The 68,832-nt window shown below is 33.0% G+C and overlaps 8 protein-coding genes, 2 long non-coding RNA genes and 1 pseudogene across 10 annotated transcripts; 5 read left to right on the forward strand and 6 right to left on the reverse strand.

The window, feature by feature from the left end:
* Positions 1-2,026: 2,026 nt before the first annotated feature.
* Positions 2,027-6,824, reverse strand: LOC135145791 (uncharacterized). Its single transcript, XM_064077927.1, has 12 exons — positions 6,520-6,824; positions 6,281-6,395; positions 5,835-5,923; positions 5,629-5,783; positions 4,927-5,045; positions 4,726-4,808; positions 4,380-4,465; positions 3,648-3,767; positions 3,401-3,574; positions 3,039-3,260; positions 2,632-2,746; positions 2,027-2,165 (listed from the first exon to the last, which is right to left on the reverse strand). The coding sequence occupies exons 1-12, from the start codon at positions 6,729-6,731 to the stop codon at positions 2,027-2,029; spliced, it is 1,629 nt and encodes a 542-aa protein (XP_063933997.1). The 5' UTR covers positions 6,732-6,824.
* Positions 6,825-12,094: 5,270 nt separating this feature from the next.
* On the forward strand, positions 12,095-12,714 carry LOC135145780 (uncharacterized). The gene is made up of 3 exons (XM_064077918.1): positions 12,095-12,202; positions 12,286-12,399; positions 12,477-12,714. The coding sequence occupies exons 1-3, from the start codon at positions 12,107-12,109 to the stop codon at positions 12,672-12,674; spliced, it is 408 nt and encodes a 135-aa protein (XP_063933988.1). The 5' UTR covers positions 12,095-12,106; the 3' UTR covers positions 12,675-12,714.
* Positions 12,715-15,051: 2,337 nt separating this feature from the next.
* Positions 15,052-21,576, reverse strand: LOC135145804 (plastin-3-like). The gene is made up of 21 exons (XM_064077941.1): positions 21,493-21,576; positions 21,344-21,441; positions 21,245-21,276; positions 21,047-21,176; positions 20,768-20,824; positions 20,481-20,598; positions 19,966-20,074; positions 19,827-19,901; positions 19,689-19,772; positions 19,564-19,639; positions 19,276-19,397; positions 19,039-19,138; positions 18,689-18,796; positions 17,683-17,780; positions 17,487-17,556; positions 16,460-16,527; positions 16,055-16,196; positions 15,896-15,994; positions 15,475-15,611; positions 15,174-15,256; positions 15,052-15,112 (listed from the first exon to the last, which is right to left on the reverse strand). The coding sequence occupies exons 1-21, from the start codon at positions 21,531-21,533 to the stop codon at positions 15,091-15,093; spliced, it is 1,869 nt and encodes a 622-aa protein (XP_063934011.1). The 5' UTR covers positions 21,534-21,576; the 3' UTR covers positions 15,052-15,090.
* A 761-nt stretch (positions 21,577-22,337) lies between these two features.
* Positions 22,338-27,178, forward strand: LOC135145803 (leucine-rich repeat protein lrrA-like). The gene is made up of 19 exons (XM_064077940.1): positions 22,338-22,451; positions 22,701-22,804; positions 23,382-23,483; positions 23,624-23,723; positions 23,781-23,836; positions 23,920-24,041; positions 24,100-24,151; positions 24,213-24,340; positions 24,534-24,588; positions 24,639-24,722; positions 24,776-24,873; positions 24,933-25,023; positions 25,256-25,314; positions 25,502-25,617; positions 25,682-25,749; positions 26,195-26,283; positions 26,668-26,725; positions 26,810-26,853; positions 27,142-27,178. Exons 1-19 carry the CDS (start codon positions 22,399-22,401, stop codon positions 27,163-27,165), a joined length of 1,503 nt encoding a protein of 500 aa, XP_063934010.1. The 5' UTR covers positions 22,338-22,398; the 3' UTR covers positions 27,166-27,178.
* Positions 27,179-28,625: 1,447 nt separating this feature from the next.
* LOC135145781 (uncharacterized) lies at positions 28,626-30,110 on the reverse strand. Its single transcript, XM_064077919.1, has 3 exons — positions 30,105-30,110; positions 29,690-29,880; positions 28,626-29,541 (listed from the first exon to the last, which is right to left on the reverse strand). Exons 1-3 carry the CDS (start codon positions 30,105-30,107, stop codon positions 28,626-28,628), a joined length of 1,110 nt encoding a protein of 369 aa, XP_063933989.1. The 5' UTR covers positions 30,108-30,110.
* Positions 30,111-34,289: 4,179 nt separating this feature from the next.
* Positions 34,290-35,420, reverse strand: LOC135145810 (uncharacterized). Its single transcript, XM_064077948.1, has 4 exons — positions 35,359-35,420; positions 34,957-35,307; positions 34,770-34,902; positions 34,290-34,715 (listed from the first exon to the last, which is right to left on the reverse strand). The coding sequence occupies exons 2-4, from the start codon at positions 35,272-35,274 to the stop codon at positions 34,324-34,326; spliced, it is 843 nt and encodes a 280-aa protein (XP_063934018.1). The 5' UTR covers positions 35,275-35,307; positions 35,359-35,420; the 3' UTR covers positions 34,290-34,323.
* A 440-nt stretch (positions 35,421-35,860) lies between these two features.
* On the reverse strand, positions 35,861-36,369 carry LOC135145779 (uncharacterized). Its single transcript, XR_010283563.1, has 3 exons — positions 36,284-36,369; positions 36,116-36,202; positions 35,861-36,057 (listed from the first exon to the last, which is right to left on the reverse strand). It is a non-coding gene; the product is annotated as an uncharacterized LOC135145779 (long non-coding RNA).
* A 5,423-nt stretch (positions 36,370-41,792) lies between these two features.
* Positions 41,793-43,263, forward strand: LOC135145811 (uncharacterized). Its single transcript, XR_010283572.1, has 4 exons — positions 41,793-42,015; positions 42,236-42,366; positions 42,715-42,816; positions 42,897-43,263. It is a non-coding gene; the product is annotated as an uncharacterized LOC135145811 (long non-coding RNA).
* Positions 43,264-47,959: 4,696 nt separating this feature from the next.
* Positions 47,960-54,902, forward strand: LOC135145792 (DNA polymerase zeta catalytic subunit-like). The gene is made up of 39 exons (XM_064077928.1): positions 47,960-48,125; positions 48,175-48,321; positions 48,376-48,459; positions 48,521-48,622; positions 48,686-48,753; positions 48,822-49,108; positions 49,306-49,391; positions 49,444-49,517; positions 49,578-49,773; positions 49,861-50,068; positions 50,130-50,206; positions 50,260-50,766; positions 50,821-50,912; positions 50,970-51,024; positions 51,078-51,210; positions 51,269-51,435; positions 51,493-51,593; positions 51,654-51,706; positions 51,754-51,845; positions 51,895-51,962; positions 52,015-52,140; positions 52,194-52,290; positions 52,347-52,480; positions 52,535-52,600; positions 52,654-52,740; positions 52,802-52,873; positions 52,921-52,996; positions 53,054-53,097; positions 53,158-53,241; positions 53,297-53,390; positions 53,458-53,501; positions 53,578-53,668; positions 53,719-53,791; positions 53,840-53,903; positions 54,001-54,093; positions 54,151-54,205; positions 54,266-54,458; positions 54,531-54,639; positions 54,753-54,902. The coding sequence occupies exons 1-39, from the start codon at positions 47,960-47,962 to the stop codon at positions 54,900-54,902; spliced, it is 4,515 nt and encodes a 1,504-aa protein (XP_063933998.1).
* Positions 54,903-54,938: 36 nt separating this feature from the next.
* Positions 54,939-57,914, reverse strand: LOC135145793 (DNA mismatch repair protein Mlh1-like; annotated as a pseudogene).
* An 8,568-nt stretch (positions 57,915-66,482) lies between these two features.
* On the forward strand, positions 66,483-67,875 carry LOC135145794 (uncharacterized). The gene is made up of 4 exons (XM_064077930.1): positions 66,483-66,527; positions 66,613-66,904; positions 66,965-67,052; positions 67,230-67,875. The coding sequence occupies exons 1-4, from the start codon at positions 66,516-66,518 to the stop codon at positions 67,873-67,875; spliced, it is 1,038 nt and encodes a 345-aa protein (XP_063934000.1). The 5' UTR covers positions 66,483-66,515.
* Positions 67,876-68,832: the final 957 nt, after the last annotated feature.

A 68,832-nucleotide genomic window follows, 5' to 3' on the forward strand; every position in this document is an offset into this window, starting at 1 on the left:
TAGTATTATTATTTTATCTCTTCGTTACTATAAGATGCCTGCATGCTCGTGCTACAAAATAGATTATGAAAGTACGCTTAGGTCCCAGTCAGAAGAACTAGTTTAAATTAAAAAATTGAAGTGTTAAGTAGTGTGTTACTATGAATTTTTATTGGTAAAAGAAGCATCTCGAGTAAGGAAAACAGAATTCATGTAATCTAATATAAATAAACATCTCACAAGCACTATAATAAAAAAACCGGCTAGTACGCTCACGGGCCTGTCGGGTGGGAGACTTTAACTACTTTGCTTTTGCTGCTAATATTGTGCTGACTGGCCGTAACTAATATCTTAAAGATTACTTTCTTAATCCCATGTAAACTACAAAAGTACTATTTCTATGGGCAAATATAATATTCTTCTTTTACTAAACTTCAAGGCCCTTTTAGAAATTCACAAATTTTGGAAACAACTTTAATTTCAAGATAACTTAGAAGACCTTACCGATTTCTACTTAGTAAGATTTTTTTTGATACTTTATAGCTAAAAAAAGTATAGGAGTATTGATGGCGGTAGATTCTCCTGGTAAAGGTTTGTGCGTCACCCCAAAAAGTAACTTTAATAAAAATAGCCTCCATTCTAGTATTTACAGTTATATATATTCTTAAGGAGACGTCGAGTGGGTCGAGCAGACCGGCGTTCTCTCCACATCCCTTTCACCACGGCATTCTAGCCTTCTTTATGATGAAGAATTACTCTCTTTATCTACTACTATCGTTAAAAACGTACTTTGGCATGCTTTTTCTTAGTAAATTAGACTATTGTAAGTTTATTTATTAGACTAAAATATCCACAACACCACCTTTTTGTGCTCTTCGTACTCCTTTTCGCCTAAAAAAGTCGAGAACAATTTGTACAGGATCTTATAGAACTGCTAATCCTAGTGGTCCTCCTCGACACCCTATATTTAAATTGTCAAAGTATATGAGCTTTAAGTCGTTATTAATATTTTGTACAACAAATGATATTTAATTTCTAAATTTAGAAAATTTTAATTTAAAAGTTTTTAAATTTATCAGACGAAATTTGGATAATGAGGATATTCAAAAACTACAAGAACTTGTCTTAAAAATTGAACAAGAAGTCGAACTAAAGCATAGCACTTTTAATAGAGAATCTAAAAAAAATTTAAGGGAGATGGACTCCAAAATGGAAAGTTTTGAAAGTTTTGACCAAAAGCTTAACCCATCTTTTTTAGGTGAAAAACAGCTTAATTAATTATTATGCTTTTACTAATAATTATAATATTTACTAAGTAAAAAGCACCGAACTAACGCCGAATGCTACATTTTTCGAAAGGGAAGGTTGCAATTCTGACGAGAGTAGGACTCCGGAGAACACTAGTTACACTGAAGTTCCCGCTACCGCACTTTCTCTCATTAAAAAAAAAAAACTTCGCGCTCAAAGACTACGAAAGCAAAAAAAGAAACAATTAACTTTTCAGCTTCAGTTTCCTCGCGTTTTAACGCAGCAAGCTACGCCAGCCTCCAACTTTTTACTAAATAATTTTAAATCAACACCAGCAAACCACCATAGTGAAGGCAAAGATTTTCAATATAGTAATAACAATAAATTTAATACTAGTAATATTAATAACAATAGTAGCAATATCATTAGTAATAATATTAAAAGCGACTTTAAAAATAGTATTAGTATTATTAGCAAACTCAATAATACACTTTATAATACTGATAAATGTGCTAATAAATATAGTAATAACATTATCTTAAAAATAAATAATAACGATGATAACATAATTATTAACACTGATAATAATAGCAAATTTAATAATAATGTTAGTAATTATAAAAAAAATAATAATAGCGTTAGTAATTTATCCAAACATTGTAAACTAGAGGATATAAATACTATTAAAATCAAACGTCTGCAAGCATTAGAGAAACTTCAAGCAAGCAAAAACCGAATAAGACAATGAAAAGTATTCTGCTTTATTAATACTTTCATAATGACTTTTCTATAATCATTTTCACGAAGGATTTTGAGGGATATCCCGAATGGCCTTCCAGACGGCGGAGTTGCATTTGAAGCCCGAACCGAAGGCTATCTGCCACACTCGGTCGTGCCTCTTCACTCGGCCCGCCGTTTCAATAAACTCCAGTTCGTACCTGTTGCACAAGAAAATAGCAATTACGAACAAAACTGATGCAATTAGAACAACCTACTGGATAAATATAATAAAAAATAGCATAAGCTAAGCACTTTCAAAGCATGCCAATCAGACCTTTGTACGAGGAGGGGTGGATATAAATGTAATATAATATTCTCACTAGCACTGACAACATAATAAACCCAGCAAGTTTATTAAGTATGTACTTATTTACGCCTAAACCAATAAAAACTAAATGCGTAAGTTTTAGGAGCCCAACAAACTTGCCTAGTAAACCATAAAATAGTATTAACAATTAGAAAATCTACTAACCAATAGACGTTCAAAGTCAGCAGATATTATAACTAAAATATTGAATAACCAATTTAAAAAAAAAATTCTCAAAAATTTACACGTGAACTGATTCCACCAATCGTAAACAATTTGAAAATATAAAACATAAATAATGGATGATTGCCGTATACCATATAGAAGCAGACGACGTGTTTCCGAATCGATCCAATGCATAGCGGCTTGGTTCGCAGTCGTACTCTGTTAGCTTTAAAACTTCCTCTAAGGTGTCGATAACTGCCCTCCCTCCTGAAATGATTATAACATATAATAAGAGTATTATATATTATATATCAACAATAAAAGACACCAGATTATACAAACGTAGGATAAGAAAATTAATGTGGGAAAACTTGTAATAAGTAAACCACCAATAAAACTTATAGATAGATATTTTATATTTATTGCGTTCAACTATAAAATATAACATATATAAGAAATAAGTACGATACTAGTAATCAGAATACTTAAATAATAGTAATAATAATTAAAATAACAAAACCAAGTATAATACTTTAATAGATAGATGTAAAATAGTGACCGGTGTGTATGCAGAAATGCTGCACGGCCGAGCGGAAGTTCGGCATGTACGGCTTCACACGCTTCTTCAACCACGTGCGCTGGAAGAAGTTGATAAAAAACTTGAACTGTTCGTTAAAGGGGAGGATGAGTGGTCCAAGGGTGGAGATATTCTGCCTCAAGGCCGATCCGGAGACGTCCATGATCGACTTGGAGAGCCGAACCCCAGCATTCCTTTCATTGTCTGGTATGAAAAAATATGAGCAAAAAATAAATAAGAAACTATGAATATAAATGATTAATATAATTCACTAACAGTTCATCAAAAAATTGTTTAAAGGTTATTTGCTACTTTTATTTAAAAAAAATGTTCACGCTATTGACCTTCAGTCTGATAAATACTATAATACGCCGGGTCGTCAGCGCCGCGATGGGTCCGGACGGTGTGGAGGAGTACATACTTCGATCGAGAAGATTCCTTTCTTTTGTTGCTGAGAAGAACTGCTGCACCGCCCAACCGAAAGAGCGTATTAGCCAGCAGCATCGACTTCTCTTTTCCTGAATAAATATAAATAAAAAGTTCACAAGCAAATACCTTCAGAAATAATAATAATACTAATAAAAAGGTTACCTAAGTACCAGTTTTGGGTTATATTTTCTGTAGAGAACACGAGGCAGGTGGTGTTTCTATGAACTTGAAGCAAATCCTTTGCGAGATCAATGGAGATCAAACCGGCTGAGCAACCCATTCCTTTAGCATATAAACCAATGAAGAAAGCAAGAAATATGAGATACAAGTTATTGGAGTATATTTACAGTACAATAATTTATAGGACAAGTCTTTGAAGCAAAACATAATTCAACGTTTATAATAATCAACTAAAAATGTGCGCGTGGGTATATTGCAAATATAAATCGATGAAAACTTAAGAAATAGGAAAAAAAAATTTACTGTTATTAAATAAAATAAAAAAGTATTATTATTTAAGGAAAATACTTACTATTTATTATTAAAAATATTTATAATTAATATAACATACAGTTAAAAAAACTGTTTAGTAACTAACTAAAACTATAATATAATAATAATTTGTATATTGTTATAAACAGGCTTTCTTTTTCATTTGTTATTCAAAATTTATAAACGTTTTACTTATATAGTTTTTTAATTATATTCCTGCTGAGTTTTTACTTGTAAAAATAACAAAAATATATAAAAATATAACAAGCTTCGTTCTTCCATACCTTTTTACTATTATTATATAATTTTTTCCAGCAACACTTTTTTATAACTACCTTATTAAAACAACGTGTGCTGGTTTTTTATATTGATCAATTTTAATATTGAAAGAAAAATATTAACCGGAAAGATTGTAACTACGAATATCGTTTCTCATTTTAAACTTATTAACAACCATCGAGGAAAGGGAGGGAGTAGGATTAAACAGACTATAATAAAAAAAATATTAAAAAAGTAGATTTCAAGAAAAATAGGAATACAAGTTTTTTTTTATATATATAAAAAAGCTAAATAGATATATAAATATATTCAACAATAGAAAGTAATAAAACATCTATAAAAAAGTTATATAAAAAGTAAATAAAAAATGTTAATAATGCAGTTCTTATATAATAAATAAAGAAAAAATTAAAGCAAATATAAATCATTAAAATTAATTATAGAAAAATAAACAAATAATAAAAAATGCCTGCAGTTCACTATAAGAATATCAATATTTTTTGCTGGGCATTTCGTTTTATTTAGCAAATCATGAATGCAAGTAAACATAACCTAAAAAATATATTTAAATTACACTCAAAAATTTAACAATAACTCATCTCCTTTATAAAATTTTTTCTAAAATTTTATAATTTTAAAATTAATTAATTCAAAATATAAAATATTCAACCAATTCTGCTTCTTCTCTCGAGCTCTTCATGTTTAAAAGTTCTGAAGTTTTTGGTAAGTTTTCTTTGTCTTCTTTGTAAGTCATGATGGCGGGAGGCAAATAAGTATTCTCTCCGACACCTGTAAAAGATCTTAATCAACAATAGTAACAAAGACAAAAAATATATAAGTCAGTCGTACTATCAAAAAAGTCAGAAATCGACTTAAAAAAGTAATGCAGTGTAATAAAAAAGTTCTGCCCAAATCAAAATAAAAATTTCGAAGAGAAAGAAGAAAAATTTTATTTAACTTATAACATTTCACTGTATAATTATGTAAAAATCAATTAATTTAAAATTTAAGATAAAAAGGAGATTCAAATAAATGGCTAGCCCCCGATTCGCCCTTGTGTTACGTGAACAACTTTTACCTCTTTAAAGATAGCCAGCAAATATTCAACCATAAAAGATTTCACGCTAAAACTTTGAATTGAAATTTAGTTAAACTTTTATAAAGTGTGACCCTCCAAGTCGGGCTTTTAGCTTAATAAAGCCAATCGCTTGTCAAGACTATAATCCTTAACCAAGATTAATTACACTCGTTTTTAACACAAGCACAGGGTAGCAACACTAAAGTAAATCTTTTCAGTAGCCTTAATAAATCCATCAAAATTAGCTACAAAATTTTCTCAACCGTAAAAGACAGTATAAAGAAAGATAACAACCATTACGACTTAGTAAACGCTCTTGAAATTTGAGGGACTCTTCATCAAAAACTTTTATATTTTTCGCTAAGTCTACAAATGTCTTGTGGCTAACTGCAAGCTCTTCACTAGGCTTAAAGGTTTGGAAATCAATCAAATAAACTGTCCTCGGACGACTGTTTAAAATATTTAAAAAAAAATAAAGGCAAAAGAAAGCACAAAAGGACCGAATACGATAAGCAACTTGCAGAAAAAACAAGCAGCCAATAGTAACGCCGAGCTCTAAGGCATGTCGCCTAAACTGATCAACTAAAATCTATAATAATTAAATCAAACGTTTAAACTTAATAAATAAAACATAAGTTAATAAATAAGTGAAATTTAAAAATATAACAAGTTTTTTAATAAAAAAAATTATGAACTTAAAACATTGTAAATTTGTTATTCAGGAGTATTTTTCAAAGGAGATGAAACATTTATAGTATAAAAAATTATCAAAAAAGCAGCAAAACTGTATATTATATAGTAAATACATGTAATCCAGTAAAATATTTGAAAATACATAAACAGTTAAATAAAAGGTAAAATATTTTTAAAGAGAAAATTTCTTTTTAACGGAACTAAATAATAAAAATATAAAACATTAAAATTATAATAGTTATTAAAAAAATACCAAAATTTGCTCATAGCTAAAAAAAACTTGTATGAAGAATGCGTCAAGTAATATAAAAGATAAAATAAATATAAGATGAGCGCTACTCAAGGGATCTTGTCTCGAATAACCGGCCCTGGGTAGCAAAAGCGAATAATAATAATAGTTAAAGTATGTATAATTATTTTGTAATGAATATAAAAAATGCAGCCAAAGAAAAAGTAAAGCTAATAAGTAAACTTATATAAAAATTGAAGTACAATATATGTTTCAAGGAGGGAATAGTGTCTTTGTATAAAGCTCGTGAAACACGCTTAAAAGCTTTATTAGCTAATTGCTCATTCTTTACTTCAACGGACTCAGTAGTATTCAAAATAGGAGAAGAAATTCTTTTATCCGAAGTTTTAGAATCCAACGATAAAAGGGGAACAATAGGTCTTTTCTTCTCTCCAGAGTCACCTCCAGAGGACATGGTTTAGCTTTAAAAAAGAATCTTATAGGGAGTTGAGTAAAGCAAGAAAGACGCACCAAACCGAATAAAGTTAATAAGTACGATATCTAATAATATTTCTCTCACAAACAGTTATTATTTTTTAGACGCCTCCCCCCCCCCTTTCCCTCACAACTCTCAATTTCTTTATTGCCTTTAGGCAAATATATAACTTTTAGAGGATATAATTCTAACAAGATACGGCTGCAAAGAATATTTATTAGACCTTCATCAAACCCTTTAACATTTCCAGTAAATATTAAAATTTACTTTGGAGCTTGATGCCTTAATAAATGACTATCTTAGCCTTCAGACTAAGCGCTCTCTGTTCTAGTGTGGTAAAAAAGTTAACGTATAACAAAATACTTATGCTTGGTAACTACTACATTGATGCATCTTATAAAGATAAAAAAGTGTAAAGACAAAGAGAATAACAAAACTGTCATTTGCATTTATTTTAATTAAATACAAATTTACTTTGTAAACATGCAAGCACGTGTTTTATGTTTTCACTAAAAACAGTTCTATCAATTAAAAAACCAATGTAATTTTAATTAGATCAATGCTTCCCAACAGGTGGTCCGGAAGACATCAAAGAAGTGTCTGCGAATCATAATAACTATGAACGGGAGATAATGTCAATTTTTAAATAAGCGGTTGAAATTAGCGTTAAGGCCATTTGGAAAGAACAAACATACATCATTTAAAAGTCTGTTATAAAAGTACGAGTGTAAACTTTCAAAGAACGAATAAATGTTAACCACCAAGAGGAGCTCCTGCCCTGTAAAGGCCTGCACATGCTTTGTGAATTTTGTGATTTTTCAAATCTGGTGGGTGAACTATATATGTTATTTTGTCATAGGTTAAAAGTTTTGTTTTCTAGATAATGACACCGCTTAAGAGAATTTACGACAACGATTATATTAAAAATTGGATTCATCGCAGTTGACATTAATCGGGAAACGCAAGAGGTGTGTGATATGTGCCATCGTCCTCAGCAATGAGAAAAGTTGAGACGTTATTAAAAAAGCGTTTATTATAATTTAACTGATCGATCGCCAGAATTTTTTGTTGGAAATTTAGAAAACCTAAAACACATGCATAATCCAAAGTGCACTGCCTGATCTTTCCAATTGCGCAATTAATTGCAACAGCAAAAAACCACATACGATTGGCGAAAAAGTAAAGCCTTGTTTGCTAAAAACAGTGGAAGAAGTTCGGTGAGCAGGCCGAAAAGCAACTTCAAGAAATTCCGCTATCGAACTATACGGTAAAAGTGCGAATAAAAAAAATTTTGTACGATACTGAAGAACAATTTTTGGTGAAAGTAAAAAAGTTCACCTTATTTTGCTTCGCAGTGTGTGACGAAAGCACCTACATTACACAATGCTTCCAATTACTGGCCTTTGTTCAATTTGGGGACGAGGATAACACATTTATAGAGCAACTATTAATAAGGAGAGGACTTCAAAATACTAAAAAAGAAACGGATGTAATGAAAATAATAAGTGATTATTAAAAGGTGATATCCGGAGGGAAAAGTTAGTTGACTTCTGTACGGACGGGGCTCCCGCTATGCTAGAATCACGCTCCAGTTTAGCAACTGGTGAAAGAAAAAGGTTGTAGAACGGTATCAACACACTTCCTGATTCACCGGCAAGCACTAGCATCAAGAACATTGTCTAAAGAGTTGGCGAACAACCACTGGCAAAAATATTGGTTATGCAGTCGAAAACAGTGCGCTTAATACGCGTATGTCCATAAATGGTGCTCTGCTTTGACTCCCGGTACAAAACACTACTTATTGTATGAAGGTTCGTTGGTTGTAAAAGGAAACATTTTGAGAAAATTATACGAGCTGCAAGAAGAGCTAAGCGTGTTTTTAATTGAGAAGGGAATGACCTTTTCGTTAAAGCAATTCGAGTAACGGCTGACCTCTTGTGGATATTTTGGACACTTAAAAAAACTTAATTTGCAACTACAAGGTTCGGGCAATACGAAACTGGAGGTTTCGCAGACATCTTATTTGAAAAACAAACTTCGCGCGTTTATTTGCAAACTCGAGCTATGGAGAAGGAAAATTGAAGCAACGCCAGAACTTCCAATAACGACAAAAATTTATCGCATTGTCATCTAGCCGAAGGTCAACAAAATATTGTACATACCTTCACAAGGAGCCTACAAGGTGAGGTGCTTTTCAGAATGGAACAAGGTTGAGGCGGAAGCTGTTCGAAAAATAAGTCAAAACGCTAAGTCTTGACGTAGAATTTCCTCCTGAGGAAATCCAAGAAATCAACGGATTACAAAAAGATAGCAACTGCAAGGATACGTTCGAATAAGACATTAACTTCGAAATGCGCTGGTGCAAAGAAGCAATCTCATGTAAGCTACGAGGTGCTTTCGACTACATATTTTTTGTGTGAAGAGGGATTTTCCAATTTGCTTCCGATTAAAAATAAGAAGAGGAATCGGTTAGAACCTACCGACGACGTGCGCGTATCTTTGAGCAATAGAATTAATCCCAGAATTTCGCAATTAGTAAATACCAAGAAAGCGCAAAAATCTCTAATTTTATTAAACTTAAGATACTGCCTTATTATAACGTATTTTACAACCAATAAACAATTTTTTTTTTGATAAGATGTATTTTTCAAATGGGGGCCCCTGAACGTGCTTTTATTTGCCTTGGTGTCCACTGCATTTTAAAGGTAGGGAGCCACTAATTTAAATGAATTCAGATGTGAATCCTCATTCTTTATAAAAACGTAATGTATTTGCATAGCACTTGTTTCTGTAATGTAACAAATACTAAGAAACCATATTTAAACAATTATGCTTTACAAATAACTTAAATTTTAGGCGATAATTTAACAAAGTTGCTTAGTTAGCCCTTAAAAATTGTTACTATCTAGTTATTTTTTAAACTAAAAACAATAGCACATTTACAGAGAAACAGGTTTTATTTTGGAACTATTTTATAAGTACTTCTATGATTTTACTATTTCCTATTCTTTAAAATTTAAAAAATTATACTGGCTTCTTATAAGTTAATCTACTGTTTAAAAATTTTTTATAAGGTCAAAATTGTTTGAGAAAAAATTTTGTAATAAATGATTTATAAAGATATAAGTTACTTCTTTCAAAATCTAGAAAAAATTAATAACGAAGATAAGAAATTACTTTTACGTTTTATTATTTTTTAACTTAAATAGAACCAAATGAATTCGCGTGAAGCAGGTGAGGTCGCCACATAGGAGTGGTAAACGAAGCAAACTATATTACTTGAGGCTAGTTTAAAAAATCTCCTTTTTAAACATTCTTTATCAAACCAAACCATATGGACTACCGAATTTTCAGGAACTTATTAACTACGTTATAAATGCAAAAAAGGAGGTCATGCTGCATGATTTTGCAGCACACCTGAAGAATAAACAGTTTTTATCAGCAAATTACTTTACAGTTTCTAAATTACGCTCTAAGTTCAGATTTTTCCTATTAAAGACAAAAAGTTGATTGTAGAATTAAAACTTGCAAGGAATGGGTCAAAGTAATAGAAATGAAGGTATTTATATGGGGGGTATTAAAAATTTTTTAACAAAATTGCTTTGTACTAGCGACAGTATTCAAATTAGGAAGTTTTTATTTTTCTTACAAGTAAAGAAATGCTATTACCCAAGTAAAGATTATAACATTCTATAGAGATAAAAAGCCCGAAAGTAACAGAAATTAGAATAAAAGACATTCAGAGACTTAAAAAAAATGATAAGGCAAACTAAAACTGAAAAACAAAGATAAGCAGAAAACAGGGAAAGAGCAATTATATTAAATTAAAACTATAAGAACAAACAAGAACAATTAAGCAGAAAGTCAGTGACAAAAGTAACAAAGCGCTTTATTATGAAAAAATATAACAAACCTAAAAATCTCCCACCAGGATGGGGGCTAGCTATAAATATCTAACCCGGCAACAAAAGTGCTCCTGTCTACAAAATTAGGTACAAGGTATCTCTAGGATTAGAACAGGAACGCGTTCAAAAATATTTAGTTAGAAAGGAAGAATGAAAGACTGCCAGCAGTAAAAGATTGGCATAATATCGTAGGACCTTTCGATTAGTAGTGCAAAATAGCATTTAACAAAAATTCATAGAGTCAGGGGTTGCTTAAACATTGATGAGAACTCGTACAGTCAGTATACGCCGTACGGTTATACTACTAAAGTCATTAACTTAGACAACAAATTGCATTCATTAAAATCACAATTAGAGAGATAGGCAAACAGCGAAGAAATTGGCAATAATTTGCAAGCAGATAGTTCCTGGGAAAAGGCAATTAATCCTACAGTGCTTTCACAAATATTCAAAATAATGCCTATGGTGTAGTTATACTGAAAAGGATCTCTTATCTTTCATCAACAAAGTAGTTTAAAAGATATTTTTAATATCTAAAACTAAGGCGATTAAGGGTTTCCACGAATTGAGGACTAAGAAGATAACTAAAAGCATAAGGAAGTTAATCGTTCAATCAAAGCGTTTGCATTAAACAGTGGAGTTTAAATCTTCGTATTGGAATTTTACTTAAAGAATTGGTTCAATTCACTTAGAATTAGAAGCTGGCAAGTCCTTCGAACACTCACAAATTACTTGTTAAGTGAACGATACCCAATTTATGCCTCCCATTTCGCGTCCACAGGTGAAGAACTTACTATTATAAGATGGAAACAAAAGTTTAGGGTTATTCCATTCAATATATTTTACCAATGTTGTTATCTTGTTAAAATTTATACGGTAAAATTTTCATTCAAATTTTTTATGCATCAAATATTCACAGTTAAAAAGCTCTGTGGGAAATCCTATCAACTCCCTTTTGTAAAAATCTAGCTGTAATTTTTTGCATAAATAGGGCTAAATTCAAAGGGGTATGACTTGTAACTTTACTTAATTGATAGGAATAAATATTTATAGTACAGTGTTTGGATCTATCTTTAAGGTCTACTTAATAAGTTATAAGATACTTTTGAATTAATTTTTATTAGTCTAGTTAGAATTTTCCTTTAAAATTTTTTACAAAAATGGTGAGGTTTACCAATACGAGCTTCAAACTTGCAATAAAAAGTTAATATAAAAATTAAAAGTTTATAAATAAATGACTTAAAAAAAATTCTCCGGATGAGCGAAAAATTAAATCTAACTATTTTTTGTACCAAGAGTGTTCTGGTTAGCGGATCTCATGGGAACGAGGGATAGTTTAAAACATTGTCCCCGTGGGAGGGGAGTGCGGTGGGAACACGTTTTAATTATAAAACCGTCGAAATACCGCGAGGCACTCCTTGTTGCTTTCTGTAGGAATTCGCTTTGGTGATGACCGGTCCTAAGCCTATAAAGACCATAAAAATCGTAAAAAAACGAACAAAGAAGTTTCGGCGGCATCAAAGCGACCTTTTTAAACGACTCAGCGTAAGCTAATTTGTTTGAAAAAGTTATTGCGCTTCTTTCTGCCCACAAACTATTTATCATTCAAATGTTTTATTTGTCTTTAGAGTAGCTGGAGAAGACCGAGAGGTATTGATTCTCGCGTCAGACGCAAGTTTAAAGGCACTACTCGTCTTCCTAAAATCGGTTATGGTTCCAACACAAAAACTAAATTTATGTCAGTAAGTATTTTAACCTTTATTCTACGGCAATATTTTTTTGGTGTGATAATTTACTTAAACTTTTTGTACAATAATAGAAGGATGGATTTCGCCGAATAAATGTCCGCAATGTAGCTGATTTAGAGTTACTTATGATGCATAATAGAAAGTATAGCGCCGAAATATGTCATAACGTTTCCGCTAAGAAACGAGCTTTAATCGTAGAAAGAGCTAATCAACTTAACATTAAGGTTGTTAACAGAAATGCTAAACTTAGAACTGAGGAGTTGGAATAAGTTTTTGTATTTTTAGTTACATTAAAAAGTATTATTTTGATTTATTTTTTACTTCTTACAATAGCCATCTTGAGAAGGTTAAGGACCTTAGGGCTGTTTAGTTTTTAGGTAGTTTAAAGGTTTTACAAACTAACTGTTTCGGAGAGCGCTATATTTCTAAAAACATTTACGTGTCCATTATAATATTCGTAGTTACCAAAAAGATCACTACTGACCTTATTTCACGGCACTTGAATACTAACTAATTTATGTCTGTATTTCTAAAATATATTCGGTTATTATATAACAATAATTAATTTTTTTAATTCTTAAATCTTTTAATTCTTAAAAAAGGTTTATGATTGAAAATAAATATTAACCTTCTGCTGCGACTCTTTCGCATAAACAATTGCTTTGAAAAGTATTGCAAGATTGTTAGATTCTGTTTATAGACTTTTATTAGGAAGTCACACCCTTTAAGTTTCATATATTTTATTTACTGTCAAGATTTCAAGTTTAAACATTAACTCATATTGAGACTTCAAGTTAAACTTTTTAATAATAAGCTCATGTGGTACATTAATTAGCAAAGCTAACTTTCAATAATTATTTAAAATAAATGCACTTTCCTTTAAAGTCAAGCTCTGATATATCTAAACACTATAAGCTTCTCACGCTTTTATTCGGTTTTAACTAATAAAGCAATACTTAGTAGTAAAATGAAAATGTGGTAAAGTGTTTCTTTCACCCTGTTTGCAAATAGCGTCTTGTTATAACTGCAAACATCTACCTGGGCCTACGATTTACCGTCATAACGTCCTCGCTTCAAGTGCGAATAAATTAACTACATCGCCTTTTAACAAACGCGCCGAGTTCGCACGCAATGACAGTACGCTCCACCACGAACTAGATTGAGCTGCAGGCCACAGTCTTTAAAAAAGAGATCGTCGCCCTCTACGTAGCTCTACACGCTAACCCCCTTTTAGCTGAAGAATTCGTAAGTTGTGGGACGGCGCACTCTTAGCGTAAATCGAACGTGAAGGACACTAAAATAATAGCTCTATTTGCAGTAGTGGACGACCAGTAACCTATTGAGAGCTCGATACTGTGAACAAGTTTTTGCTATACGTACCTTTTCACGAGATCGGAAAGCTTACAGTTGATAAGCTTTTTTAAATAGAAAGCTAAAATACCCGATAAAATTTTTTAAAAAATGGAATTTTACCTCGATTTATTAAAAGCTTCTCAGCACATTTTATTCGAAATATTTTTTTAGCAAAAAAAAAAGAGTTTTATATAGTAACAAGCACCAGAAATTGCGGGAAAATTCCATATGTTTTTGTCTAAAAGTTTATGAAATTAAGTTCGCAGTGAACACATATATATATAAGGTTCATTAAGGTAAAATAATTTGCGTTCCATCTTTTTTTGCGGAGTATAACTACAATAAAGTAGTTTTATAAAAAAGTCTTAAATGCGTCATAAACAGTTCCTTTCTTAACCATCTTTTCAATTGCGATCCTAAAGATGTCCAAAAGTCGTTGTAATAGTAATACAGGGTAACTTAATCAGGCCTTGACTTACTTATATACTAACAGAATTAGAAAGTTATATTTTTCGCATTATTTAAGATACGAGCTTGCCTTGCTGTCTGAAATACAATAACAAGTACGTCCAGCATTGGCTTCTGTATTGACTAGTGCTTTCGATTGGCGACTTGAGTCAATATTAAGGTTTTTATATTAATTATCATGAAACATATGAGGTTGCGGACTTACGAAGTTTTATTTTACTAAACTAGTGGAGTACTTCTGTTATAGAGCGTTTCAAAAAAGGTACTGTTTTTTGCACCAGTTACAAATAATTCTACCTTTTAACCTTACTATTTAAATTTCTTAAGGAGAGGTTTTTAACTATTTCTATCTTTGATCAAAATATTATTAAGTTTACTTCATAAACGAGGGACCCATAGTGAGAAATTCAAAAAGTTGGCATTGTTCCAACACTATAAGTTACTAACTCGTTTCCCAAATTTCAAAGCTCAGTTTACCCAGGAAATACTAGTATTTTTTATTACCAATGACAGTCTCTTTTATTTTATAGTTATTTTTATAACAAGCCTCCGCTGATTTCAGGGAATCTAAAGGCATAGCCCAAGTAAAGGTACTCCACAATTATTATTTGCAGGTTACAAGTACACTAAATATCTATAAATTATTGAAATTCTGGTATTTACTAGGCCGTGGTCGCTTTATTATAGTCTGTAGCCCTCAAGGGTAAACTAAAGAAAAAATAAAAGTAGCGTACTGACCGCAACAACAAAGTTTTTGCCTAAATTGGGAAATTATAAAGTTGCTAATACTAACACTATATATTTATAATAAAAAATTTGTGTAATGCCATTTTATTAGTTGAACAACAACAGCAACGTTTGTATTCACTTCACTTTTTTCCATTTTCTATAAAAAAAGGCGGTATAATAAAAGCTGGAGCATAATAGTATATATATATAAAAAATACTTTTTCTTGTTTTTATTTTGAGCCAAATCGACTATTTTCTGACTAACTACTTCGTTTAGTTTATTCTTCTTTTCAATAGTGGACTAGTAAAGTTATAGAGTAAAAAAAAGTAACGTAAATCTTTACTAAAGCTTAAACATAATATACAAAATTAGTTATTTACTTTACATATCATGTAAGTAAGCGAACTTTTTTATAGCAACAAGCCTACAAATATAATACTATTTATATAGATTTTACAGAAAAATAAAGTGCAAAACAAAACAAGTTAAGATCATTAATCTAAGTAAAAAACTATTACCAAGCGGAGATCTAGTTGAGCTTGACACTTTCGACTTTTTTCAGTCAGAAGTTCTAAAAGTTTCTTTGCTTGTGCCATAGGATCCTCCGCAGCAGAAGGCCCCTCGCCGAGAAACTGTGCTACGCTGGCACTCAGTTCTTTAGCCAATAGAAATTAAAGCAGTTTTTTAAATATTAATATCCAACTCACAAATATTAATTCTGACCAATAAAATAAAAATATTTTAAACGGCCAATAACCAGAAAATATTTTTTTTTTAGTTTATTATTCGGTTTTTATTATAAACACCTTTTAGTGAATTAAGGACTTTATAGACCCTTGACAGATGTATTTATACTAAAAACTGTACTATTATAAATAAAAATAAAAATATTTGTAATCAAAAGTAAAACAAAATAAAAAGTTTATTATGAATAAAAACCGTTTAGTTTTTGAAGTTGTTCTTCATGAATTCTATTATACTCGCGCTTTTTTCTTAAAAGTAAATCTTCGCACTGCTCAATAACAAACTGGTTCCCCTCTGCAGTAAAGTTGTTGAATAAAGTAAAAAATAAATAGTAAATAATAATAAGAATATAACCGAGCAAATTATCTAAAAGTTCTTTTTCACTGGAAGTCTTATCAAACGAAAAAGACTCAAAAGAAAAGTCACGTGAAAACTTTTCCAGAACATCTTTTGCGTGTTGATAATAATCAGAAACAAGTTGATGTTTATTTTCAAGCTTTAATTATTAGAAGAGAAAAATGTATTAACAAAGTAAAAATTTTATAGTAAAATAAATTTCAACAACTACTATAAATATATAAAACGCAATAATTACGTCATATAAAATCAAGAATTTGTAGGTAATAAATTATCCAATAAAAAGTGACGGATAAACTAAAAAAGGGAATACAACTTTTTTAGAAAAAAATTATAAAATAATAATAATCCACCAAACACGTTAGGGATATCGTGAAGAAGTTAAAAAAATTAATGAAAGACCTCAACATTTTTTTCTTCAAGCTCGTGCTTCATTTCTTCGATGGTGCTTCCTTTTCCTTCAGCAATATCTTATTTATATTATATAAAAAGTTTTATAAATATTATAAAAAAATTATTTGATTAATTATTAAATTACTTTTTAGTTAAAAATATATTTTTTCTTTTATAATAACAAACACAAATACTAGAAAGAGAAATTGTAGCAAAATAGTAAAAGTAAACAAGTTTATTGTATGAATTTTAAGATATTTATTTTTGTTAATAATGTTTTTAAAGGAATAATCCACCTAGATAAGGATATTTATTATTGAAAAAAAGAAAAAAAAAATAAATAGATTATAATTCCATTGAAAAAGTATAGAAATACGACATAATAATAATAATTACAAAATTCTTACTTATATTATTTTTTTGTTATCATAAATTCAATATATTTTGTTTTTTATAATTTATATTTCTTATATAAGAGCTTTTTAGAAAAGCTTTTTACTTATTATTGTAATAGTCTTTTATATTTCTATAAAACTTACTCTTTTAACCTCCATTACATAGAAAAAAATAGTATCACCATATACTTATATATATATATATAAATATATTAACTACTATTTCTTCCAAGCTTTATTAATATTACTTCTTGAAACATCAAAAACAACCGCAATAATGTTAATAAAAAGGGCTTATAAAAAGCAAACTTCATAAATTAAATCCACTAGAATAGTGCGCATGAGGGGTACCAATAAATTTAGCGAAGCTCAACATTAGGCAATGCATAAATAAAAAAAAAAAAGGCAATCATAACCAAAAAAGAGGGTAATTGTAAATACCCAATAACTGAAAGCATCTAATAACACTATTTTTCGGACGTTAAGGGTAATCACATGGACTTATAATAATACACGTGCTAAATTCTAACCGGTTGGTCTAATTTTGTTTTAATTTTATCAAAACTATTCAATTAATTTTACAAACAACCACAAAAAAAAAATTTCTATGTTGGGGACGTCACTAAAAAAACTGAAAAAACCAATCAAATTATTGATGGAAGCCTCAATATCAAAGTTCTGGCCTTCAAGCGTAGAAATTCTATTTTTGTTCTAATTCATAAAAAAAATATTATTAATTTTATCCCAATAAAAAGTTATTATCACACAAATAATAATGAAAAATAAACATATATACTTTTTTTTGTGAAGCGCATAAATAAAAAAAAAATACAGAACTTTTGCTTCTTTCTGGCTCAACTCTCTCTTTTCTTCGGCATGAGCAAGAGAAACTTTTTCATAGGCTTTCATACTTTCTTCTAACTTTAACGTCGTTTCTTTGTAATATACAAAAAGATTAGTACTTTGCTTATTTTTTATTGGTTCATTATTGGCAACTTTTCTAATGAATGTTTTGTTAAACTTATTAGTTAGTAACTGAAAATTGATAAATACCACCATAAAAAAATCAAAGCGCTCTACATTATCCTATGAAATACTTATAAACAACTTTTATAAAAAACGTTTTGTATAACTTTTCGTTTACTTATTGGTAATTTATAAACATTATTATAAAAATATTGTCATAATAAATAATAATAGTTTGCAATGATTTATAATTATAAAAAGTAAATGTTTCTAGTAAACTTTTACGTACTTATTATGTTATAATTTTTTTCTTTTTATAAAGTATTACACACGAACAAGGATTACTATAAAAACTATAAAGTTTAATAAATAAAAAAACTTTTACCAATAAAAAAAGTATATAAATTATATAAAAGAGAAGTAAAAGTAAATTCATTTTGTTTTCTTTATATAATTACTTATATTTAATATAATATTTTTCTTTATTATAAAATAAAATGTATTTATAATCCTATCGACGAACGCCCTTTACTGCGCTATTAATAATAAATATTATCAGAAGTATTTATTATCATTACTTTACTGTAATTATTATATAACAAAGTAAGACCACAAAAATGCAGATCTCAATAAGTAAATTTTTTTAGTAAATATATATATATTTTTCATTAAATAAAATAATGTAATAACTTTTTCTATGTATCTTTGTATTTACTTTTCAATATATATTTGTTTATCTAACATTAATTTTCCATTATAATTGATATCTTCTGCTCAATATAAAAATAATACTATTTTCATTATTTACTCTTTTGTGCACTATTTTTATATATATCATTATTGTCTTTACTCAATATTAACATGTAAGGAAAGAGACCTGATAACGCTTCCTTCAGCTCCTTTATTTCTTTATATCTAGAGTTCGAGAGAAAAGTAATATCATTTTCTTTATTAATTATCGCTTCTTCACTCTCTTTATGCCGTGCTAAAGTTTTATATTATTACTAAAAGTAAAAGTAATGAACTGTAAAAAGTTATGATACCTTTACTTTTTTTTAAAAATAAAATATTAAAAACCATTCAGTTATTAATAAATTCTTTATTGTAAGCGTTAAATAGTATATAAAACAGGCGGGAAAGTACGCAATAGAAAAAAAAAGTCTAAAGGTTCATGAATCTTATAAATAATTGGTAGTGAGGGACACGTGCAAGTGTTAATTTATAAACCTTCAAAAAGTTTTATAGAGGCCAAAAGTTTTTCTTTTTCTTTTTCTAAAGAACTTGTTTGCTGCTGCACAAGAGAAAGCATTTCACTGCACTTCGTATTCTGTAAGGAATATTTAAATCCACTTTAAAAATAAGCATTTTTATTTTTTATATAATATAAAATACATGAAAGTAGAGAATGAATAGTAATTATAATAATAAACAGTACAATATAAAGTTATGATAATTCTTAACAACCTTCACGCGAAGCTCTTCCAGGTCTTCTGAGAGGCGGAGAAGTTCGGCCTCCGATGGGAGCGTGATCCCAACATATTCATTAAAAATAGTGGCGGTGAACGCGAGATTCAGCCTTTCATAGCCTTACAATAAGAACATTTAGCATATGATTTTTAATGAAAAACTTGTTATAAGTTTCTTATTTTTAATGATTATAATAATAAGGAAACAACTTTTATATACTAAATATAAGGATCTCTTCATAAAAAGTTTAAATGTAATTACAAATTCAAATTTATATAGAAGTACCCTTAACGATATCGCTAGCAGTTGTAAACTTTCGACAGTTCAAAGTTTCAGCCACCCGTAGAAATGCCTCCGCTCTCTTTCAATATTAATAAGGATAATATGGACAATAATAATAATATATAAACCTCATGAGGGTCCGCAACTTCCAAGACATCATCAATACCGGCTTCTTCGGACTCAAGAGGAGCCACCTGTTTGAGAAGTGCAACCTTCAATAATAATAATAATTATAATATTAATGAGATAGAAAAACTTAGGCATACCCATTTCGTACAATCTTTTAAGTCCTTTCCAAAATTTTGTACCGGTTCAATGTAGTTTTCATCGCTTGACTGAGCCTATGAATTATTATTGTTTATCATCATTATGATTATTGCTATTTTTATTACTATTTATTGTTACCTTTTGTAAATGATAATTAAACCATCTTTTAATAATATCCTCCTCTCGCATTTTTAAAAGTTTATCAATTTTTTCGTTGGGCTTAAGCAGACGAATTAGTTCCGGATGACTGCGCATAGAGTACCAGATAAAACTTAATCGAGCAGTTTTTACATTAAAAGACCCAAAATAATAAATGGACGCAAAGTGTCAATGTTTATTATGGAAAAATCACATAAACTAGTCACGTGGCGCCCCATGATCGTAATATTACAGACACCTTTTTTTGATGAAAAAAATTCTTACATTTTATGTGTACTGTTTTTGTTAATGTAGAAAAGTAATTTATACAGTTTTTTTTCCATTAAACGTTTCAGTAAATTTTAATAAAATAATAAAGACCATGTTTCCGACTATTATATGAAAAGAAAATAAATGCAGTGAAAAGCCCCCCACGCGTGTGAATTGACAAAAGTTACTCAAAACAAAGAAATTAAACGCGTGTGGCTCAATAATATTCCAGGTCGAGCACGTGCCTAGTTAAGTTGATGCTCTTCATAATGTGGGCGCGCACGAGTTGCCAGATTACCGCTAAAATCAAAGTGCGGTTTCCCTCCATGATATCAGAACTTCCAATATTTACGACTACGCATCCTAATTAAAAGGTAAGGTCAGACCCGTAAAAGAATAGACTCAGCAGATGTCAACAAATTAAATGAGTAGAAAGCTTTTAAAGTTAATAAAAATATAAAGACAAAAAAAATCGTTTTCCGTATCATTAATGTAGAGCAAATTTAATTCAGACATTTATGTAAAGGTTAACCCATAGACTTCGCAGCAGATATGGCCGTGTCGATCATTGTTGCTATCTCCCACGCGTCTTATTAATATAATAATAATAATAAATATAAATACATATACTTTTTAACAAATAGAAGAGATTTCCAAAAAAAAAAATTTTGATTTACTAATTTACTAGTTTCCAAAGATTTAAAACAAACTTTCTAGCCAAATTGTTACTATATTGAAATATTAAAATATTAATAATATAAATTACTTAATAATTTCTACTAATTATTAAAAAATTTAAGGTTGTGAAAACCTTTAGATCCAGGAACCTTGATTCGAGACTTATCAACAGAAAGTTTGATTTCTTTTTCTTTAATTTTTCCAGGGCATACAGCATTAACCAACTTGCAAAGCAAAATTCCGTCCATGGAATTAGTAAAAAGCTATAAAGAAAAAACATAAACGACACTCTTTATCGTCTTTAAAAGTTCAAAATATAGAGTAAGTATACCTCAACTTCTGGATGGTTAATAGGTATGTAACCTAATATTGGATTACATAAAGTTACATTATCTCTTCGAATTAAATAGTATCTTTAATAATTTCTTACCAAGTTTTCTAAGATCCTCATCTTTTTTTAACAAGTTATTAAGGTGCTCTGAAAAAGCTGAAACTTCTGAACGGATCTGGTCGCTCTCAAGTCTTTTACTATAAACTCGTCTAAATATGAAAAGAAAATAAGAAAAGCAATACAAAAACCTTTCAGTATCGCAGTCTTCCCTCGACTCTTGATTGTCCATTGTACCAAAACTACGTTATAATACTAACCTTTGAATAGGGCAGAGTCTGGAAGATGAAATCTTTTCAGGTGCGTTCAGTTAACTTTAGTGGGTAGTTATCATTATTAACACCTAAAAAGGAAGTAAAATAGCACAATTAGTCGATTTAAAAACGACACGGTCAAACTAAATCTAGTTATTGTATTAAAAAATATCTAGATATACAGTACTTATTAATAATTTTTTATTATATTTTTTAAAAAATGAATGATTTGAACAATTAAAAACTACAAAAGCACTTATATTTTCTTGACTTAAACATAAATAAATTCTGACTAATAAATTATTTCAATAAGTCGCATTTTTACTGTGAGATTAGCCTAATAACTACCTTCTTGTATACTCCTGTTAGCACATAATTATTATTTTTATTTCGACTAAAATGCGCAAATCTATTTTAGTTACTTACTACTGATTTAAAAATTAATTCTTTAACCATGGGGTATTCTAGACTTAATATCAATGAACTTATTGGATGAAACCGTTTTGTGACTTCGTAAAGTGGTTCATTATAAATTAGTGAATGATGTTTATTTAGTACTGAATCTTTTTCATAATGTTTTTATGCTTAATTTTATATTCATGCGCATTTGTATTTGAAATGTTCCTGCACACCTCAAATTTTTTTAGCTCTCCCATTTATTCTAAGCTTTTGTTTGCAGCCAAGTAATTGGTTATAAGATTTGTAGGTCAAAAGTAGTGAAGGTCTATTCGATAAGTTTGTGGCTCTTACCAGGTTTTGGTATCCGCTGTTTGTATACGGAATCTAAACGTTGATAGGGGCTGCATAGTTTCGTACTAGCAATTTTTAAAAGTATAGAATCAAATGGGAAACTCGGCTTTTTCAAAATACAGAAAGGAGCCTATTGTGGAACTGACGTATGCGTAGTCTTTATAATAAATGACTTATATAATATTATGAAAGATTTAACATTAGTATGCTAATCTCTGGCTTTATTTTGGCTCAGAGACATCTAAGAATTAGTCACTTCTATTTATTTAAGACTGAAATCCAAAGTACTAACTTTAATTTTTAAGACGTCAAGCTTTATTGTAGATAACAATCCCTACTTCCTTGACAATCCTTTTTACTTTTCCATCAGTATTAATAAAATATTCTTTCTAAAGCTCTAAAGATATAACGACAGTGCCCAAAGATATTAAACATTTAAAAAGATGTGTTGAATTAAAGTTAAACAAAAATTCAATAAGTCTTCTTCCTCCCGAAGTTGGTGAGTCTTCCGGCTTTTTTCTTTTGTCCCTTTACTCCTTTAACAGCTCCTAGTTTTATTAAATTTTAAATTTAAAATAATTTGTTTATTATTTTAGTTACTATTGATATGGTTAGGTAAATTTTTAATTTTTTAGTCCTCGTTTCTAAACAGATGGTATAAAAAATTTTTTTATAAATTGAAGTTATAAAATTTGTAATGGATTCTTTAATTTTTTTTATAGACTTTTGTATATATCTAACTACACGCTATTAACGTTTTGCCTTACCTATTTATATATAAATAAATATAGAAAAGTAAAATTTGAAAATATTTGATATAAATACACACTTGCTTAATAGATAAATTTATGCAAAATATAATAACTCTTTTCATTCAATTTATGAAAACTTCTCTTTTTTTTCTATTTACTTACTAATATAAGACATTTATTTTGTTTTTAATGTTTTTATTATTTTGTATATACTAAGTAGTCACTATGCTAGCAGTTCTTTTTAAAATTCCAAATTTTTGTACATGTAAAAATTGTTACTTACTTCCACATTATTCATATTTATATTTTTTAAATTATTATTAGGCGAACTTGCGGGACTTGTAAAACTTGATATATCAGAAAACACTCTCACTTCTCTTCCAGATGAAATAGAAAAACTTCAAAATTTACTTGAATTAAATTGTTGTATGTTACTTTTGTTTCTTCACTTGTTTTAATTTTAGTTTTTTACTTATTTTTATTTCCCTTTATGAGTTTATATATAATTAAAAACTTTTTTAATTATCTTATATTAGATTTACTTATTAATTCCCTAAATAATTCAGCTTCCAACCGTTTATTCATGGGCGCGCCCCTCAACTCCGCTATTGGCCGTTTAAAAACTTTAAAATTCTTGGATCTCTCTTTTAACCAATTAAGCGACGAGTTTTACTTTATATAGTCTTTATCGGCTGCTCCAAAGCAACTTTAATATATGCGCAGATCTATTCCCGAAAGTTTTCGGTCTCTCGAGAATCTCGAAAGTTTAGAAATCACTGGTCAATTTAAATATTTCTTTATAAAAATAATGTTTTATTATTAACATTTATAATTTTAATGTTTATTAATTTTATGGATTTAGGAAACGACTTTCGGTTGATTCCTGTAGCAATCTGCGCACTTCCCTGCTTGCGTTTTTTGCGGGCCGATAAAAACAAAATAAAACTTTTAACAGAAGATATTAAGATGATGAAAAAGCTTGAAGTACTGATCATAATAATAATAGTAGTAGTAATAGTAGTAATAATAATAATAATAATAGCTATTGAGCCTTTCAGATAACTTACTACCTCGCATACCTTCTGAGGTTTCAGGTTGCTAACATTAATCTATAAAATTATAAATCATAATAATAATAAAACTTTTCATAAAAAGCCATGAAGTCTTTGGTGGAAGTGGACTTGTCCTCCAATCGGCTTCAGGATCTCCCCCCTGAAGTTGGTTGTTGGGAGAAACTCGAGAAATTCAGTGCGTGTGATACGCTAATTACTGAACTTCCTGAAGTAAAATTTTTATTGTTTTTCTTGAACCCTTTTTTTTTTATTTGTAATTGAAAATATCTTTATTTTCACTAGGCTGGAAGCTATTTTTATTTGTGCCCTACATATTAAACATATTTGTGTTTATTCTTTGCATAACTTTTAATAAAATGCAAAATATCTTTCTAAAAACTAACGGTTGCCAATTTAATGTTAGACAACCAAAAAATGGATCAATTTAAAGGACATCAATCTTCGAAATACCAAAATAGGTTGGCCATCCCCATCATTTTTTCTCGTTTCCGGCTTATTTTATTGGCAGATGAGTTTCCTGAAACCTTTTGTTATTGGTCCCATCTTGAACTTGCAGATTTCAGAAACAATCCATCCTGTTCAGATATTGGACGTAACCTTGTTATTAGAATTTTGATTTATTATATATATTTTCTTTTATTATAGCTGAAATTGCGAGAGCCACTAGTCTGAAAGAGCTGTACATCTCGAAGTGCCAACTGACCACTTTGCCTGAAGAGCTAAGAGAACTGACCCACTTGGAAGTATAGCAAAACTTTCATAATAATAATAATACTATGAAAAAAATAATTTTTGTGTTTAGATTTTATACGCAAGTAACAATAACTTTTCGCATCACAACTTCCCTGCACATTCCTTCAGAGACTTGACTATGTTGAGAAAATTGCACCTTGGTTTCTACTTTCATATTATTGGAGTTTTCGTATTCACTAAAAAGTTTACTGGGTTCGCTATTTTACGCTAAAAATTATGGCAGTAATTTTTCGGCTTTAATTTTGATCAAATAAGAATAATACAGAAAAAAAAAACTACTAAAAATTTTATAACTTAGTAAATGGATATATACAAATTTCTCCAACTTTGTTACTCCTAAAGTAGAAAACAATCATAATAATTATTTTTCAGGCTCTAATAAAATTAATGTCATTCCTGATGATCTCTACGAACTTCAGTATCTTGAAGAGGTTTGTCCCCTATATTTAATTGGTCACCCCGTATATGTTTTCGTTACTTTAAAGGCTCTATAATAGCATTTGTGCTTAACAACTTTTTCAGTTGCTATTATATATATTTTACTTCTCATTATATTTACTTAGTATAATGTTAACATATATTTTTTATATTTATATTATTTATTAATATTTTTTTAAGCTGAACTTAAGCGACAACGGAATATTTAAACTGGACGAATCCATAGCAAAGCTAACTAATCTGGAACGCCTAAACTTGAGCCAAAATTCACTGGAAGTTATTCCCGAAGAAATTGGGTCTTCCTTATTATTATTGTTACTTTTTCATCTACTATTTCGCTTATTATTATTATTATTACAGACAACTCGCAAATCTCAAGACTCTTGACCTAAGCAAAAACGAGCTTTTGGAAATAACGCCCGAACTTTGTTTAGCTTTTCTTCTTCTTAATATTAACACGATGCATATTTCTTTATATCTACTTGTTGGTATACTCAGTACAAAAAGTGACTTTTGAATATTAAGTTTTTGCCGAGTTGTAACCAGCGATAATAATGAACTTTAAACCAATAATAACAACAACTGGTTCACAGCAAATTTACCAGCAAAGTTTTTTATGAGGGACGCTTTTAGAGTTTTAAGTAAACTTAGATGAGAATTGTACGTATTATAAAGAAAAGCTTTACTATTTAGGGGAGTAAAAAATAGTAAAGAGCTTCTAATATACTGAAGGTCTAAATATCCACGTGAGTACGTTCACTATACTAATTGATATATTGAATGCGCGAACCATTAACAATTAACTTTTCAATTATTTCTTTTGGCGTGTACGTATTTTTAGTGATAATAACTCCCCACATCATTATTTTTCAGGTCATTGTGTAAAGTTGAAGAAATTGGACTTATCTTATAATAAGTTAACTTCTCTCCCAAACAAACTCCACTACTGCAGTGAGCTTATCGTACTTAATACTACAAATAAATACATAATAATTGCTTATTATAAGTATTTTTAATTATTTTAAAATTTTATTACTATATTTTGTTGAAATATAAATATTTTAAAGGAAAAAGCTTTTTAGAAACTTTAATGCAATTTTTAATAAATACACAATAAAAATAGTAAAGTCCCTTAATTTTTTACTACAGTAAATAAAATGTATGACCTTCTAGGAGTATAAAAAACTTTCTAAAGTTTATTTTATTTTGCTTTTTACTAACTTGTAAAAAAAGTATTAAGGTTTCATTGTAAACTATAATTATGTAATAATAATAACTTTACTTTCATATATTTATATAAAGTCTTGTATAAAAATATAAAGGAGAGTATGCTTTATATATTGTAGTTGTTTGATCTTCGTCAGAACCAACTTGTGTATCCTCCCAACGAAGTAGTTTTACAAGGTTATTACAATAATAATAATAATTAAACTTTTTCTTTTTATTAATTTAGACATACTTTTTATTTATTTATTTGTACTTTATTAGGACATGAAGCCGTGTTAAAGTTTCTTCGTGATAACGATAAATCTGTATAAAAAACTATTTTTTTGTTATTATTTTATTTATAATTGAAAATTTTTTAATTATTTTATTAATGCTGTAAAGCTTTTTTAACTTTAATGTAAATATATAACTGATTATTATGATATAAGAAAAGAATTATTGGTAATAAAATTCTATTTAAAGATTTTTGAGTGGCGAAGTTAACATGGTTAATCCAATTAAGTTTGACTCTGAAAACTTTATACTTTATTTAATGATTTTTAAAATTTTAATGTTTTTCTTATTCACATTCTACTTTTTGTCTTTTTTCGTAGGTGGGAACTAAGAAAAAAAAGTAATAAAACTTTTGCCACCTAAAGTTTTTTGCTTCTTTATTTTATTTTAATAAACTTGGTTTACTTCCTCTTTTTGTTTTCCTGAATGCTCATTTCTAATGAAATTGTGGCTTAATATGTGTAATAGGCTGTAAAAATCCTAAAATGAGCTGGTAATAAAGTTATCTAATTAAAGTTTAATAGCTATAAGAAATTTTTTGGTACACAGCGGAAAGTGTTTTTCCCGGAAGTGCATAGATTGGAGAATAGCGGAACACATTGTTAAGGATTGCTTCGCTTTTTCACTTCACTGTGTAGACATAGAACCCAAAAGGGAGTATCTTAGCATTGAGACTTGAAGAACTTGTTAACAAGTTTCATACCCTATAACTATTATAGTCGCTTTGGGGGTTGTACTTAATAAATTTTGGTAAGCACTTGCTGAGGCTCGTGGGGGTGCTGCTCGGAGGATAGTGTTTCATACAGTACGACCGCAGACCGTCAGAGCTTTTTAAAGGTACGAAGTGTTCGATTAGGAAACCTATAAGTAGGAAAAATAGTTCTTCTAAACAATAAATAAGTGCTAACGGGTCGTACTATGTTAATAAAAAAAAGTCAATTAAGTTATATTTAAGTTAGTTATAGCTTGTACTTTCATATAGATATTGATGTATAGTGCCAACTGTTCAACGTTGGCTTGCGCAGCGCAATTTTAGTCAATTTCCTTTAATTTCTTTTTGCTTTTAATAAAAGTGGGTTTTAAAGAAAATTATCATCATATTTTCAAACTTTTTTGAATGCCTTGAAACCTTCCCTATTACCTACAACATACGATACCGTTAAAAAATTATAACAGTTATTTAAAAAATATTAGAATTGATATATTGCCATTAATTAGTAACATAATAAGGCACCGAACACCTAAAATCTCGTTGGAGCCTTTATAACATAGTAAATGTCAATACCCCTTTTTCGATAGAAAAACAAGAGATTCAATAAAGAAACCATGTCAAAACAGCTTTTTAAACTAATAGTTTCCCGCTCCTTAAAGTGAGCATCTATTTATAAAGTAAATATAATCTAAAAAGTTTTTAAGAAGCTAACGTAGCTCAAATTTCAACTTAGGTTAAAAATATTACCCACAGCTCGTATATTTTAAGTTTTCCAAAAATTAATTTTTTGTAAGAGAACGTGAAATATCATTTCCTTACGCATAAATTTAACTTTCGTAGGAGGTTAAAATCTATAGAAAACCAGATCGCCGCAGCTCTTTTACATACAAACTATAATACTTATTTTACACACAAGAGACTCAGCTCATTATAAATTATAACAGCTCACAAAAAGGATGACGCTTTACTCCCAACCAAGCGCTCTTGAATTATAAAACACTATCCAAAAGTATAACAAGTCAAATAACAAAAAATAAAAGCGCCGCGAAGTGGTTAAACATCAAATTTATTCTTTTAAATAGCAAAGTTAAACTATTCGGAAACTGCGCGAAGATAGAATTTTTTTCCTATTTTTTTGATTTCTTTGCTTGGTGTCTTCTTTTTCTGCACACCTTTTAATCTTTTCAAAGACTCGTGCCTTTTGTAAATCTTGGCATAAGGATTTAAGCGTAGCATAACAGCGAAATTTCTCAGTGGATTTTTCTTCTGTCCAGTGCGTTTAGAGTTGTTTTTAACAGGTTTCACAACCGACTGTATCTCGTCGGAGTTGATAATTCTAGCGAGATCAGCATTTTGCATCAAAGGCTTCGGAAGACTAAAGCCGGATTTCATCAAAGACGGTTTTGTAAAGGTGCCATACAATTTATCAAGCATTTGAAAAGCCGGTTCTGTCCAAATAATAAAACGGCCCAGGTGACCACCAGGGGCCAACTGAAGAAGGTTCAAGCGTGTCACGCAACAAAGTTCTACACCGGAAATGTTTCTGAATGCACGACTGATGCCGTTGTCATTCGCGTAGATCACCAACGGCCCGCGTCGTTGTCGAAAACGTCGGTTCCGCAGTTTTCCTTTACCAGCTCGGAGTCGTTTTGACGCTTTTACGTGAAGTACGTCGTCAAAAGCTCCTAAACGCTTCAAAATTAGAGCAGCCTCTTTCGTGGTCTTCACTGACTCAGCCTCGCCGTGAACTACGAGAGGGATCTCCCCGACTTTTGATATTTTATGACCGCGAGCCATCACAAGAGAGGGAAGAGAAGAGGCAGCCAGCGCAGAGACAGTCGCATAACGTCTTTGCTTCAGATTGATTTTTCGATGCCATTTCCTCCAAACTTTAGTAGGAGCAAACATGTGCCCTCCCCTACACATATTACCAAAGGCCCCTTGACCAGCCCGGTGAGTACCGCCTCCTGGGACCCTTGGAATACGAGAAACAGCCCTCCCGGTTCCCCTAACTCAGTGATCGTTAGAAATTTACTATAATGTTATAAGAGCAATAAAGAGCATTTATTTTAACACCTAAAAACCTTTTATAAACAACTTTTTGAGAGGTAAACGTACAAACATTAAACTACTTTATATAATCCAACTTATCTCACCATGACTCTGCAGACGTCTGATGACCAGCTTTACTGCTCACAGCATAAGGCTGACGATGATTTTTATTCATAGAAGCGAAAACAAAGGTAACAATATCAGGGCGAATAGGAGCCTTAAAAACTGTAGGAAGTGAAATGGTCCCGGAGACTTCCTTTCTTGAGTTATAAACGGTCACCAAAGGTCGAGAAGTCTTATTTTATAAAAATAATAATAACTAAAAGTTAAAAACTGCTGCTTTATACAAAAGAATTAACAAAAAAGAATTACTTAATTATAAAAAAATTTCAAAAAAAAATATAAATAGAATAACACATTTGTACAGTTAAAATATTTTTTTACTTTTTAAAAACCATAGAAAAACACTAAACGGGCTTATTACTACGTAAAAATAAATAAAGGAAAAAAAGTGCAAACCATTCCGCCGTAGAAAAAGATTGAAAGATGTGAGCGTGTTGGGTTGTGTCACGTTTATATATAATTTAATCTAAATTTCCAGAAGTTAAATGTTTTACACGCGCACAGCCCGCTTTGGACCCCCTGACCCCCCTTTCGCACAAGTAGAGACCTGGAGGAGCTTCAAAACAAAATTATTTCTTTTCGTTTTACTACCTTGTATCTTTATATGATTATCAAAGTGTTTGGGCCGTGAACCTTACCTTTAACTATTTTTGCAAGTAAAATTTATTTAGTTTACTGAAATGAAATGTTTTTTTTACTTCAGTTACGGTTGGAATTACTTGTAACTAAGGGCCCTCTGCTAGCTTGCTTCATAAACTTATTTTTCTATATTCATCTTTTTTCTTTTGTTTAGAGAAAGTTGTAGTTTTTAACACAGGATTATAGTAATATTGTAAAAAGTGGTAGTAAACAGGCGGAAATGAGGGTAAAACTGTTAAAAAATGGTTAGTATTTTAAAACGAGAGTTAGTGAGATCGTTTTTTTTTAATTTTTGTAAATTTTTAAAAATATAAAGATTTAATTAAGTACTTATAGTTGTCATATAACTTCCTTTTTATATTTATAGTAGGCACAATACAAATAATTTTTTAACTTGACAGGAAGTTATTTAAACAAATCCTACTGAGGCCGGTAAACTAGATAACTTTTATATACTAAGCAATCCATTATAGAATTTAAGTTTTCTTATGTGTTTTATAAAAATCGCGTATGTACAAATTATTTGAACAGAACGTTCCTATTGTACTTCCTAAATTTTAATATTTAAGTTTTGAAAGTTGGGGATCCGAATATTTAGGTATGTGCTTAACTTTATTAAAAGTTTATTTATGTGAACTTTAATAGTAATTTGTTAAAAGTTGTCACCTGCTGTATGTGTTATGGCCCATAAATTCCCGGTTTTTTCCTATTTAAAAGAAAATGCTGGAATTTTTTTTAGATACTACAAAATTCTTCACGACCATTTACATGTGACAAAGGCAAGCGCAAGATGGGTGCCCAAAAACTTCTCATTCCACTTTGAAAACGGCAACGCGTGGATCACTGCCGTCAGTATTGCGAGCTTTACCGCGATAGTGAGAAAGCAGTAGTTGAGTCCATTGTTATTGGAGAAGAGATCATGGTCCTATACCAGGCTTCTCAGTCGAAAAAGGGAACCTATGGAGTAACGCGTCGGGGCACCATGAAAAGCAAAATGGCCCCACCAACAAAAAATAATGCCCCCAGTCTTCTGGGATCAAGAGCATTTTAATGGTGGTTTTTTTAAGAGGAAAGTCATCGCAGATGGGGTGTAATACGCTATTTTACTACCTAAACTTCTTGATTTTACCAGGAAAATGGCGTGGAGCGCATAGTCGAGTTGTGGTGTCTTTTACCAACAATGCGTTGGTTCATACCACTAGAGTTGTTAAAGCTCTTGTTCGCGAGTGACTAACCCTAACCCTATTTTTTACGAATCAAATACATATATATTTCAAATTTTAATAGTATAGTCATTAAGTCTAACATTATTAATCTAAGTTATTTTATTATTAAAATTAATTTCATCCGCCTTACATTTAATCTTGTCTCCAGCAACTATTTTCTCTTTACAAAACTGTAATCGGGCTTAAGGGGGAGGAGATATGACGACGACGGCCGTTCATGCACATTGTGAAGACAAAACTTTAGACTATTTTTATGGAAATTTAAAATAGTTTATTTACCGATATAACAATTGTTGAAAGGCAAGAATACTATATTGAATAACAATAAAAAATTTTGGAATAATGTGTTTCTAACATCCTAGGCTGCGAATTTATGGGCCGTACCACGTATATTGTTGTAATAAATATCATGTTTTGCATCTTTACTCTTTGTCTTCGATGGCATCATGTAGTTAACATGAAATGATTACAAGAAAATAAAGTTATAAAATATAAGGTAGGGGACTTGGATATTTATAAGGAAATAGTTTTAAAAACATAATACAGGGGTCAACGATAAGCACAAAGTAAATAGTAATTTTAATAAAGGTTTGGCTTGAGCAAGGTTTACGACTATTTCACAACTGTTAGAAACTAAAATTATAAAAATTATATCTACTTGACCAAAGAAGCACCCTGCGAAGTCAATTATAACTAAGGTTAAAGCTTTTCTTTAAAACAAAAGAAAAAAAAGTTCAGTTTCAGCTGTTTTTTTAGGATTATTTTTTACTGAGACAAAAATTTAACTGTACGTGTTTTCTGCGTTTGGTACATAATATCCCTTAAATAGCTTCCATACCTTATTTTACTCAATGCAAGGGAACTAAATTTATTCATGCAGGCATTTTCATTTATATCGAATTTTAAAATTTATCATGTATAACGTGCGTAATACTTTATTACTCATATATGCATATAGTACGCGATTATTATTAATATCTTAAAGTACATCAAAACCTTAAATTTCCTTGTAAAGGTTTACATACTATTGATTTTAAGAAAGTGTACAGTATATGAAACAAAAATCTTCTAAAGTTCAAGTTACACAATGGTAGGCGCGTTATAATACTGAACTGCCCAACACTTATCATGTCGTAAAATTAATATTAAAGTAAACTTTTTAAATAAGTACGCTAATAATTTTTTTTTCTTATATTACATTTGAAACTGTAACTGCGCAACTTATCAATAAATTTATAATATTGTCAGTTAAATTGGGAGTTCACGAATTATAAATTAAATGCTTCGTGTCCATATTGATATACAAGTTATTAGTACCTAAATAAAAAGTTTAAAATTAAGACTTCTTCAGTAACCGCAGGTCTGTAGTACTATTATGGTTGAGTGCAGATAAATTACAACTTCGAGCGTGTTTTCAATGAAAATTACTTATGGCTTTATGGTAAATAAATTTGAAAAATAATAAAAAAAGAACGAACTGGCAAAGAAATCGAGCTTTTAAATGAATAACTGCCTTGCTTAAGCCATTGAAATTGCATTAGGTAATTATAAAACTTTTATTTCAAAGTCCTCAACTAACCATAGCAACGTGCTTTCATATACTTTTAACTTTTGAAGATTGAGTGGTCATTATTATACCTCATAAATTTATATATTATGTTAAAATGTTCTAAAGTAAAAAAAAATAAATCTGCAAAGTATAGACGGCAGTGCTGACTTCTTTAGTCAGTAGTTGTTTGAAACCTATTTGTAAACTCAAACAAAATACCCTCCAAAAAGTCAAGTGATTAATACCTATGTTATCCTTTGGCAACCGCAAAGCCAAGACGACGCGAGATGCTAAATAGTATTAGTTAAGCACAACCGTATTCAATTAAGTTGCTATGTTAACAAAACACTAGCTGCCAGAAATTAGACTATATTAACTTTCGAACAACTTTAAATTCGAGCTTTGACTCTATATAGCTTTTTAAAAACACCTAGATATTACAAAGATAAAGATAGTAATTATAATTTATAAATATTCAGGAAAATGTCAAAAACTTAGTGTCAATGCCTAGAGCGAATAACGGTCAAAGTACTAAATATCGTAAAATTATTATTAAGTATATGAAGGGGGTAAGTTTCAGCGAAGAAAAGAATATGAGCTTACAACACTTCAAAAGAGACAAATAAAAATTTATATAAAAAATAAAAAGCCAAGGTAGCTAAAAACAAAGACGGTCTAACGCCGCCATATAACGATTCTGAGTACTATAACGCATTTAAGTAAAAAATGCCCGTACACTAATAAATACATTACTATATTATATTTTAGTAGAAGACATAAAAAAGAGTTAAAACCTAACCATCAAGTCAAAAAACTTTGAAGTTGCTAAGCTGTTTAGACAAGATATAAAATAAAAAATGGAAATAGTCGAAAAGCTTATTTTTCAATGTTTTTCTACTAAAACTCTTTTAAAGTGAAAAAATATTCTTTTAAACTTAAATAAGGATTACAATAATTATTACAAAAAGGAATATACTAACAAAAGACTTAGATTATGCAAGAAATGAGTATTTGCTATATAGTAGAAAACTCACACACCGTACAGAGAACCAGTAAAAACAACTTTATTCGTAGTGAGATACTGCTTAAAGGCTAAAGAGCTTTTAAAAGTGCTCTGCGCAGTTCTTTGGGTAAACGGGTCTGAAAGCTCAGAGTGCTTAATGCCTTTAATAATACATAGTTTAACGATAACATTGCAAAATTATAAGGCTTTCAGTTTTGCGTGGCGCTGAGCGTACTGTGCGTCCCATAGTTCAGCGACTATATCTCGAAACCCCTCTCTCGTAAAGAAAACACTGCAACCTTCCTCAAAGGAAAGCAATACGTTTTCGCTGTCCTCTCTACTATACTTTTTACTAATGACGTCAACGTCATTTTTAACATCTCTTTCGAAGTGTTTCTCTTTTAACAAGTCATCAGTTCCAACAGAGAATCTTTTAAAGTGCTTGTACTCATTGCAGGTTCCTACAAAGGAACGTTTTAAATTATTATGCTCCGTAACGCTATTTACATGAAAGCCCGAATCCCTTTTAATTATACTCCACACCCTACTGTAACGATTAAACTGGCTAAAAGACATAACGATAATCCGTCCTATTATGTCATAAAAAATAATACTCGATATAATAAAAATTAAAATAAAGGCACCTGATAAAAGATAGTATTCTTGGGGTCTTATATCGGGTAGAGCAGCCCGCAATTGTAGTAGCGCTTCGTGTTCCATCCTCAGAAAAACGTGTACAGGACGAACGCACTGCCTCCATGAAGAGAGTAGTTCTTTCTAAGTAACAATTGGGTCAATACCGCGCTTAACGGCTTTAACCTTGACAAATACCTTATGATGATGACTTTTCCGGCCAGATGGGGTGTCTTCTGGTCTATAGTATAACCGTAGGAGAACGTATTTCTCAAATTTCCGAGCCGTACTGGTCAACGGAAGGGGCTCGACAGGGTCCAGATCGCAACGGCTACTGTTTGATATTGTGGTTGTCTCTGCGAGCAGACTGTAGTTGTTATTACTGTTGCCATTATCATATTTTGTTTCGTTCTCATTAGAGACGTGAAGAGGGTTGTCAAAGTTATCTTTGTTGGACTCACTAATACAGCTCTCCTCAGTAAGCGGGATAGAAGGGGAGTCACTATTAAGCTCCATGCATACTTCGCAAAACCACTCGCCTCTGGGCACCTTTCGTTACAGCGTATTTAAGGCGGTAAAAAAAATAGCCAACAAAAATACAGAGAGTAGAGGAGGACACAAGCAGAATGTGTGGGTGCCTGTATCACATAAATCGCAAAGAATAATTTCATCTTCTTTATCCCCTAAAATATTACAAAGGTAAGAAGGTGTGTTTTACTTTATAAATTAGTAATAAAATGCCTCGCAAGCACTTTGAACAAACAATTTTTTCTGCAGCTTTTGAGTTTATCCTTGAAGATCTGCCAAACAACGATATGTACTTTATATATACTTAGCAATACCCAGTATACCTTGCAAAATATCTGTTGCCTTTCTCGACAGGCTTGAAAAGTGTATATGAAGGTAAGTGTGGCCCTCGCCATAAAGCTTGGATTTCAGCAACACATAAAGGCCTAAAGAAAACAAATAATACCTTAACTAAAAAAAATAAGTGTACAGTAATAAAAAACACCTGTGTCCGCTATCTAAGTCGCAAAGCTTATAAAAGTTCCCCACATGGTAGCTTTTTATAAAGTTTTCCGGCTGTTTATAAAAATGGGAATACTTCAAAATGGGAGAAGAATGTGACGATGCTTCCGAAGCTTCTTGTAAAGATAAGAAATTTTTCCGGGTTGTACAGCTATCAAAATTTCTTTCTTGCACTCTAGCAAAGGGGGCCTTTAAAAAGGTTCCGAAACCTTCATAATAAGTTAAATTTCCGGAATGAATTAGAGGATCGGAAGTCCAGAGAACAGTGAACTATAAAGAACAAAGGCAATTACTAGGGAAAAATACAATATAAGGCAATAAGACGGACTTGAGAAGAATCAAAAAACTCGTTATCGCTCATAGCCCAAAGAGCCCAAAGTGAACTCCAAAAACAAAGTTTCAAAGCTAAGCAGACCTTCAATGAAAAAATTTAAAGGCCGAAGCAAACGTAATAATGAAAGGGAAAAGTCAAAATATGTTTAGATAAAAGGCTTACGGTGCCTGGAAACCATCATTGGAAAGAAGTCAAAAGACATATATAAACCATTTCGAAAAGCTATTTTATTATTCCAAACAAAAAAGACCAAGAACATCATGCCAACAATTAGCTGCAGCACTAAATGACCGAGTTACAAAAAAATGACAAACCACACAAGTTGGGATGGGGGGGGGTTAACTTTGAGTGCTTATGGCCTTAGTAGTGCTCCTTTTTTTTTACTGGTCGTGGTTTGCTTGCGAAGCAAAAGTGAGCATGCAACGCCAGAAAATTAAACTATTTCAAAATGCCTACTATAAACTATAACATTTTTTTAAGGCACAAAATTATTTTAGCTTAAATAACATAATGAAATTACTTCTAAGGCTAATGTATAGGTATGTATATGCCATAAAGTGAATTCAAGTTAGCCTAAGTCTTTTAAATTGCCGATAAAAAACAATTCATTACATCGTAGACTTTTTTAACTATTGTTAAAGCTCTTAAATTTGTGATACAATTAAACCATATTATAATCCATTCTTGTGGTAGAAGGAACATCAGTTTTTGCACCAATCCATCGCGCCACGCGAATAAAATTTTTCTTTTAGCCCTCTTTACTCGCAAGTCCACACTAAAAGTTTTGTGGAACTCTTCTAGGGAGCTTATTTATACCGTTAGTTCTTAAATAAAGTGACTTTGCTACATCTTTTATAATTAATTTACATTATGAGTTTCCAGCCAAAAACCAGGAAGATGGAAAATTATTTTTCATAATTTATTACTATAAAGTCAATACACATAAGATGATAATAAATCAATAAATCTTGTAGTAAAAAGTAAAAACATCTAAGGTTGACGCATAAAATATTACAAATATGTTAAAAATAGTTGATCAAAAAGGTAATGAATTAAGTCCACATTAATTTTTTGTATAGAGGTTGAATTATGAAAAAATGGATGAGAATAATAATTTTAACATCGAATAAATACATTCGAACGAAATGACACTACATATATCCTTAAATATATTTTACCTTTAATTTGATATACTAGTCAGTACAAGGAGCTGTCCCAATTGCGCAAGAACGTAGAGAAAGCAAACGAAGAGGGCAACGGAGAACATCAAAATCTATTCCCCATTTATAGTGGCTGCCCAATTTAATGTTGTACCAAAGTGGACCGAATATAGACTCGAAGGGTTTAACTAAAGCTCAGAGGTTGTTTAAAACCATAGTAGATGTTACTTTGTGCTCATATGCTACAATGTTATCTCTTTAAGTTCATGAATGGATATCTAAAAGGATTTTATTGAACTAATGAGTTTACTTATAATTTACGGATAACGTTATATTTTTTTAAATAGCTCCAAACTTTTACCTGAGAAGGAAAAGGTATATATTAGTGCTTTTAAGATGAAATCAATTTATTTTTGTATTTCCAAACTTACTAATGATTCTGAAATTTGGCTCTAAATCTTCAAATACTAATTTCCTGTTAACAAATTTTACATGAATATTTTATTAATAAAAAATATTTTTTTGTTATAAGCTTCCAAGACCCTAGTTTAGACGTTTAGTAAATTTTATTATTAGTGCTTTTTTTTTGGTTAGAATCAGACAATAAGAGGCCTTACAGTTAACAATTTTACCTGCCTAAATACCTAGAGACAACATTTTTGTTAAAAGTGGGTCCTCATTAAACGGTTAAAATATGGTCAACAGTATAACATATTACCTAAATTTTTTGACAATTATAAAGCATCGGTATGACATAACAAGAATTAAAATTAATTCAACTTAAGCAGCGAACTAAAAATTTGAATTTGTGCATCTTAGTTAACATTACGAAAAAATTATGATAAACGATGAGTATTATCTATGGGCAAAGGAGTTGAATAAAGTCTGCTCCTTAAAGACCACTTATAATCCGTTAAACAAGCTTAAACACCAATTAACTCAAATTATATGCAACCGTATCCTCTAGCAAGTTCTTAGCCCGAGTATTTATTTCCATTTAAGCTGCAAAGCTACCCTACATTCAGGTTTTGCAAGCTTTAACCAGCGTTATCCTTTTCAGGTAACTGGTTATTATCTTATTAGATTATTTGAACATTTGTTAAATTATAGTATAGCATTGAACCCTTCAGATTTTTTAAACACCTTTTACTCTCTAATAGATACAGCCGGAAACAAGAGTAATTTGCATATCAATTTTTGTAAACCAATAGGGCAGCATTTTTAAATAATAGTGCGAAGCCCATGTTCCAGGCAACACTAAAAATCCGTTCAAAATGTTTAATTATAACTCTAAGCTATGTTTTCAAAATTATATATTTTTTGTTAGGTCTTAGTTATTTAAAACCCAAGTTAAAAGGAATTAAACTTTCTTTTTTATGAGGCTAAGAAGGAAATTATAACTTTGACATTACCTTAACTAACACAAAAACGTAATAAAGAACTTAAAAAAAGGGCACATTGAAAAACTGAAGCTTAATACCTAAATAACTAAATAAACTTTGTCTCAAATGCTAGGCTACTTATTTTTGATCACAGATATAAAAAATTAAGCTGTAACCCATTAATAATTTATACTATCCATTTACATCATTGTTAGATTATACTGGTACTCACTTTTAATATTATAGAGTAACTTCCTTATTACTGTAGTAAGATGAAAACTTCTAACTAGATTACGAAAAAACTTGGATTGCATCTTGAGTATGCATTTATGCTTAAACACATTAAGGTCGGCTAAAATGTGTGAACATTTTGCATTTAATATACTTGAGCGACCCTATTTGCTGAAATTAGTAAACTGCACATGTAATATCGCATTCTAATTTTTGAGGGTAAGGTTAAATAGACGACCATCAAAGCCGTAAGAGAGAGTCGCGCCGGTGGGATTCGAACTAACGGCCTTGAGTTTGCGACTTAATGCTCTTAACCGCTGAACTACTACGACATCTCTCGATCCTGTATGATGGCTTTACTTATATAACCTGTTGAATGACTAGGCAAAGATTTGTAGTTCACTTTACCCTTTTTTTCTAATAGTTAGTTAGAGACACTTTAGTTTGAACGAAAGAACTAAGCGAAAGAGGAGTTAGAATCTGCATATAAGAAAAGAAACATACATAAACAAAGAGCGAAAAATCTAGCAAAAATTTTAATCTAAAACAACCCTTTATTGTGAGATCTCTCTGCTAGCCCATATTTTTGTAGTATATTACGGTTATAAAACTTTCGTACAGACCATGCGGTTAAGCATTATTTACGTAATATAAATTTCTTCTTTTTCCAAATTTTCCTTAGCTAAGTCCTTTTTTTCTCTCGGAATGGGTGCATAAAAAAATAAAAATAAGTGATTAGGGCACGGTCTAAAAAAGTTTTTGAAACGTTTCTATGTTATGTGTGGATTAAAAAGCCCACTTAGAGAACACGGACCAAAGGGTACACTGTGGTGAGTTCTGTAGTATAGCAACTTGAAAATTTATTATGAAGACTATCTTAAATTGGTTAAAAATAGATATTGTTGGTCATAGGGTGCCCATATATGTTATATATAGATAATAAAAAGCTTTCTGACATATAATAAAATTAAGAATCATTTTTTTATCTCTTGGATTCTTCGAAAAAGAATGAAGCCCTTGATATTATTGGCGCCATTATAAATCGCTATAAGATTCAACGGCTTGATATATTTAATAACCTTTTTGTTTTGTTAAAAATTTGGTAAATACACTATATAACTATAAATTATAACTGTAAACCTTTAAGTTTCCTTAGTGAAATATTAAAAAATTATATTTTTTAAGTAAGCATGAGTCTTTCTTGGTAGTTTCACAAGTAGATAGGGTAACAAGACACTAGAACTGTTATTTCTTTCTTAAAAAGTCAAGGTTATAGCAATAGTTTTACTTCTTGCCTTAGGATGAGTTTCTCCTATATGTAAACGGAATGGACTAAATTCGAGTTAAATTGTATTTTAGCGTGAGATTCGATTTTTTACCGCAGAATTAACCGTTAAATTATATTGGATTGTATTATTTACGAAATCGTATGCTTTCCTTGAATAACAACTAATTTTTATAAAAAAGGGTTATAATTTCTTTATCCAGCAAAAGAAACCCACTAAATTAACTGACGGGCTTCTCTGGACTATAAAACCTGGCAAAAAATGAGAAGTTACTACCCCAGTTTTCTTAGCAAAGATCCTAAGGGTATGTCTAGGATAAATCTCTTCATTCATCACTTCAAAAAATTAAATGTAATTAGCTTAACTTACCTAATTACCTTTATGTATAATCTTAGCTTTCTAAACGTGAATCACTATTGGACGTTCCTGGTCATCCACGAAATGATCAGTAACAAAGAATTACTTTCTCCAAAATCTCCTACGTACACTTTGTTTAAGAGATGCTTTTTCTCTAATTAGGTAAGTAAAGTCTGGTAGTTTACTAATAAAAAATAAAACTTAGTAAGGAAAATTAAATAAGAGCACTAGCAATTAAAAATAGATTTATTGTTTATTTAACGCAAATAAGCTTTATAGACAAAAAAATAAAATATTAAATTAATATCGAGAGGAGATTATTTGGTGGTCAAGGTCTTCCAGCTCATTCGCTATTCTTAAATCTTCGACGAAGATTCCTTTGCAAGACACTGCCTCATCACTTACAGCTCTTTACGATCACAACTCTAGGCAAGGTTATCGGTCTCGTAGAATGAGGTGTGGCTAATATAAAGAAAATACCAGCAGAGGAGCATTACATAAGTAGAATGCTGAATACTAATTTTTTATCTAGAAAAAAATGATCAACTAATTAGGCAACAAATGGGGTATTTTAAGAAATCTTGGAGAAATATTTGTTAATGTTTACTACATTTAACGTAGACTTGTTATCAAATAAAAACTACTGCCTAAGTAATGCGTTTATTAAACAGGTATTAATTTTTTTTAACCGGGTAATGGGTCAGTTCCACGATTTGTTATGCCAAGTTGGTACAATGTTATTTTTATTAATAATTGCTTTTGTAAATAACATAAAAAGTTTTTTTTATTGTAGTCATTATATGATATACTAAAACTATTAGATCAAGAAGAGGTTTATATCACGCAACATTAAAAATAAGTTTATTAGACAATTTTCACGACAATATCAATCTCTTCATAAGGTCAAAAAGTAGGTTTTCCACCCTGGCTGACTTGAAAATTTAACCTAATTTATATGTATTAGTCCTCAGGATTAAAAAATTTTTTTTTTAAAAAAATCAAAACGAGAAGTACAATACGTTAATAAAAGCTAATTTTTAAAAATTACTAATCATTAACCAGATATATTTATCAAGATTTTTGTGGACAATAAATACTCAATTTTATTGGCCTACAAATAAGTTGTTTTTTTGTCTTCAATAAACAAAGTGGAGTAGCCAATAAAACTTAATAATTTAATAAAGTAGTGGTATAATAAAATTTTAAAAAGTCTTTAAGAAGTTTTAGAGGAAAAGTACATAAAGGCTAAATTACTTTTGTAGCGTATCCCGCTTCCTAATGATGTTTTCAAAGTCTTTTACTTTTCTCGAGTTATTTCTAATTATATTATGTGTAGATGCCACTAGGGACAATCATTATTTTGCACCAACTAAGAGTAATAACTATTTAAAAAGTTGTAAGGGAAATAGGTGTACCCATTCCCGCAAGTTTTGTGCCGAAATTGATGGTTTTTATTACTCCCTCTCTACTACCAGAAGGTTACATGATATCGTAATTCCCTTAAGTTTTGACTTTTTTTTTAAAAACATTAATTTAATTGTATAAACTAAAAATTACATAATGTAATAATTTGAAACCATAAATATAATACATTATTTTACATTTTTATTATTAGTTCGGAAAAAGTATTAATAAATATCTCTATAACTTAACCAGCTCTGATAACGAAATTTTAATAATTTTTCTATTATAAAATAGGTCGAACTTAATTTGCGTGTCTGTAGCCCCAAATGAAGGTACTGAAACTTGTTATGGATTCTCTAGCCTTCAGCAGTGTTCAAAGTTGGCAGTTAATAGAGAAAATTTTGGAGGCTACAGACTAACATCCGGTAGCTAAAAAAATTTTGCTTACATTTATTTTTATTAATATCATCACCACTAAAGTATAGTATAAATCAAAGTTATTAACACGAACATATATAGTTAACTATTTAGTTATTCTTTTTTATGAATAAGGAACTGAAAAATTTTAAACTTATTTTTAGATAATATATGGTCTAATTTTATGGTAAGTTATGTTTTTGATACTAATACTCAGTTTAGTTAGAATAAAAGTGAAAATTAAATAAAGGTTGTTGTTTTTTTAATAATTAAAAAAGTAATAAAAATTGTTAATTACGTTATAATTTTTAAAAATAAATTTGCACCTATTATCATTTAATTAAACTTTATCTTAGTTAATGGGATTGAAAATGAGTCATTGAAGGAAAAATTGCTTGATTATGATATACCCCTAAACAGCGCTGTATGTTGGAAAGTAAATGCATCACCCTATAAAGGTCCTTTACAAATATTTTATAAAAAGAAGACCCAATTATATTTATCATGTATCAAAGGTATGTTAATATTAATTTTACAGGACGATATATCCAAGCAGTAATGGATGCAGCTGCGCAGACTGCCTCTTGCTTGACAGATATAACCGATGTGTTACATTGCAGATCTTTTTCAACGAGTAAAGAATGTGAATGTAGTTTAAACGAAATTCTGTTTTTAAGGGAATATAATAATATACTATTAAAAAGCTGTTCGTCTGAACACCAAACTGCAGAAAGTTGGTGTCCAGGAGTCACTTTATATTTAAGTAATTATATTCAGTACTCCACTAAAGAAATTACAGCAGATACCGAAAATTCTAATATTAAGTTATCTAAAATAAGATTGAATAACTGTACAAGTGATAATGGGGTCTTCGGAGAACAATATTAAATTGCTTATAAAACAAATAAAACAGAAATTCTTCTTTAAACAATTTTAAAGATTCTATTTATATATCACCCTATATATTTCACTGACTATTTCCCCTGTTTACACAATTTCTTCCCTAACATAATACTATACAAAAACTTAGATGTTTACATCCTCGAGCTTAATAATTAGAACTTATAGCTATTCAAGAAAATAGTGAAATCCTTTTCAAATATATGAAGAGCCTGGAAAATTGATAGAAATGCCTTTATTAAATTATACAAAGAATTTTTGAGGTAGCAGCCTTCTCATTCACATGTAAAATCTTTTGAGTCAATTCATTGATTGCTTGCGTTTATAGTAATAACATCTTAAAGTCCCTGTAGAGCTTTCAAGAGTTACATTCCAACAAATTTTATTATTCACGCTATATCCTAAGGGGAAAGAATAAACTATTAAATCTAATTAATCGCAAATTCTAAAAGGCATATATATGAATTATTTTAGTTTAGTTTTTTCGTCAGTCTTACTTCTTTAAAAGCTTCAATATAGCTTCTTTTAGATATTTTATTTAAGTTCATATACATTTTATAACCCTTGCAAAATTTCAAATTCCACATCTAAAGAAAAGGCTGTTTGTTAAATTATCAAATAACATTCTTATGGTTTTGTTGTAACTCCTCCCTATCAGATTTTTTTAATTTGAGCAATAAAATATCGGTCTAGAGTAAACTTTAGCGGGCTAACTGATCTTAGTCTAACTTTAATAATTTAATGATTTCTATGTCGGTTCTTTAAAGTCTTGATCTGATTGATTATAACAAGCAGTTTAAGTTAATATTATTTAAATAATTCTTTTTGCGTCAAGATTTCCACTTTTCCTACAGACCTAGGGATAAATATGTAATACAATTACAAAAAGATTGTTTAGCGACTCAAATACAGGAAGGACTCAAAGTTTAAAGAATATTGATGTGCTGTACTACGGTATTAAAGCTAAGCAGTTAGACTATTGCATAAAGAACTTCTTTAAAGCCAAAACTGCATAAAAACATGGATCTTCTGCTATGCGAGAGAAGCTAGAGGCTCAAAAACATAATTAAAGATTAAAGCTGTAGGTGTTTAAAATGCAGATATGCCACATCCACATAAGAAAACTTGTACACGTTAAAATTTACTAAATATAAACTTAGAAAAATAGTGTCCTCGTGAAGATTTCACAAATGACGACAGAATTGATATTAATATTGCAAATACATTTAGCAGATTTTTCTGTTGCAGCTTGTCGTCCTTTTGAAGATAGAATTTACCCTAAAATATACATATTTTATGATTAATTATCATGTTGCTCGTGTGTAACAGCCTTATTATTAATTTTTCCTTCGGTCCTACAGTTGTCTCCCCGACTTTTTCTCAATTTTTCCTTAAAAAAAAAGTAGTTTGTGGGATAATTTCTTTTTAGTTGTAATTAAAATAATTTTTGTCTTATCTTTATCTCAAGCTCTGCAATAATTGATTTGGCTTTATTGTAGATTATTAGTATTTAGTTGTAGGCCCATTCAGGCAGTTCATTCGATTAAACTAAAGCTCTTAATAACAAGAGGTAAAGAAAAAAACTTTTTATTTATTTAATTGCTTCACCTGAGAGATGAAGCTTTTGAGTATTAGCGCACTGCATCCTAATGAAACATCCAATCTTTTTTATCGTCACTCGTCACGTTTACTTCCAAACTAATTAAATGACGTTGCAAGCAAATAATATCGTTAAAATAGCTTTTTGTAGTTATTTATGTTCCTAACTTCTAGTGTTTTGTCTATTTCATTGAAACTACCGTGGTTGTCCTCCCAGTTCTAAGTCCTGCACTTAACTTTGCTTTTAAGTTTTGGTTAACTGTCTTATCTTAACTCCTCGGTTTATTAGTTGAGCACCTGTATCATTAATCTGTCAGTAATTATTCCTTTTTATTTTTAATTATTATTAATTTTTTACTTCCAGATATATACTTCTACCTTTTAAATTTAAGTTGTTGGTACTTTCTATCTTCATAGAGTATATATGAGCGAGTGCGTGGTTACAAGTTTTTTTTTACAGGCACTGACTTGCACAAATTTTTTCAACGATATTTTTAACCCGTAAAAATATATCTAACAAATATGCACTGCATAAAGTCTTTGAGTAAAACGCACATTTAGCATCAACAAAAATTATTATTAACAGAAATAGAATTTTTAGAAAAATAAGCTTTAGTCTTATTGAAAAGTTTTACAGCGTATTCTGGCGATATTTGAGTGCTTTTTATTGAGTTATTAACTTACTTTTTGCAACTCTTTACTCATCTTATCCCTGATTTTTTCTTTAAAAAAATTTAATAGGCACCTATAATAAACATAGTGTTGTCAGTTTTGGGTAATATTTACCCTTGCCTCGCCGATACATATATAATCGCTGTCATTATCCACCCCTTTCAGATTATTACGTAATAATTAAGGATGAAACATTCTACAAATTTTAAAGATTATAAATCATTATTTTTACATATTATCTGTTTAGTGCACAAAAAAGCTAAATAATTTGTAATGACCAAGGAAGCGGTATAGCCTTGTGCAACTCTTTACACTACACCTCTTTAAAATGATAAAAACTAAGCTGGTGAGCAAAATAATTTGTGATTTTTCTTAATTTTTTAAGGCAGAAAACTTTTTAATAGGTTGGCCTAACTTTTTTTAAAAGAGACTTAATAATATAGGTTCTCCCAATAATTGAAGGTTGTTAAAAAGTTTAAATTCCTTTATGATTATTTGGGAAGTTAACAGTGTAGTAAACCTTGTAGTCATTTATAATTTATTACTTTATAACTCCGCATAAGGCTTACATTCATAATACAAGTTATAACAAAAGTTAGTAAGAAAAATAATTTTTTAAGATAATAAAAATAAAGTATAGGGCTAGCTAATAAGTTGGTACTTTGTTGATATTCAGGGTTTACACATACCTAACCTTTTGAAATGATTAAGTCGCTTATAATAATACTCCTTTGGTACTATAAATAATACTCCTTTGGTAGTATAAATAATACTTCTTTGGTAGTATTGAAATAGAGAAGTTAAAAAAAAGAAACACTTGTAACAAGGAATTGGTATAATCGCTATTAAGATGTATCCATTTTTTAAACATTCCTACCATTCCAGTGTTGCTCATCTTTGATAATTTAAAACCCTTATAAATACTAAATTTTTTCCATTTTTAACTCACTTTCTTCGGAATACTTACTGTCCTTTTGAAAAATGGTTTTCTTCTCTCTAGCTCTTGCTTCCGCGTTAATTTTAGTAAACTCAATGAAGCCAAAAAATGATCCTAATATAATGTATCCTGAACTAGACATAGAAACTAATACCGAAAGCAGCTGTAGTCTAGCTTATAAAAACATTTTTAACTCAACTGATGAAAATAATGGTGATATCACCGCCGTTCAATATTATTGTCCTGGAGCTCAATCCACTTGTTGCAGTAGCCAACAGTTGGAAGACCTTTCAGAATATGCAGGATTTGTAAAAAATCTTTACAAGGACATTTTAGATTCGGATGAATTTTACATTGACGAGGACTACTTTAGTTGCATAACTGATATGATTAGTATGACAGAAGATTATGTCTGCTTTGCCTGTGATAACAATAAAAAATTGGATGATTTAAATATCCATTCATGTTCAAAAGTTAGCCCTGAGACCATGAAGCAAAGTTTTGCGGTTCTCCTAAAATCTCTTAAGGAGAACCAAGAATTTTTGAAATACAAGAAAAAATTTCCGGTTCTCTCAGAAGTATTTAAGTCTTTATACGCAAGCGCAGTTTAGTTTTTAAATCTATCTTACAATAAAATACATAATATTACGATATGATTTTTTATTATCTTTATCTGCTTAATTACTGTGAAATAACTCATGTCGTTTTATATGAGGACTGTTTGTAACAAAAGCTTTAAGGTCTTAAAAAGGTAATATACCAAGGCGTGACTGACTAATATCAATGGTATACTCCCTTTTTTACGAGCTAAAAGCAATACTGTAGCCCAAAACACTTTTTCGTTGTTTAAGTGTTCATAGATTATTATACATATTTAGATTATAACATCGACAGAAATAGTCTCTTAAACAAAATGAATTAACAACTTAGAAAAGCCTAGTACAGCATTCGATAATAGAAGCAGCTGACATCGCATTTTCTTACTAAAACTTCAGTGCGCGGTTATAACTTGATATATTTGCGAGTTCAATGCGGAGGAATTAACACAGCGAAGGTAACTTTTAAATTCCGATTCGTCCAATCTGACACATTTAGTTTAGATTACTTTAATCTTAAACCTATATACATATACATTCTAGTCTAAAAGCCAAATTTTAGTATATAGAGTTAAGGTGCGTAGTAAGTAATAAAAAATTCTCTTCCACACCAATAAACTGAGAGAAATAATTTTACGGGTTTAGGCAGCAAGAGTTGGTAGTTGTATAACTTTACTCAGTAATAAAACCTAGTAATGCTTCAAATAGTCGTAAATTAAAAAAAGTCTTAAACAAAAGATATCTGCAAAATTTATAATTATTTATAAAGTTTAATTAATATTTTGTTCAAACAGTTGTGTAGAGGAAAGTCAATACAATCTTATTAAGTTTCGTTTGCCCAGTAGTTATTATGGATTTGTGTCCAAGGAAAACAACTCTTATTATTCCTTTTTAAAAATGTATCAAACGCAAGATGACTGCGAAGCAACTAAAGAAAACACTGCATTGTTTTCAATCAGAGTTGTTTGTATAGACTATTACATAACTCAGTTCCCCGGAATCGTGTTAGCAGAGAAGGGAAGAAAAGTACCAGTTATTAGGATATTTGGACCTAATGCATTGGGTACTTTCCCTATTTACTATTGAATTATAATAATGTATTGTGTAATAAGGGCAAAACTGCTGCCTTCATCTTCACGGAAGTTTACCTTATTTTTTTGCAACTCTCGAAGGGTTTGAAGATGATGATTACCATATATACAGAGAATTAAATATTGTATTCAGAAAAAGTTTGATGGCCGCCCTTAGAAAGTTTAATGGTTTATCTATAAATATTTATTAACCATAAACAACCGCGATTTTTTGAATTAAAGGTAAAAAACTCGAGTTTTCGTCCAATAAAGAGGCACTTGCCTCAAAGCCCGATGAATATATTTTTGATACTATCGTAGTTAGAGGTATGCAATATAAATTTAGTTCGCTTTCATAAAATTCACCGCACGTTTATTTTGTATAAAGGATTTCCCTTTTATGGTTTCTCTGCGGAAGAAAGATTATTTATAAAAATATTCCTTTATGACCCAAGTTTGGTGTCTGTGGCCTCCAGATTACTTCAAAAAGGTTTAGTCTTTGCTTTTCTCTATTACTGTTTCAGTGCAACAATACACTTTTCTTTTGCTTAAGGGGCCGTTCTTAACAGGCGCTTTATAACTTATGAAAGTCACATTTCTTATATCCTTCAGTTTATGATGGTGACATCAAGTTTTACTTTACTTTTATTTCGGTTAAATATATATATTAACTCACGCCTGTGTTTCAGGATTACAACATCAACGGAATGGATTTCATCCATCTGTCGGATGTTAAATTTCGCGCCGAGTCTAGCTTGTGCGGCACCTCTACTTCCCCTTTGGATCCCGTTTGGATGGAGTACTGCCGTGTATATGACCAACAGAAGCATATGGTTTTCAACGGGAGTGTTGAATCGTTGAGCTCGCCGAGCAACTCTCAAAGGGAGACGGAAGTTTCCGGTGAACTTCAACGCCGCTGGATCGTGAAGGATCTTCCTTCCTTCCTTCTAAACTCTAATAAACAAGAGCGTGAAAGGTGCTGTAGGCTGTAAAATTAAATTTTCTGCAGTCATTAATATTTATTGAACTATCATTACTTATTCAGCTTTTAGTGTTCATAATTTCAGTAATTAATTAAAGTTTATTAAAAATAAAATTAATTGTTAAAGGTTAAACTTTCACGTTTCATCATCTTTAGTTAAAACTACTATATAAATTTTATGAATACGTTAGTTTTTCGGAATTAGAGCTCGATGCAACTGTCGATGCAATTTTAAACGTGCAGTGGCTTAAGAAGGATCGGTTTTGCCATACTTTCGGTGAGTCTATTTTATTCTTCTGCAGACGGCTTTACTAGATTATACTTATCAGGGCGAATCCGCAATCTCTCTTCCTTGTGGGAAGATGAAGAACGCAGAAGAAGTTTTTTGAAACTCGATTTCTCGGTTTGATTTTTTAAGTTCTTAACCCTTTACCAAAACACACAAGTGTTTATCTTTATAAAGCCTTTGCGATCTGCCCCTGAACTAAATCTGCTCAGCAGTGACGAGTATCCGTTTTTTGAACAGCCAAAGGCAAGTGACGGTTCAACGACAGAAGTTGGAACGTCCGGAACAGCATCGCCACCGTCCACTTCCCTTCAAGTGTCGTCCAAGTGCGTTACAGAAGAAGCAGAAGTTCCGTTATCACAAGACTTGCACAGTATTTTATATGTTACTATGCTATTCGGGGCCACGAATGAACCCACTGATTTTCCTTATAAAAGCTGTTAGTAATAAGACTAAACAGGCGTGCTGGAGATAATCAGAAGTATTCACACCCAAAACGGACTCTCCGAAGGCGAAGAACTGGAGGAGAAGTTGGAAGCGTACCGTTTGTTTCAGCAGAACACGCAGAGTTCAATCCCAGAAGAGGCCGTTGTGGTGGACGAGCGCGTGATAGACGATTTTGTTTCGACGGAGTATATGGAAAGGAATGCTGCCGCGCCCGTTGAAAAGTCTCATTGGAGCATTACTATTAAAGAGAGACATTAACGCCGTATTGTTGTTGCTGAGTAGCGATGAGGAGAGCGATAGCAACGAGAAAGACATACTTGCTACGATTGGCCTTTTGTCGCCAAATGACTGGGCAGACTGTAAGATTTCTCCAATCTTAGTGGTTCTTTTGTGGCCTTCACAGCATGAAAAGGTTTCCATGCGGGAGAAAACGCCCTGACACCGCAGCTCCCTGCCACCACAGATGGGACCTCTCTGCTCTCGCAGCATATGCTTAGCATGTGGTCCCCTGAGAGGAGACACTTCACTCTCTCTTCTCCTCCAGCACCCACCTCGCCTACATTACAACAACATCATAATAACAATAATAATACTGTCACTATGGCTCACGATAAAAATGTTGAAGGCTTCTCTACGTACTCTGTTCAGGGCTTGTACGTCTATAAACCCGTCACGGATCCTCCTTCGGTGGCGGACTTGGCGATAAAAAAACCCGGTGCACACCAGAAAAACCTCGAGTTTATAGCCGAAAAAGCGACCAATGAGGAAAAGAAAGCGACGGGCGAGTTTGTTATTCCGCCAAGCCTTGTCTCTCCCTTTTCCACTCTTGGGTTTCGCTTTTCGCGGGGGAGTCTGGCGGACATACAGCGGTTACATCAATACCAGCATATAACCACGATGTCCGTGGAGGTGCTTGCTGGTTGTATTCCATATTGTCATATTTTTCTTCTCTTTACTTTTACATTTATTGAAGGTTCCGAAACTTCTTATCCGAATCCGGAAAAGGACGCCGTGTACGCTGTGGCATACTGCATCGATAACGACTTACTTAAAGGAACTGACTTTGTAAAGGGAAGCAAGCTTAGGCAAGTTGGCATTACGAATTTACACTTTTTATTGCAGGGCGTCCTACTTTGCTGCAGATGCAATTATTGTTTGCGTTCGTGGGTTTCACGAGGTTTGTGTTTTGCATAGCCCCACTCATCTTCTGTGCTTGTTACCTTTTCGAAGGGTTTGCTGTGGAGATATATTCAGCGGAGGAGGAAGTGCTGACGCGCCTTGTTGCTTTAGTAAGGCGCATTGATCCCGATATTCTTGCCGGCTTCGACATCCAGCGAGGCAGTTGGGGCTTTCTTGTAGCGCGGTCCATATATACGCCTGTTACTTTCGGCACTATTAGTCAACACGCTGTCCACTGATAGAGCATTGTGTTTCTTCAATATGAACCTGCAACAACTCCTTTCTCGCTGGACGACATTTCTGGTTGCTGCATCGCGCTCATTACCAACTCGCAGTTTCGATATATGTCAACTCCAGCCCGAAAGTGCCGGCAAGGAAACTAATCTTTGGGCTTATACTCACGATTCCGGTAAACTTTCCCCTTTTTTATCAAACTTCTCAAGAGGTGGTAGTTTTTTGCGCCAAGATCTCGTGGTTACAGGCCGCATATGCATCAATCTCTGGCGCCGGTGCAGAGCAGAAATATCGTTAAATAACTACACGTTCGAGAATGTTATGTACCACGTGGTAACTGAACAATCGTAGTTATTTTCTCCGCACCGGCTTAGCTTCCTTTGGTTGACTCAGGCCCACCACAGAGTTCCCAAATATTCAGTACAAATGCTGCACAGATGGTTCAGGTCTCTTATTGGCATTGTGCTTGTGGTTATTATTAAGATTGATATAGCGGGACAGAAGTGGAGAGACTGCGAGCTGTGCAGTACTGCGTGGACCGCGCGATGGGCGTGCTAATTATTTTGAGAGAACTTGAATTTTTCGGTACTTACAACTGAAATTGGCCCACTCTTTTTCACCATTTATTATGAAGGAAAAAAAAGTGAACTCGCTCGAATCTACGGAACTGACCTATTCTCAGTGATAACACGTGGATCGCAAGTAACTTACCGAATGAATGAGATTTGACTCTTTATCATTAACCAATCATAAGTTTAAAGTAGAAGCGATGATGCTGCGCGTGGCCAAAGCTTTCAATTATATTGCCGTTTCGCCCTCAAAGGAAAGGGTGGCCGCCCAACGTGCCCCTGAATGCATCCCATTGGTCCTGGAGCCCAAGGTCATTGCTTCTTCGGTTTCACGGGTTGCTCTTCTTAGAGGCTACGTTACCAGAGCTGCTTCTATACGTCTCCTGTCGTCGTACTAGACTTCCAGTCGCTCTATCCGTCCATCATGATCGCCTACAACTACTGCTACTCGACTTGTTTGGGTTTATAGACTTCATTAGTTACCATCATACTCTGAGCAGCGTCATTGCCTGTCTAGGTCGTATGCAAAGCACAGACAGGAAGCAATTGGGGACTGAACTCGTAGTTTATCCGTCTTGGGTAGTATCAAAGCTACAGTCCGAAGGTGGCTTGAGTGTTTCTCCCAACGGCGTCGTGTTTCTCAAGAAAAAAGTAATGGGGTGCATACTTACCACTATGTCCAGTCTTTGCCGGCACTGTGAATAGATCAAAGTTGGTGTTCTTCCTCTTCTGCTGTCGGAGCTTCTCAGAACACGAATTATGATTAAAGATGTACTTTATTAGTTTTATGGAAAAGCAACGTCCAATTAACGTCGGCCTAAAAGTCTATGAAACTCTACCAAGCAACGCACAAGGATATATTTAAAACTTTAGATTCTCGGCAGTTCGGCCTCAAGATGATTTCCAACGTGGTCTCCTTGGCTTATTGCCTGCTTCAATCCCCCCTTATGTAAAACATTGCATTACCACAAGACTTTTGGATATACGGCTGCCAGTTATTCCGGGCGGATGCCATGCGTCGATATAGCCGACAGTATCGTTCAGGTTTTTTTTCTTTATTTTACTTTAATTTTATTATTCACTCGTTACAGACGGCGCGAGAAACGCTGGAAAGGGCTATCCGGGCCGTAAATAGCAATAAACTTTGGGATGCGGAAGTCATATACGGTTTACTGCTTACTGAAAGTTTGTTTGTGGCCTGCTCTAATGAAGCACTCCCTGCAGGCGATACAGACAGTTTGTTTGTCCTTCTAAGACACCGATCGAAGGTTCTTATACAAGCAGATTGACGAAATATAAAGTAGAACATCTATTTACTGCTCCTGAAGGAAGAGGCGTTCAAAATTGGGAAGGAAATAGCCAATTACGTTACGCTGAGCAACCCTCGACCAGTCTGTCTGAAGTTGGAAAAAGTAGCCCTATCCAGTCAATTTCTGCTGGAAACCTTCTGTACTACTGGCGTTGCAGGTCTATCTTCCCTGCATTCTCCTGGCCAAAAAAAGATACGTCGGGAACCAATACGAGTCGCCGTCCCAGCAAGAGCCGCTCTTCGATGCCAAAGGCGCGTGTTTTTTATTCCAGCTGTAGATGTCTACTTTATTCTGGCATCTTATAAACTACAAGGGTAGGTATTGAGACGGTGCGCCGGGATGGCTGCCCTTATGCCTCAAAGGTGCGTTAGTGGCTTGGCGAGTCTTCCTTTCCTTCATTATCCAATGGAAGTTAAGCTGTTAGAGAATGCTCTCAAGTTTCTTTTTGAGGGACAAAGTTTGGCGACCATCAAGAAATACGTGCAGAAGAAAATGAGGCGGCTTGAGAAAGGACTGGTTTCTCCGCAAGGTCCCACGCGAGATCTTAAAGTTGTGCACGCGGTAATGCTCCGCTGGCAGACCTAATTATCTGCAAGGAAAATAAAGTGAACTCCTACAAGCGCCCGCACCTCCAGCCCGTCGTCGTGGCGTGGTTAGCGTAGTTCTGATCTCCTTCGCTTGCCGTATCATACTTTGACAGCGCACGTGGCAGAGAGGCGGACACAGCAAACATTTGTCTCTATGGCGAACGAGTTCCTTATTTGGTACTGATTGGAATAGTAGAACATCAGTGACGTCATAGCAGCGCCTTAACGGCTGAGCGTGATAATCACAAGACAGATCTTTCAATGCCTTTTTTAGGTGACTTATGGCGCCCGAACGAACCGCCTCATTGATAATGTCTGCAGCCTATACGACTTCCTCTATGACGAAACTGCTTTTCTTAATACGAAGGTATTTGCTTTCGGTCCTTTATTACTACTCTTTTTCCGATACATAATGCCTTTGTAGTATTACATCAAGAAACAGCTGATACCGCCACTTAGCCGAGTCTTCGGGCTACTTGGTAAGAACCGCTATTGTCGTGCTTAGCGGCCTTAAGACTACGTAACTCCTACCGAACCAGGAGAAGATCCTGAAAATTGGTACGCTGAACTATCCGTTAGAAAGAAAGCGCCATCGACAGAAAGCGCCTTTTCTAGAAGGTCCTTACCAGAAGTAAGCTCCCTACGAGCAAGGAGCCCTCCTCGGAAGAAGAGGGTTATTGAGCAGTATTACTCCTCAAAGAACTGCGCCGTTTGCCACTCCTTTTGCACAGAGTAGTGGCCCCACTCAATATATTAATATTTCTTATTGATATTTCCAAGCACTACTGAACAGTGTCTATTTAGAGAGGATGCCTCATTATGCCAGCCGTGCAGGGCATCCCCACAAAAGTCCTATTTTTGCCTGCTCTCTGCTCAGCGAAACGTGGAGTACACACGAAAACATCTATATATGGTTGGTTTTGTATATTCCACTTTTCTTATTGGATTCTAAAAAGCATTAACCACTTTATAAGCGCCGTTATTGGTACATTTAACTATTATTAACGCCAACATATTTCTATAAAGATTTGCTCGCGGTGTTTAGGTGAACCAAGCGAGCAGGCGATCGATCAGTGTATTTCATTGGATTGCCCAATTTTTTATGAGCGAGTCAAGATAAATAAGAAAGTCCGACAGGAGCTGCCAAATTACCGTCATCTCCTTCAAAAGTTTTGATGCTTCTTTTAATAAAATTGTGTTATTCCAGTTTGACACGACTGCTCACAACGCATGCAAGCAATTAATTTTAACAATGGTCTCGCCGATAATCAGCATTAACAGCGCTCAAAAACTTTATACAAGTCCGGTAAGTCAGCAATGAGAACCAAACAGCGACCGCCCAAAAGGCTGGCCGGAGGTCGAAGTCTTTTTCTAATGACGGGAAACAGCACATGTTCCACGGTCCACTTCCAATTGCGTTCGGCGTTATCCGCCAGCTCGTCTCCCTCGCCCCCTTCATAGGCGTAGAAAAGGCTGAGCTCTAGAGCGAGGGACCTGAAGCACTCCACCTCGCGACTCCAGTCCACCTTTTAGTGAAAAGCCTTGCTTACCGAAAACAAAAGCTTCTTATGAACAAGTGATGACCTCCGTTGCCATCCTTAGAACAAACATGGGAAGTTTTGACCAAGACGGCTCGTAGTGCGGCAGTACAAGCGGTAGCGTCTCCAGCACTCCTTTCGCCGTTACGTGAATCATGAAGTACTGCCGTTGCAGTGAACTTTTCAGGGAGAAAAGGAGGAACACATAGTTAATGACCTCTCTCAGCATATCCGCCCTGGATACAAGCTCCGACGCCATCGCCTGCACGCGTTAGTAAGAGGCCTTCTTGTAGAGTCATAAACTTTTCTTACTGCTATGAGTTGATCCTGGGGGCCGTGCTCCTCCTCGGAATAGCCGCTCTCTTTACTAGTAAAGTTCATACTAGGAGCGTCTTTTAATGGAAAGACCAAAAACGAACCTGTTGAGCGCCAAACTTAACAGTTCCGTGAGGCTAACAGTCGGAGATAATTTCATTAAGCCAAAATTCCCGAAGTCCTCGAACACCAATTGGAAGAAAAGCTCCTGACTGAAAAAAAGTCAAGAATTTTTATGAAGGGACGGGTGTCAGGGGACGCACCTAAGCTTTCTGACGTTGGCAAGGTAAAGCTTCGTTTGGTTCTGTATTAAAGCGAGTGTCCGAGTCACACAACCAACAAATGTGTGGCGGGAGAGGATGGTTCGGGCGTCTACAACAAGCTCTGAACGGTAGCTCACAAGCGTCTAACGGAGTGCGGAATACCGGGATCCTCGTGGGTTACAAAGGCCTCCCGACATTCCAGAACGCTCGTTAAGTTCACTGGATTGCGCTTCAACCGGCGGCTCTCCGAACTTTAAATTCGAGAAAAATTAAAAAGGACATCTGCCATTGATTTAGAGTACCAAACAAAATCTTGCTCCGAGCAAAAACGCTTATGATGTGGGCTAGACTGGTCGCCAATCGCAGGTGATCCAATAAATGAGTGCAGGGTTTGTGAGCGGTGGTCAGTTCGAACCATGTGGTGGCCATACATCTGCTGGCCGCTCCGGTAATAACTAAAGGGACTGAAATTGACAAGAAAGCAACTTTGACTTCGGAAGGCTGTTGAGGGGTAACAGGAGCAGCACTTTCACGTGAATCGGGCAGCGATAAAAAAGACTTATGCAAATGTCACTAGTGCAACGGAGAGAGAGGGAAAAAGGGACACCTGCGAATAGAACGTGCGCGACGAGCTTTCTGCAAGTAGCCGTGCTCTAGTGGTTTCCTGGACAACTTCGATGATGCGGTTCGCGTGGAGAAAGTGAACCTGTCACACAACAGATGCAGATAATATGAAGAAATGGATATGAACCAACCAAACCTCGTTTTTGGTGGGATGCACATTGACGTCCACGTTAGCAGGGTTCATCGTTAGCGAGAGATAACAAAAGGAATGCGCGTGCTTAGGAAGATGAGCGCTATACACATTATCTATTGCTTTTCTTATAGCGGGACACTCCAGCAGGCGGCCGTTGATGAATAAAACAAAAACTCCGCGCTTAAGGGAGAAGTTAGCGTTGGAAATCAAACCAACTATTCCCAACTCGAGGCTTTCCTCAAGCTGCTCTATCTAAAGCACTGTAAGTACACTTCAGAAAAAAACCAAAAAGACAAAAGACAAAAGCACTTCTAGTAGCTCTGCTTCTACTTTCTGCCCATAAATCGCTTTTATATTGCTTCTTGAAGTGGAATCAGCAGGCGTCCTATAATCAGCGGCGGCCTCCCCAAACTTAATTTAATAATCTTTAGTTAATTATAACTCATCAAGCATATGATCAAACCTTTTTTAAAGTAAAAGAAACTTGTGGAAAATTGATCGAGTAGTTACAAACAACAGTATGAATCTTTAAATATTCCTCGTTGCTACTTTTCAAAGTTTTTCTTCGGGTGTCCATGTTATAAAATAAATCTTCCACCTTTAAAAAGATCTGATATGGACCAATAACTATAAAGAAGGTGATGAACAAACACAGATTGTGGTTCCTATATTGCCAGCACACGGCACAGGCTCGACCGACAAACCAGGCTGGGGCGAGGTCAAATGACCGTCACAGTAAAACGCTCTAAAAGCAAACGTTGTATTTTTATAAAAAAGAAAAAATAGTTTAAATAAGAAGGCCCACTTGTACGCGCATTGTTCAGTGCGGGTCCGTGTGGTAATAGACAAGTGCGACACGTGGGAAATGGAAGCCAAAGCCTCACCACGAAAGCCGAAAGTTCGAATCCGCCTTAAATCCTCAAATTCTCTTAACTTACTTGTTGTAAATCTCTTGCAAACAATCGACAAGTCTTCTTTCTATATAAAAAAATACTGTAAAAACTCCTTTATTCGTTCCAAAGTGCTACTCATATATGATTCAAAAACCCTGATCCCATTTCCCGTGTCTTGAACTTGCAGTGCCTTTACACCTCCTTCTTTGACAGTTATGGATATTTTCTTTGCTTCTGCATCAAGACTATTTTCTATAAGTTCTTTCACAGCACTAGCAGGGCGATGAATTATCTATTATTAACCCAAGTTAAGGTAGCAACCAAAGTTATCATAAAAGAATTTTAACCTCACCAGCTGCAATCTTATTAATTACAGCTGTAGATAATTTTATTATTTTTTTAGGAGTGCCGTCGAGAACCATTAATAATGTTTCTTTGATATCATACAGCTAACACTGTGACGTAGCTACTTAATTAAATATATTTTTAACTGATGCCGTGGAACGACGAGGATAAAAAAATTTACTTTTTATAGTTAATGACTTAAAATCGCTTTAGTAATAATCTTATGAAATTTTAAAAAAGTATATAGTAAAACAATTAAAGCGTAACAAAGTTAAAAGAGGGATGGAAACATGAAATGGTCTACAGATTATTGAGGTCACGCATAATCCGATTTTGAGTGAAGCGGTTTAATCCTCATTCCTCGCGATGATCATATATTAGTCTTATAGTAGGTCGCTATAAATTTTTGTCCGTTTACTACAAATATAACTTCTAGGCGTCTTATAAGATATAAAGTATGTAGACAAATCATTAATTTCATAATGCTTAAATTTTTTTATAAATTTGGATTTAAAACTTAAAAAGATAACCTCGAAGTGGATTTTCATTTAACTAATTTGCACTACAGCTTAAACAGTTGATATATTTATGTCGCTTCTTAGTAGTTCTAGCATTTTTAAGATCGTTAATAACTTAAATTTAGTTAATATTGTTGCTTGGATTACATATTTAAAAGGCCAGTAAAATTAAATTGTGTAGGAAGAAACTTCTATTGGAGAAGCGAAAGGTCTGTAAGAACTACGTTCAAAGAGTGACCTTTCTGTTAATGATTATATACATTTAAATCGGCTGCCAAGCTTATTTTTGGCTTGTAAAATGCTTATTTCAACTATTTACATCGGATTAACATAGTATACTACTTATTTTTGTGCTAATAAATTCTGCGCCACCATCTATTTCATACTCAAAGTACGTAGCTTAACGAATTCCTACTCTTATTCCACTTTAGCGTCCAGCTGTCGTTATTTTGTTGGTTATTTACTTATTGCCAATTACTTGAGGGGTCTTCGCTCATTAGAAAACAGAAAGAAGGCAGAGTAACGCGTTTTTAATAGTTTAGAGTGCCTTGCTCTTCGACGCTCTCGGGTTAATGAACATGGATTAAAGGAGGATTGAAAGAGTGTAACACTGTATAAGAGCATTAAAAAAAATGCCGAAATTTAAATACCGCAAACTGAAACGTCCTGGTTATTATTTCATAAGTAAAGTGGGATAGCAACTATGTAGTAAAAATGTGGAGGGACAACCAAGTTTATATAGAAACCAACTATCTAGGGTCCATAGCTCCCTTTTAAGGTGACCATCGAATTCTCCTTCAGGAGAAAGAGCTTGCAAGAGTAATTGCGATAATGGACGGTTGGGAAGACTTAAAGAATTTCAAATATTGAAGCTGATTTTAGCATTGTCTGTGGAAGCCTCATAAAGTATTTTTTTAGCGATCATGAACGCAAAAAATACGTCAAGTACACTTGCTAGCTTTTGATCAGTAAGAATTCAACTTTATTAGTTATTTTTTAACAAGGCTAATTCCTGGAGTTCGATAGGTCATTAAAAAACAAAGAATTACGAGCTCTCAACAAAGCGATAGCGTACACATTAGCTATAAGCTTGTGTTAAAATTATGATATATACAATATTATTTTGACAAAAAAAAATTAGCCCTAGTAAATACTTAAAACCTATTGCGTGCGTCCCCAAGACGTAATCGACCTCATCTGCAGGTAATTAAGACGTTCGTAAGTGACGTTAGCTTAGCCTCGAAAACGTCTCCCAAGGTTCAATCTGGAGGTCTTGTTGTAAACCATTCGTTGCGAACAAACTACCACGCGCTTGTCATAAGGCGTAGTAGCTGGTTGTATCTCACTTGAAGCAAAGAGTTCTTGCCGGTAAGTCGTAGGCTCAGGCAGTAGATGCGTATGACATGATTGGTCAGACACCCAACACATAAATGCGTTCCTTATTGTGCAAGGAGAGTTTGCTTCGAGCTCGAAGTAAAGGGTTAAGATTTGAATCTCCGTCTTGACCTTCACCGCAGTATACTTTACGAGCCTCTACAAGAGCTTATTATCAATAATGAACCTTAGGTATTTCGCTAAGGAACACCAGACATTACCTTACTATAAAAGTCAGCGGTTGAAACGGTGCAATCCACTTATTCGTGATGAAAAAGTTTTTGCTTTTTTTCACTTTATTAGTAATTATCCACAACAACACTGGATGGCAAGCGTCTCTAGGTTGTACTGCAAATGCTTACATTGGCGCTTTTTACAGCCACTACCTGTGTGCCTTCCTAGGGATAACAATAGTCCAAATTACTACCATTGTTTTCAGTTCAACTAAGCCTTTGCGCAACTGCGGTAATTGTGCGTGGTTTGACGTGTAGCTTTCAATATAACTGCCCTTCATTTTGCGGTTTAAAAAGCATAAGCTACCCCTTGGTCAAATTAACCAAGACCAGCATTAGTAGTCTTTTAAAGAGGTTCTCGTCGAATTGCTGGTAGGTCGTGAAAGGTGAAATCCATGATATTAGGTTACAAACATTGTCGTAGCTCAGCAATTAACAGAGTAACAAGGGGGCTCTCGGTTGAACTTAAATTTAAATTGGTTTTTGCAGCACAGGATACCCCTTGTTAAATATTTGCCCACTAAAGCAAGTTGTTTTTCTTTTCTGCCTCTAAAAAGTGTCCTGTCTATGTCCAAGATTAGCTGTCTATGTAATAGCTTAATTGTTTATACAAAAAGGTTCTTTTAAAGTATTTAGAGCTTTTCAATATAAATAGCGCTTATAGTGCCACCTGTTGAAAACACAGCTACTTTTCACACTTTCTCTAAAGTAACACACAACTTCAAAATTTCATGTCAAATAATAAAATATATATTTCACCGCCTTAAGTGATACTATATTATATAATTTAATAATGCAATTTATTTCCTTCCTCAAGAACATCGCTGATATCTTTAGCTTTCTTCGGGTCTTCTGGTTGGTCTGACAGTTTATTACTAGGTATGCTACGAAAGATAAATATGGACAGCCTTATAGAAGACCTTATTCTTTAACTTCGTTTTGATTCCTCAGAAACAACCTCTACATTTAAAATATAATTAAAATAATTTTAGTATGTTAAAAATTTCTAAATTATCAAGTTTCTTATACAAACATTTCATTTAACTCTGATAGTCACTGCCTGAATTCTTTTTCAGCAACCTTTAGTCATATATTAGGAAAAAGTAAGGTGTATAAAAAATTTTATAGCTGAACTTATGAAACATTTTAAATTTAATTACCTTATTTTGAACTTGTTAAGTTACTTTATGAAAACTAGAAACTTTCAACCGTGGAAGATGTTACGACTAGGTATGGAATTTGATACTGATTTATCCTTCGGGCTTAAACTTAGAGCGAGTATTTCATGTACCACAATTTTGACAATAATTATAAAGGTACTAACAACCTTCCGGATCCCCCTGCCCATTCCTTTTTATCTTTAGTATTCGGTGGCCTAAGAGACAAGACCCTCAATATGTTAAAATTGCCTTGGCAATAAGTTTAGTGTTAGGCTTGCAAGATAATCCTATTTGTAGTTGGGTCGAAGTTAGGTTTAAACAATACACTATCCAACTTTCATAAAAGTTTTTATATTTATAAATAATTTATTTTATTAGGTGCTGTTATTATGGTTGCTGTGATTATAGTAGTAATTATAACAGCTTTAAACAATTACAAAAAGTAGAAAAAGTTTAAACAACTTAATTCTGAAAAGGATTTAAAGAGCTGTACAGTTGTACGAAAATAGTTTAGTAATTTTTAAGAAACTTGACTTTAGTTAAACCATAAAATTTATTTATTATAGGAAATAAGATGGAGGGATGCGTAGGTGAGATTGTCGTTGGGGATCATTTATCCTTCACCCCAGCTTTGTAGTCTATATACCTTAAGAAGCGACTTGTAAGCTGCCTGCTTCTGCTAAGCAGGAGACATATTTCCAACAGATAGCGTGCTTGTGAGTGGCCATAACGTCTTTTGTGACGGAGTACTTTGTAGTTTTTTCCCGTCATTATCAATGTTATGATTGCTAAACTTCTAAACTTTTGTTTTTTCTACAGACTTCTGCTAAGGCGAAACTTAAACGAAACATAAGGGCTATGGCAAAGGCCACAAATATATTAACTTTAGGTAAAGCACTGATTCCCTTAAGTAAAGGTCTGTAAATGCACACTTTATTTCCCTTCGAAGTGCGAAATGTAATAAGGCCTTGGCAAGATGCTCGGCACGGTAGTCGGATCCGCGTCTTTCTACTGCGGCCACCTTCTTTCCCTGCAAGAGTGCAAAATCAGCGACACAGTGCCGTCTGCTGGTTTTGTTGCAGTTCATCTTGAAGACAGATAGAATAGGTTTTTGCAGGCTGCTTATGACCATTCTCATGGCGGCCGTAGTAATGTTGAAGGTCCTTTACAAGCTGTACTCCCCCGTTGGCGGCTTAAATGTCGATATCTTCTATTTTTCAAGTAGGTGCAGTACATGAACATAACCATAATGGTACTCACCATTCCAAAGGTATTATACCTATGTGTACACGTTGGCGTGGTTTTCTAACTCTTATTTTCTCAGGGGCTCCCCTTAGCTATCACCATATCACTTGCCTATTCCATGTTCAAAATGCTCGAAGATAAAAACCTCGGCCGCCGAGTGGAAGCGGGCGAGATAATGGGGGGGGGAGCGCCACGAGCATTTGCTCTGGCAAACAGGAACTCTCATGCACAATAAAATGACTGTAGTCGAAGGTTTAAAGTAGTCTTGCGCGAAACGCAATGCTTAATTATCACTTCTTAAGGCCAGCTGCCCCAGTCGTTGTCTGCTAAAATCCCAGTTGGAGAGCAAGTGATCTGTTGAAGTAGAGGATGTTATTTGTCGGGGCATTGTCCTCAATTCGCCGGCCTACAGAAAGGCTGGAGACGTTGACTTCAAACGCTTCGATTTTCACACCCGGCAGTTTGCACCAGTCAGCCCCGAATGTTTTCCGTATTAGTAGCATCCAGAACGGAAGCAGCTTTGCTTCTCTTCAAGGAGGCGCTAAACGGCCAGCACCACTAGGACATTCGACCATACACCGACTTGTTTATGTATACCCCTTTTCCTCAGCCTCCAAAAAGATGAGCACAGTAGTCCGAGAAAATGGCAAAGGCACTTTACGTGTGTACGTGAAAGGCGCAACTGAGCAAGTAGCTGGATTGTTCAATGTGTGACCCGTGATTAGTCAGTTTCTTCCGTCAGATATTGGTCTTGTGCGGGAAGATTCTATGCACAGACGTGAGAGGGGTGGTAGCGCGTACACTCGAAAATTTAGCCAGAGAGAGCCTTCGAGTCATTGCACTGGCGTACACCGACTTCCAGGGCCCCGCAAAACAGAAGACGAGTCATTCTTTCTGACTTTTTACTGGTTTTATTACAGGCTGCGCAGCAACATTTAATTTTGGGATAAGTAAAGGGAAGAGCAACCTCCGCGCGAGCCTCTTGTTTTCACTGGAGTATTGGGAACCGAGGATTCTTTGCGAGTAGAAATATCTTTAGCTGTGCTTGAGTGTCAGCTGGTCGGTAACCTGCCCGTGTCCAGGAAACCTTCCATTTAACAGATTCGGATGTACCATTCAGGAATAACAGTCCGCATGTTCCCCGGCAATAACCCTATCACACAGCACAGAATATAGCTCAGCAATGCGGTATATTTTCGGGCCACCAGAAACTCTGCAAAGAGGTACCAGATTTCCGCAGTCTGTAGGGGGGGGGACAAACTTCTGAAGGTGGCGACTTCGGTGCGGGTAATCACCTGGTCGTCGCCGGGAGACAAAAAAATTCAGGCGGACACCTTAAAGGAGCTAGTCGTTATAATATAAATATAAAGTTATTCAATAAGACTCGATATCGACTGTTGCTCAGAACGAAGTCTTTGCAGTAACGGGTGTCAGGACTAACCACGCGCCAGCTCTGAATTCAGTGCATGTTAGGGTTTTCAATGGGCCTTTCTGGATGGGACTGGTCATTCCTATAAGGAACTACAGGCGGAGGGGGTGGGGCCTCTATTACTCTTATCGTACCTCTCAGACGTGGTTATTGAAGTATCGGATATTGTACTGATGGTCTACAACTTCTCGTCTATTTGTGAACGCTGTGATGTGGAGGAGGAACTTTTATGATCCCATACGAAAGTTTATACAGTTTCAGCTGATGGCTTGGCGATGCCGAAAGCTTTTAAATAAGCTTCTTTAAAATTGTTTTACAGGTAAAGCTAGTCGCGTTCTGGTGGCCTTCGCTGGAGCTATCATTGATAACGACGGTCAGTCGCCGCTAAATCCCTTGCAATTTCTGTGGATTATTTTAATATTGGACACGCTGGCTGCTCGCTTTGACCAAAGAAAAGTTTTCTTTATTCTTTTAAACTTTATGAGCGTCCACTTTATCTGGTATTTATCTTTTGCTAAATTCGAACGGACTCTACTGAATAGACAGTCGTATGGCTCTGATAAAAAGAACTTGATTACGAGCACAATGTGAAGAAGATACTTTCTCCAATGCTCTTTCAGTTGAGCATCTTGTTTATTGTTCTTTACGCCCCTAAACTTATATTCTGCGGAGCTGTGTTAAATAGTTGGCAGCATTTAACCCTTTTTTCGATGTCTTTGTGTTGTGTCAACTCTGCAATCAAGTAAACTGTCGAAGAATTCGTGGATGTCTGGGATTAATAGGCAAGAAGATAAATTTTTATGGCTCAGTACGATTTTCTCTTAACTAGAGTACAACGTTTTTCAAGGAATTTCGAAATATGTTTGCCTCCATTATAATTTTTGAGTTTCTGGTGCAGTTGGGTGGGAACTTTGTTGGTTGCACGTTTCTTGGGACGGCAGATTCACTGAAGTGCTTACTTCTCGGCTTGACTAGCATTCCTTTTGAAATTGTAGTCAGTAATCTTTCAATTATGACTAGGGGTGAATCCTCTTTAAATAGTAAAAAGACAAAGGAGGGCTAAAATAAATACTTTAGTCCAAAGAGTTAATTCAATTATCTTCTAAAGAATGCAAGATTTTTGTCATAATGTAGAGTCATTAGTTACGTGTTTGCTTATTTTTTTATTTTCTCTTACGCTGTACTATAACCGTTAAGATTACCGTGGAACTTTGCGTTAAAGTAATCTAAATTTATATTAATAAGAATGATTGAGAGTACTTGTCGCATCGAAAACAACTTTTTAAAAAATTGTTAATTAATAATAGAGTTCACCTTAAGTGGCTAGCGAACATTAATAATCTTAAGCTGTTCTACAATTTTATAGTGACTATTAAGTCACTATTAAGTTTTATATTCGGTGCCTATGTTGGTTTTACGAGCTCAAATCGACGTGTTTCGATAGTTTTTCGTCCCACAAGCTTTTTTATTCTTCCCTCTGCTCTTCGTAAAGGTGTAATACGCTATGACTACATAACAACATATTGATCGCTTTTTCGCTTTTTACCTGTCGCCATGCAGTGTTATAAACAGGATTAATACTAAAGGCCTATAACTAATTTAATTGTTTAGGTTAACGGTAGCAATTAGGTCGACTACGTTATCTTTTTTTTAAATTTATTGTTTTCTAACCTTCACAAACAGCATCCAAGTATGAGGGACACTTGAATATATAAAGTTAAAAGCTATTCATGGAAGGTTTTTTTCAGACAAGTAGCTTGTAGTCTCGCAAAGCGCTCTGCTGACCAAGTTCCTTATGTCAATTGTACTTAAATAAGTTTGTCAGCGCGCTGTAGTCTTTTCTATTTAACTCTTGGTTAAAAAAGTACGAGTAATTTAAGAACTCGGTAGGTTTATTCATAAAAAAAATTAATATCTTTTTCTAAAAGAATTAAGGAGCTCTGTGTTTTATGATAACGCCTCTGGTGACATGCTATAAAACTCGAAATATTAGTTGCCAAGATACACACTTATTATAAAACAGATTTAAATAATCAATACGCTTTATGTTTATAAATTTGCCATTTTTTTAGGCATAAAAAAAAAAAAAGAAGGCTTAATTGCCGACATTTTATTAAGAAGACTGCTTTTGACCAGTATTATTAAGGAAATGCCATTAGAACTACACAGATCTGGAAAATTTACAAAAAATTAGTTGCTTGTATAAATAAGTGCTTTTAAAGAAGCGAATAATTTTTTAAAATTAAATTTTTTTTTTTTATTATTTTTGCTTTCCAGTTACCAACTTCCTTCCGCGTAGGGTTTCGATAAAAAGTTACTTTAAATTGTAGCTCAGATTTTTATAGATCGCTTCAGATTAGTTTGGTAAAAATAAAGCGTTATGGAATAAAACTTTAACAAAAAAAAGTTTTACTAAATTCATAGGATGTTGTACTGTTTTTATTAAGGTTAGAAAGTTAAAAAATTCTAGCAATTTACTTTTACATACGTAAAGCCTTACTTTGCCTTTTAGCTAGTACTGGAATACCCTTCACTTTTCTCTTACCTTCAGCACGATATTCGTTAAGTCGGCCAGAACTATCTCTTTTCTAAAGTAGAAATCACCACCGACCTGTAAAACTTACAAAGCAAGCACAGGCAGTTATAGTATCAGATATCATTAGCTAGTTTTACAATGTTTCCCGGTAGCTCGAGGAGGGCATAGGAGTAGCTCTGTTTGATGACCAAGTTCGTAAGTCACTTTCTATGTTTATTACTATTATTATTCTTATATCCATACCGTAGAATCTTCCTTGTGCAAATATTTTTTGTTGTAGGAAAAATTTACGCAAAACTTTATTGAATATATTGAACAGTGCCTACAAGTTTCTGAAAGAAATCAACTTGAATGGGCAAGATTTAAGCTTCAAGAAAGAATAAACAAATTCATATGTCCAGGCTGTAACGTTTTTTTATATGGTTCAGCATATTATTTTTGTTTTTTAAAGAATAGCGATTTGGATTTAACAGTTATTCATGGGTCTGCGGCCCCAATATCCGCTAGTGAAAACTGTGAAAAACTAGCTAACTGTGGCCTTAATCTAGAATTGTTAGAGGAACTCTTTGAAAGTTGTGATACATTTACTAAGAAAACTTACGTTTCCTCAACTAAGTGCCCTGTTTTTAAAGTTATATGCTATATTCCCGGTTATGAAAATGTGCAAACTAAAAAAAATGTTTTTAGTTCAATCTTCTGCGACGTCACTATAAATAATCGGTTTGTTTTTTTGGTTATAAATTTCAAACTTTTTAGTCCTCTAGCAACACTGCTTTTCTTTTACGTCTTGTTTACTTTTTATATTTACGATGTTTTGATTTAATCTAGAATAATTTTGATTTGCTAACTTTTCCTTTTTTAAAAAAAATTAACTGTAACCAACTTCTTATTTTTCAGTCTCGCCTTAGTAAACTCTCAACTTATTATGGAATACATAAAACTCAACAAGTCTACAAGAAAACTAATAATTGGCGTTAAAGATTGGACCAAGCGCCATAACATTAGCCTTTCCGGCTATAGTATAGCTCTCCTGGTGATTTACTACCTGCAATCACTCCAAGTTTTACCATTCTTACAACCGCCCCTCGGAAGTACTTGGCCTCATTCACCCAGAAATATGATAGAAGGTTGGGATTGCACCTTTAAGAGTAGCGACGAGTTAGCTCTTGACTGTCAACATAACTTACTTAGTTATAATGCTATTGAGCTATATTGCGGATTCTTAAGATTTTACGGTGCTGAGTTCCCTTATAAAGATCGCTTTGTATGCATCCGGGATCATGATAGAAACTTGCTTTCTTCAAAAAACTCACCCGCAAATTTAATCGATAAAGTAACAGTTGAGGGTGAATGTTGGACTATGAAAAAAAGCGCGATTGTGATTCAAGATCCTTTTGAGTTGTGTCATAATATTACTCATTCTTTTAAAGAAGAATCCCTCAATAAATTTAAAGAGGAGTTAATTACTTCATACCTTAGCATGCTAGAGGCCGTTACTCTTAGTACCGCTTCTTTTCCAGAAAAGAAATGGGACGAATTTTAAAGTATTTCATAAATCTACGTTTATGTTTTTTACCAATATTTTGCTTATTATACGTTAGAACTTATATATTGTAATTTATAAATGGTTCGTTATTGCGTGTAAGACCAACTTGGAAGCAAAGTTAACTTGGAAAAAAAAAAATTTAATATAGTAAAGTGATAATTAGTTAGACTTTCCTAGTAAAAACTACTTTGCAAACGTAACTACTCTTTTAAATCTTATATATTCTAAAGAGTAGATTTAAAGGACTGAATTAGTTTATGCTAACTTTTTATAATTATAAGACTGCATCGAAGTATTTAACTCGCGTTATAAGATTCACTGTTTACTTATGGGGTTAAATTAAGGCAATTTGTAATGTGTAAGCATAACAACACACGGGCCTCACTACCATTCAACCGAAGAAAAGTCGGAATGAAGCGGTTATTACTATAAGAAAAAATCAATTCCGGTTCGTCGAGTTTTACAAACTTTCAAAGAGGCGATCACTGCACGAAGTAATCGCTACCAAGTAAAAAAAGAGGCGGTGTAAAAATTGTAAGCCTGCTCTGTTTATTCGGCGAAGGGTTGAACCACTGCATATAATAACCTGGCAGCGCATAAGAAACGCGTACAAGATTACTTCGCCAGCGTCCAGCGTTGGAAAGAGCAATTGAGCATACAATGTCAAAAGTTTTTAAATCCCACGCATTTTTTTTATGGGAGGGGGTAACACTCCTTGTCAAAGACTTAATTAGAGGGCAGGGTCGGCGAAGCCAAACCCAGGAATTGAGTTTACATGCCAATACTTATTTCTGCTGGACTATGACGACCTCTTAATCCCGGTATGACGGGCTTACTTATTAATCTTGTTAAATTGCGTACGAAAAATCCTCAGTATGTCAACTGCCGGAGCAAACAGGAGGAGCAATTAAGTTTATCGTCTCGCAGAGAAAGTATAGTTATAGAGGTAAATAA

The sequence above is a fragment of the Zophobas morio genome, unplaced genomic scaffold (assembly GCF_036711695.1).
Source record: "Zophobas morio isolate AGI-343-1 ecotype UQ-CSIRO unplaced genomic scaffold, CSIRO_AGI_Zmor_V1 ptg000183l, whole genome shotgun sequence".
Classification (NCBI taxonomy): Eukaryota; Metazoa; Arthropoda; class Insecta; order Coleoptera; family Tenebrionidae; genus Zophobas; species Zophobas morio.

What these genes read in the sequence shown, in the direction of transcription:
- LOC135145791 (XM_064077927.1), bottom strand. Translation starts at nt 6,731, where the DNA reads ATGTCCTCTGGAGGTGACTCTGGAGAGAAGAAAAGACCTATTGTTCCC. An exon ending in CAAGTTGCTTATCGTATTCG is followed by an intron (nt 5,784 to 5,834) that starts GTCCTTTTGTGC and finishes TATTTTAAACAG; the next exon opens with TCGTCCGAGGACAGTTTATT. An exon ending in GCGTTTACTAAGTCGTAATG is followed by an intron (nt 5,046 to 5,628) that starts GTTGTTATCTTT and finishes GATCTTTTACAG; the next exon opens with GTGTCGGAGAGAATACTTAT.
- LOC135145780 (XM_064077918.1), top strand. Translation starts at nt 12,107, where the DNA reads ATGACCGGTCCTAAGCCTATAAAGACCATAAAAATCGTAAAAAAACGA. An exon ending in ACCTTTTTAAACGACTCAGC is followed by an intron (nt 12,203 to 12,285) that starts GTAAGCTAATTT and finishes ATTTGTCTTTAG; the next exon opens with AGTAGCTGGAGAAGACCGAG. An exon ending in CAAAAACTAAATTTATGTCA is followed by an intron (nt 12,400 to 12,476) that starts GTAAGTATTTTA and finishes GTACAATAATAG; the next exon opens with AAGGATGGATTTCGCCGAAT.
- LOC135145804 (XM_064077941.1), bottom strand. Translation starts at nt 21,533, where the DNA reads ATGGACAATCAAGAGTCGAGGGAAGACTGCGATACTGAAAG. An exon ending in TTAACCATCCAGAAGTTGAG is followed by an intron (nt 21,177 to 21,244) that starts GTATACTTACTC and finishes TTTTCTTTATAG; the next exon opens with CTTTTTACTAATTCCATGGA. An exon ending in TAAAAGATTGTACGAAATGG is followed by an intron (nt 19,773 to 19,826) that starts GTATGCCTAAGT and finishes TTATTATTGAAG; the next exon opens with GTTGCACTTCTCAAACAGGT.
- LOC135145803 (XM_064077940.1), top strand. Translation starts at nt 22,399, where the DNA reads ATGGGAAACTCGGCTTTTTCAAAATACAGAAAGGAGCCTATTGTGGAA. An exon ending in CATACCTTCTGAGGTTTCAG is followed by an intron (nt 24,152 to 24,212) that starts GTTGCTAACATT and finishes TTTCATAAAAAG; the next exon opens with CCATGAAGTCTTTGGTGGAA. An exon ending in ACTACTGCAGTGAGCTTATC is followed by an intron (nt 26,284 to 26,667) that starts GTACTTAATACT and finishes TATATATTGTAG; the next exon opens with TTGTTTGATCTTCGTCAGAA.
- LOC135145781 (XM_064077919.1), bottom strand. An exon ending in CAGACGTCTGCAGAGTCATG is followed by an intron (nt 29,542 to 29,689) that starts GTGAGATAAGTT and finishes TCACTGAGTTAG; the next exon opens with GGGAACCGGGAGGGCTGTTT.
- LOC135145810 (XM_064077948.1), bottom strand. Translation starts at nt 35,274, where the DNA reads ATGGAGCTTAATAGTGACTCCCCTTCTATCCCGCTTACTGAGGAGAGC. An exon ending in GGAAAAGTCATCATCATAAG is followed by an intron (nt 34,903 to 34,956) that starts GTATTTGTCAAG and finishes ATTGTTACTTAG; the next exon opens with AAAGAACTACTCTCTTCATG. An exon ending in AGAATACTATCTTTTATCAG is followed by an intron (nt 34,716 to 34,769) that starts GTGCCTTTATTT and finishes ATGACATAATAG; the next exon opens with GACGGATTATCGTTATGTCT.
- LOC135145792 (XM_064077928.1), top strand. Translation starts at nt 47,960, where the DNA reads ATGTATCAAACGCAAGATGACTGCGAAGCAACTAAAGAAAACACTGCA. An exon ending in CGCCCTTAGAAAGTTTAATG is followed by an intron (nt 48,322 to 48,375) that starts GTTTATCTATAA and finishes TTTGAATTAAAG; the next exon opens with GTAAAAAACTCGAGTTTTCG. An exon ending in TACTTAAAGGAACTGACTTT is followed by an intron (nt 50,913 to 50,969) that starts GTAAAGGGAAGC and finishes TTTTTATTGCAG; the next exon opens with GGCGTCCTACTTTGCTGCAG.
- LOC135145794 (XM_064077930.1), top strand. An exon ending in GTTAGAGGAACTCTTTGAAA is followed by an intron (nt 66,905 to 66,964) that starts GTTGTGATACAT and finishes CTGTTTTTAAAG; the next exon opens with TTATATGCTATATTCCCGGT. An exon ending in GACGTCACTATAAATAATCG is followed by an intron (nt 67,053 to 67,229) that starts GTTTGTTTTTTT and finishes CTTATTTTTCAG; the next exon opens with TCTCGCCTTAGTAAACTCTC.